Source organism: Electrophorus electricus, chromosome 10 (assembly GCF_041902795.1).
Source record: "Electrophorus electricus isolate QZ-2024a chromosome 10, ASM4190279v1, whole genome shotgun sequence".
In the NCBI taxonomy this organism is placed as follows: domain Eukaryota; kingdom Metazoa; phylum Chordata; class Actinopteri; order Gymnotiformes; family Gymnotidae; genus Electrophorus; species Electrophorus electricus.
In genome coordinates this window covers 25429409-25501497 of record NC_137506.1, presented here as the reverse complement: position 1 = coordinate 25501497, position 72089 = coordinate 25429409, and the positions used below count along the sequence as shown (strand labels likewise).

Below are 72089 nucleotides of genomic sequence, written 5' to 3'. Positions count from 1 at the left end.
TGCAGGAATTGTAATTGCCATTACTTAGTATTATTCTTTAATTCTATCTATTATTTATTTATTTAATCATTCAGATGTTATTTGTTTCATTTTCAATGCTGAAAAATGATTAGGATATATTATTAAATGGAAATGGTTTCTTCGAGTATGATACAGAATTACTGTGTATTATATAGAACCTGAAAAGAGTTGAAAATGGATCGTGTCTAAGAGCGTCTCAATTCAACCTTTGAACTCAGAACGAATGATTATGTTTGCTTCCTCACTCCTCTCTGGCTAATTAACACAACTCCAGATTGACTCTTTCCTGTTGCTCTTGTGAGTCAGTTAAAAAAGACAGAACGAAAGAAAAAGAAATAACTTTTGAGATTTTCGCCCTTGCTGAATGCCTCATATTGCATTGCTTTGCTGAAATCTAATTTGAGAGAAAAATGGCAACCCAGCTGTTCTTTTGACAGCGGATCACCAAAACATGGGTTCTTTCAGCTCAACACCCATCCAGCAGTCCACCCTCATCTGCACATCAATGGAGCCCTTCTCTTGTCTTGAAGGCTGTAATTAAAGTACTGCACAAAGCTAGGGGTAATTTACCGTCCCTTTCCTGGTTCTCGCTGCTGAAATCAGGTATCGGGGAATGATTGCAGTAGATGGGGCGTTCTGGCCGGCACAATGCAGCCCAGGTTTGTGTTTTCCCCAGCTTGCTGCATGCACTGGAAACGCTCCTATTAAATATACAAATTTATTATGCAAACAAAGGGGGTTAATTGTCCACATATTTGTATTCTGTTGGTAAATGAATTATGCTGGGCAATGGGCAAAAATAATGGTGTTTCATAGCAACTGCCACTAGCAGGAAGAAGGGCTGTGTCGTGATTGGTGGTGGTGATGTTGGTTGGGTGGTGGTTCGCAGCTGATTGGATGGTGAAGGTAGAATTGAGGGATAGAGAATGAAGGCTTTGCTAATGGGTTGGTGGCAGAGAGTTGGTCTACTGCATGGAGGTCTGAACGGTAACAACATAATGCTGGAATGCAAGATAGAGAATGAGTGAAATTTATCTGGCTTAGACATTACTGCCCAGTGTAGATAGATTGCTTGAGGGTTAGCCTGGGTGGTGTGAAGAAGGCATAAATCAGCAACAGCTCGAAATTGTAGTTTGTATTTGCAGATGTACTAGTTATAAGTCTGCACTGTAAGAGAGAAAATGAAGAGAAACCACTCACCCACTTCCATTTTTAATTGGTTCAGCTAGTTAATTAGGTGCCCATGTTAGCACCTGCACATTCTCTAAAGGAAAAGGAGTGAAATACTTATTGAGCAACAGTCCTTACTCACTAATTTCATCTTTAATTTACATTTGGCAAGACATTTATCTCATATAGACTAATGATGGAATTTAATTTCAACAGCAGGGGTTGCAAGAACAAGAGCTTCTCTAATTTAGTTAGATGTAGACAAGGTACATTAAGACTGAGCCTTGGAACTATCCACTGCTTAGAAGCAACAACTACCTCCCTAATGAAAGTATGAGTATAGATGTCAAACTGATGGTGTACTGATAAGCTTATTATATGCAAAATATATTTACTGTCAGTGTGAATCTTCATCTGCAATTATTCTCTGTTGCATATGTCTTCTGAAAAGACCTTGTCTAGTAGTATTAAATAAGAAATGTATTTAATTGCCATCACTCTAGCTATCTCCATTGAGATCTTCAGAATATAGGTGTATCGTACATGACTGTATTATGTCGAAAGACATTATATAATATCACTCTGTATCCTCACAAACATTTTCAACAGACATGGTATCCAAGAATCTTATTATTTTTTAAAATCCAGTTTGTCAGACTGTTGCTTTCTTTGTTTCATTGATGTCCTGATGTTTTCATCTTCTGCCCTGGTTCCCTAAGCCCTGGCTGGCAACATCAGACAACGTCCACCACCCAAGGAGAAATACTGAGGTGTTATTTCTTTTTTATTATTATATATATTGTTCATACTTAAACATACTTAGCATATGTATTCTTAGAATTTTTGGAACTATTTAAAATAATCCATATCAGGTCAAGCTCTCTGAGCTCTTGCAACGATTTCTTTTCAGACCTCTTCGCTCTGGGGATTTACAAAGCTGCTGTGTCCTTGAGACTGTCCAATGTATTTGCCCGTAACTAGAGATAAACCTTTTTTTGCTGTAATGGCCTCCAGCAAAGAAACAATGCTAAGTCAAACACAAGTGAATGGGGCTCAAATAAAGTGAAGGCTGACTTTTGACAGTTGCAGCCTCTTACTATCCTCACATTATTGTCTCTATTTCATGATCTTAGCTAATATGCAGAGATATTTTGGAGGCAACCATGATAAGAGGCATAATATCCTGAGTAATATGTTCATTATCACAAATACCTTTTCCAAAAATGATATACCAAATGATTTATCATCCACAATATTGAGACATATAGACCTTTGAAAAGCATCCTGAAGAACCAGAAATGGTTATTTGTTTGTTGTCTTTTGAGAATATCAGTGTGACAGGTTAAAATACAAGGTCCAGAAACATGTTGCCTAGAAACTAATGGAGAGAATAACCCAACACGTATGTTTGTCCTGGTGGTGGTAACCATTGGCAACAGCAAAAGATCTCCTCTCTTTTGGAGTAAATTACTCAAAGATGTTTTCTCTTTTTTCATAATATGAGATTTCCAAATCACAGCTTATCTGGGTGTTTGGTGCATTCAGGCAAGAATGTACACCTATGAATGTGTAATATATTTTGTCAGCATGCCTAGGTAAATTCATTCAGAGCTTTCCAGAATCTGCTAATATTTTTTTTCTTCTTCTATTATTCACAGAAAAGACAATTTGTCTCTAAATTGTGGGAATGTATTTTCTTTAGAATTAAAATATGAATTTGTTTTTTAAAACACTATAAAGCCAAATAAATGTAGTTTCAAGTTTTAAGGATAACACCTGCATCAATTAACAAATGATGGTTTTGAAAGAACAGTGTTGTTGAAACTATTGTAAATGATGTACTATGACTATGCATTTGTAATGTCAGTTTACCTATATGTTTAATGGATTCACTGACTAAATACTACATACTCCTGTGGTTTCACAAGGGGCAAGCTAAATACAGTGAAATCTGGAATAGAGATAAGTCTAGGCTCATTGCTTGAAAACTTGTAAATGTACAGTGTATATGGCTTCAGCTTGGTGAGCCATCATATGTGGGGCACCTGCCTTTAGACGAGTCACTTCAGCTGGAAGATACCAGGGTGGAGGGGGTAACATGGAGGTGGTATTAAGGATATTCCACTAGGCTTCAGTTGGCAAGCAATTCTCAGGATAGTCTGGCTGTTGACAATCAAGAGCCGTATGCTTAGTGTATTGCAGTATTAGCAATATTTGAAATAGCCAAACCTCACTTTCATAATTGTTTTCTGAAATGTTTGTCCTTTAAACCAGTAATTCAGCAGAAGCAGTACCTCAAATCCGTCATTTCCTTTCAAACAGTAGATCACATTTTATTTTTTAAATTACATAGCAATTCTAATTATGTTCTTATTGGAATAAATGAATAATCTTTTAACCACGTCCTCATTATAAACTAATAGCAAATAATGGATAGTTGCATAATGTATTACAAATGCACTTAAATCGCACAACTCATCAAGAATATGCTAAATCATGTTATTGCATTTCTGGTAAACCCCTTGCAGTCTGGCAGTTGTGGCATTTGAGTCTGACTCCCCATGAGAGTTAGGTGTCCCACCTACACATTTAAGCAATGCTTCCTTGGCAGTGCTAATTACTGACATTTGATCTTTTCTTTCTTTTCCATTTCAGAGCTTGTCTTTTTCACCTTCAGTTGAATTCTGCTGCATCATTGTACTGCATTGTGTTCCGGTAGTTCCACTGAGCAAGGTGTTAGCAACACCAGGTTGCTCAGGGACCATACACGCATCCTGCTAAATATGTATACCTTATATGCATTGCAGGGTTCACGTCTGTAATTCACACTGGAAAAGAGCATCTGTCAAAGGTTGGTAATGGAAAGAGTTCATTAAATTCCCCCGCAAAGCCTTTATGGCTAATGTTGATTAATAGGCAAAATCTCTGCGGAGTGTCTGCTAAGAGAATGTCTGCTAAGCTGTCTTGATTGTTTTAATAAAGTATTGAGACTTGTGATGCCAGAATTACATGGGCTAGGCAACACAAGGTAATACTTTACAAAATAATGCTAACGTCATCATATGTAAAAGGCAGATAGTGGACACAAGTAAGCATTGTGCCAAATAAGTTACGATAGCCAATTAGCATCGTCATTAGCATTTTTGAGTGAAGTTTAGATTTAGACTAAAACACTGGAGAGGTATGAATGGTTTGACGGTATGAAGTCTCACGATAGTAAGCAAGATTTTGTTCAAGATCTTTTAATTACTTTGTTATCTATGATGACTTCTGTCAAAAATATTCTGTATGCTGGGGGCCCCACAGGTGGATTAATTAATTCTGCCAGGTTCACAGGGCTCCATGTTAATGATAGGAAGAGTGAGAAAGCCTTTGCCAGCCAAAAACTGCTCAGCTCCTCTGAAGCCTCTGCTTGGAATTCCTGCCTGGATTAATCAGCCACCGCCCCACTTCCAACCCCCTATTAGACAGTGTTTGCCTCCCGCCATGGTCCACTAAACAGTTTGGCCGATTGGATAATGAAGTATGGGTAAGCAAAGAGCAGTATAATTAACATTATAATATAACACTCCCACCCACACACACTTCCTCAACCCCTTTCTCTGGTTTTCCAAACTGGACATGTTACAGAGAACAAAGAGCAAGGGCCAAGGGCATGAGGATGTCCCTCTTTTTTTTATATATATATATCCTGCTCTCCATTGTTGACATGTGTCACCCTTTTTGTCAGCCCCACTCCTGATGCACAGCCTGCATCAGGAAGAATACAAAACCCAAGATCCATAGTTATTCCACAGCTTTCATTGGTCACTAACATGTCTTCTTAAACCAAGTGTTTGGGAGGCAAACTATAAAGTTGGATTTGTATGATAGTTTGAACCCAAAGAAACTATTTGTTGCTACCTGAAGTAGCTACCTGCTATATATCACCTCAAATATTTAGGATATACTCAGTTATTTGTGTGAGATTGAGACTGTGTGAGCGTACGTGTGATTATGTGGGCTATCATAACTTCTAGAGGTCTGATATGTTTTTGTTGGGGGTAATGCAAGTTCATGGAACAGCTGGGTTATAAACTGGGTTACCAAATCTACTGCATAATTTAGTATCTTGAGTGCCGCAGGGTCATCCACACAGACTATTGCACTTTGCTAGGCTGGATTGCATCCTTTTCAGGAACAGCTCCCTGTGCACCATTTAAATCTCTGCATAAATAAAAACAGTTAGGTTAGATACTAGTCTGCAACTCAAGTTAAGTACATTAAAAAACGAAAAATATGTTTCTAAAACAGTAAGGGGTAATTTAATAATATAGTTTAATATAGAACAAAAATGACACTTGACTGATATACCTTTGCATCACACTGCCTTTACAGTAACCTGCGGAGTATTTTATTTTGAGCTTGTTAAAAGTTCCCATGATGAGTGGGCTAATGCCCCTTAGCCTGGTCACCAATTAACTGGCACATTCGTGCTAGGAAAGCACATAGAAATTATGAAAAATAGCCACATTGTGACTCATTCACATCCTGTGTAAATTCACCTTTTTAAATTCACCTTTTCACTATCTAAAAGACACCCAACACAAAATGTGAGAGGGACTAAAAATGCATGGAAATAACTGGAACAGGATGAAACAGAAGATTAGAAGAGGGGTGAAAACAGAGACCATAGTTTCAACTATAGTGTGCACAGTTTACTTTGCAGAAAGCTATTCTGTTGTCCATTGTTTGAGAAAAAGAAGCTGTGTGAGTCTCCTTGGCATGTTTTCATGCGCGCACCCCAGGGATATGCTGTTTGTGTTGGATCATAGGAATGTGTTGATATGGTCGGCGTGGTAACAAGCAGGCATGACTAAGCTGACATTGGGAGTGTGTGGTGTGGAAATGCCTCCTCTTCTTTACCTCACGCCATCCCCAAGTAGTAGGAGTCTGTGTGTGTGTATGTGTGTATGTCTGTGTGTTGGGGGGTAGGGATGGGGCTAGCAAGGGTATTGGGTCAGCACACATCACTGCCTATTTGTGTATGAGTTTGCTGCCTACACTCCATTACCAGTGGAGTTTAGGCAAATACAATCTATAAACTTATTTGTCTGTTTACCTACCAGCAAATGATAAGTCACCCTCAATATGCTTCCGTAGTTAGGGCATAATGTATACACAGTGGCCAGATGCTGTGTACACAATACAAGCATATCACATGGAGAGGCATGCTGTCCCATGCTTTCACAGCAGTGTCACTTTAATAAATAAAAGCACTTGCTCCAGTTAGCCTCGGTGAAGCCACATTGCGTGCAAAGCCAGCTTGCCACTGGAGCTGTGCAGGGCTTGAGCCTAATCTGAGTTGACATGTTACAGTAAAAGTACTTTATGAAATCAATATTAAATTCAGTTTTTTACATCCCGGGTCATCTAAGATAAAGGAGAAATAAGGCATAGAGTAAATAGTCCTGCGGCTATGTCAGTTACTGGAGAATGAAGCCATAGACACAGGGGACCACAGGGAGAATTAGTGCAGTGCTAGTCATGTTTTATACCAAGATCTTGACATTGATGAAAACATTATAAAACGGCACTCAAATTCTGACAGGAAGAAAAAATGCAGCCAGGGAGGAGGAAAGAGGAAAAAAAGACAGGTCTAGTATATGTAGTTAGATATACTAGGTTAAGCTTATACTGTTGTCTGGATAAGTATTCACTTCTTAATCAAGTGTTAACAAAAATATTAAATATATTGAATTGACATATCAGGTATATTTTTTCAAGAGGATTGGATTTAGTAGGCAAAAGATGAGACTTGGTATAATTTTTTTTTTATCCAGTGTTAATGTAGTATAAAATTATAAAAATGCAGCATGTGACAGCATCCATGTTTATGATAAGACTGTCACCAGAGAGCAAGAACAAAGAGAGCAAATAATTTCAGTGCCATCAGTTCATTACTCCATTCAAGGTACAAATAAAAAAATGTGACCATAACTTATTGGCCAGTGAAGAGTCACTATCAATCAGTCTACACTCTAAATTAACATATTTATTAATTTAACTTATTTAGGAGTCCTATGACCATGTGTATAGAACATGCAGGAAGAAAGGAGGAAGAAAACGTAAGTTAATAAGAGCTTAATGAAATGAACAAAATAAAAACCAAACGTAAATGTATACTAACTAGAATTAAGAAAGCCAGTGTAACAGTATCAATGACCAGCAATCGCTCATAACAACACAAAAGGATTATAAATGGAAGAACATAATAACATAATAACATACAAGTAGTGTAGTAAATGTGGCGACCCACCTGAGTGGGTCCTGGCACACAACCAAAACATAGGCATGAGTAACAGAAAATGAAACATAAACAAAAAGCCATGTGCAATGCTACCGCTGCCTGATGGACACTGCTGGTGGGGGGCAAACGGCAAGGGAGTGGGGGAAGAGACGCAAGGGACACCGCATCCACATGGGCACAGAAAATGTCGCACCACCCAGAGCCCTAGGCATGGAGGACACTATGCCTTCCAATGCCCTGGAAGACAACATACATCCTTGGAGGTTACTCTCTTCTTCAATGGGGCCGCCTCTCACTGACTGGGTAAGGAGGTGCACTGACTGCGCCCTGTTTCCTCAATGGGGCCTCAAGGTCGACTGCATTAGGAGTAGAGATGGTGCCCAATTTTCAAGACGGGCTCCTCTTGGGCCCCTCGTTGATCGGGCACAGAGACAGCACCCCCTTTCATCACCAGAGCCCCTTCATCTATCAGGCTCAGAGACATCGCCTCCTTATGTCAGCTGGGCCCCTTTACTCAAACAGTGTGTGGAGATCTCGCGTCTCTACATCGACTGGGTGCAAAGCTGCCACCCTCTTGTGTCAATAGGGCTCTTATGTCGACCAGGTGACCATCACCATGCTCACACTTGCAAACACAAAACACAACTGGTTATTATGCCTCCAAACTTCAGTCTGCATGATGCTCAGGGGCCTACTAGCTGCCCCCTAAGAAATTCCAGAGAGGAAACCACCTCCCTGGAACCGAGGTGGTACCGGACATCAAGCCCTTGATCCTCAGGGGAAGGCTACAGCATACTTGACTGGGGCTTTTCTCTCTCGGGTGGTACTTGCACCCCAGCATTCTCACTGCCTCCAGCAAGAAAGTTGGAACAGGTCACCTTACAGAAGATGGTAGTGGTTTGATATCTCTGGCGAGCTGTGAGGAACCATCCCTGCCTCCTGGAAGAACTCCAGAACTTCCATGCCTGTTCGGAGAGCTCCAGGGAACACTGCATGTACACATGCCAAGCTAGTGTGTCCGCTGTATGGAGGGAGAAAAGCCAACTCAGCATGCAGAAAAACAAAAAGAAAATAAAAAAAGAGAGACAGCTGCTTCCAAAAATGGTTGGTCATTCTGTCACTGGCGAAGAACGTGCAGGGATAAATAAGGCTGTTGGTGGGGAAAGAACTGTCGCACCTACACTTCATATATGTGAAAACAATACTATTACTGACATATTGATGTATTGATTTTTTTTTTGTTAAACCAAACATACAAACGAATTAATATTTAAAACAGCAAACCAGGTGAAATTTTTTTCCCCTTTGTCTGTGCTTCAATGTTTGATGAAAGCTGATGAAAGTGCTGCCATAAAACATATATTTAATTTAAAATGAATAGGCTGCCATGTACTTAATTGGCTACTTAATTTATACCTAATTAAGCTCTGATGCTACATCTACAGGGGAGACACATCAACAAACTGCCAGAGGTCTGCCTACACTTTAAAACAAGGCTTATGACTGGAAATCCAATGCATCAGTTACGACAGTTCTTTTCTTTATTCTCCCATAACATCAACCAACTTTAGCCTAATTTCAAGATTTATACAGTAACCTTCACCCCACCACCCATCCATGGCTTGTTTATTTATTTATTCCATCATCTGACATGTTGAGAAAAGCTCTATGAATGCTGCATGCATCCCATTTTGGGCATTAATATCTGAGGCTTGCGGGGGAGGCCACGTCACTACGGGAGCTCTGCAAACTGACTGGGGCCAGTGGAGTTTAATAGGTCAGCACTAGAAGGTGATGTGTTGTGACAAGGATGCAAGTCTGTAAAGGTCAGAGGAAAGGGAACCCAGCAGGACAAGCACACCTCACTGCTCCTGACCACCCTCACCCCCCTCAAAATGGCCAGTCCTTGGAGCTTCCTAAGAGAGAAGACAGAGCCAAGATGAAAGGAGTTTCTCCTTGTCCTAGTGCCTCATTATTTTCAAAGTAAAAGAGGCAATTTCTTTTTTGAAAGTAATGACCTTATAGGTTAATAAGACACATTAACTGGATAATTAACAGAATGAGGTCTAACATCTAAAATTAATGTGGGAGACTCATAGATTTCATGATCATCATCATTTTAATTTAAATCCTGTATTAGAGTCAGAAAAAGGAGAATAATGTAATGTGCACCATTTGAAAAACCTAAATTTCAATAGCCTTAGCTTTCTGAAAGGAACACCCCCCCCCCCCCCACCCTGCTCCCCAAAAAAGTGATTACAGTTAAGATTTGTGTGGAATTATCAGCAAAGCAATACAGAGATATTTGGGTCTGAAGGTAAATGGCATCAAGCTAAATGCCACTGTGCAAAACCCTCACTCCATAATACTTACACTACATCATGTTGAAGTTACAGATTCAGTTAAACCATTTTATATGGACTCTTGCAAAGTGTCTTGTAATGGGATTGTGATGGGATTGGTTTCACTGTGAGTCTGTAGCACTAAAGATTTTAGGAAAGATAAAGACCCCCTGCGCCCCCAGCATGAGGCAGAAGACAAAGATCTGCCCAGTGCTTTCAAACAATAACAACCTTGAAGCAATATTGTTTTGTTTTATTTTGATTTGTATCTTCATGGAACATCCATCCATCCATATGGTTACCTGCCAGACCAGCACATATGAGAGAGAGAGAGAGAGAGAGAGAGAGAGAGAGAGAGAGAGAGAGAGACTAAATCATGTTTTATGTGCCTTACTATGTGTTAAAGTGATTAAACAAATCCAAATAGAAAGAAATGAAGAAAACAAGCATTTAAAACAGTTTGTGAATTAACAAGTAAATAAATTTGTGAGACTAAAAATGGCTTCCAATGATCCATACATTTCTGCACCATACAAATGAAAACGATCTGTCTATAAGTGTGGACCTGACTCTCTTATTTACAAATACCTTTTCCTGGCACTCCAATTCAAAATGAAAATATATGGATGGCAGTTCTGTGATGCCAATTTAAAAACCATCTATTAGGTAAAACCATCTATGGTTTCTCATGTTTCCTACACATACTGAGCTAAGCACTTGGACTGTGCACAACACTTGACTTACATTCTTCTACATTGAGAATGATTTTCCAAACTAATAGTCATCTTAAACTGAACAGACAGACCTACTACTCACTAATACAAGGAGAATTTAAATGAATCAAAATATATACTCCTAATAACAGCATCAATTCATAACTGCATATATCTAAACATATTAACAAATCTATCAGTTATTTTGATTTCATTGTAGAATCACTAGAGGCTGTATTTGACCTAATTTCTTATTGCTAACTACTGCAAATCCAGAAAAGCAAACATTATCAGTAAATCATCTCTCAACCACAACGAAGTGCAAGGGGTCTCACCAATGCCCTAGCTGCTGAGTAACACTGAGCTAAGGGTGACGCCTGTTCATCTAAATGAGGTAAGCATGTTAGTGGGTATTACTAATAAAAAAGATGAGTCATTGATAATTGATCATGATACTTTTATGGTAATGATGCAAAATTGTGCCCCATGGGTTAGTGTGCATCAATAATAATTTACTGGCAAAAGGTTTCTTTGAGTGCATGTTGTTTCTTTCTGGAACAGCAGTATCACAGAATATATTTCATATGCCTTAAAAATTAGAGAAACAACAGGAAAGGTGAGTAATCTGAGAGAGGTATTTATAAAACCAACCATTTTGGTATTCTCCTTATATAGCCTGGTTGATTTTTCTCTGAAGGTTACGGAAGATCAAGGCTACTATAGGAAAAAGAAAGCAAAGATGATAAAATATCCATGTAAATGTCCAGTAAATGTCATATTTTGACAAAGTGACACATTTGTATTACTTAGCAGGTGTATCTTTCTGTGCTGCACCTCACTCCTGATATTTGTGCCCATAATTCAGAGAAGATTGGCACATAAACAATTGCTGTGTTAAACTAGATTGTTTGCAATATCTGTATGACAGAAACAGACTTGCTTTGAACTTCCTCCCTCATGCTGTCTGATAGAAGAGATTCATACTGAAAGACTGAAAAGGAGCATCTGATCATTTCTGTGCATACACGACTAGCCTAAAATTTCTCCATCAGTAAAGGTGAATTTTTAATTTTAATTAAATTTTTTTTTTTAAGAAACATTTTTTTGGAAGACATATATTCCTGCTCATGTACTGTATGACCCTCCAGTATACAGTTAGAGGTTTGTCATTTTATGATTTTCTGAAAAGAATAAAGTATGAAAGGTCTTTAGCAGGTTAAACTAAACTAAAACTAAAACTCGATAGGAGTACCTCTTTGTGTTAAGAGTAACTGCCCAAATCAGGTGAAACAAAATTTGGTAAGAAGAATTTATAATTAAATTCAAAACATCGACTATTACATTGACTATGCAAATTTCAAATAGCCAGTGATCTGCATGTTTCTAAAAGCAGCATAATGGTATGCAGAGAATTCCACTTACTTCATGATCATCATCATCAAATCACTGGAAAATGCCACTGATAGTAAGAAAATGTAGAGCTTAAATCACTGATGTAAACTGTCACTAACCAGAATTCACAGATACTTTTGAATGTACCTCAGTAGGGAAATGTTTTTTAGCACTGCTGTGACTCCACTAGGGTCTAGAGTTAGGGCATTTTGAAAATGCCTTTGGTCACACGACCACATATTGCAGACAGATCCAGATACATGTCAACAAAGAATCTTTGCCTTAATAGTCTAAAAAATAATTGACAGGTGAAGAATATAGTGAAAGATGTATTTTGCAAATTGTAGTGCATAATAAAAAGATGACTGTATTATTTACACACACTCAGAATCAACAAAGAATCTTTGCCTTAATAGTCTAAAAAAGAATAAAATGACAGGTGAAGAATATAGTGAAAGATGCATTTTGCAAATTTTAGTGCACAATAAATAGATGAATGTATTATTTACACACACTCGGAATCACTTTATTTTGCCAAGTATGTTACAACTACAAACAATTTGTCTTAGTTACCTCAGTAACTAAAGGTGTCATCAAGAAATAATGTGTATCTACCATTTGCTTAAATGATGGATTAATATGTGTCATAATAGAAACCAAGTAAATTAAATGATTTTATTATACTAGGTTAGATTTGGATTAGATCGCTAGTCTATTCCAATCTAAACTTTAGTGCATACCACTGTTAATGCTTTTGGCTTCTACATTAAGTCTGCAGCCACAAACACACCATAAAGGCATGGCTCTATACCCACTTCATTGCTGAGTAGTTTGGATGGAAAAGCCTATGCTTTTTATGGTGTCTCATTAACACCATACTTCTCTCCTCTCTCTCTCTTTCTTTCCATCTTCTTCTCCCTCTGTTTCCCTCTGTATTTGTGTGTATGTGTGTGTCTGTGTGTGTGTGTATGTGTGTGTGTGTGTGTGTGTGTGTGTGTGTGTGTGAGTGTGCGTCTGTGCGGAGTGATAGACAGCTTGTTACCCTCAACCTGAGGCGCCGCCTCGTTAACACAGTCCTTCGGAAAATGTGGACATAATGAAAGAACCTGGCAACACATCGCACTCGCTCTATTAGCCTCTCAGTTTCCTCTCTGGGAAACTGCTCTGGGCCTTCATTCAGTGGCGGGCCTGAACAAAGGGCCCGATTCTTCTCGGCAGCAGACAGGGCCCATGGACAGCTGGGTAGGAAATGTCACACGGTGCGCGGAATGCCCATTATCAGACACCCTCATTTGTTCCCTGGGCCCTCCAACCCCTGTCAATCTCCCTCGTTCCCCTCTTTCCTTCCACCGCACACACAAACCGATACCGAATTGACAAATTGAGCCTTGCGTCTGTGACAGAATATAATAAATTCACGAAAAGGGGGCGGGCAGGGTGGGGTGGGGGTAGCATCAGGTCCGCTCTATTCGGCCCAATCTAATTGGTTTCGGCATCAGAGATGTCATTCAATGCGCAGTTCCCCTTTTTAGACAAATTCTCTCCCTCTCCCTCATTATGCCAATGGCTCCCATTATAGGAGCCATCAGTCGCACTGCACTGTGGGATTTTGGTGGAGGTCATAATTAGTGATTTCATTTGACAGAGCATTTCTGTGCCCATTTAACTCCTAACACCATCGAGCCTTTCTTTGCAAGGGTAGCTGCCTCCAACCTTGGCAATGAGCGCACCTGGTCTCTGGACCAGACCGTCATAATTTCTCTATTGTTTTGGTGTGCCATGTGTTTGTAGATGGCCTCAGGGGTCGGACGATAGTGTCAAAACTAATCTGTAGTCTAGGCAAACAAAGCTCGCTATGTGACGGGTATATTCGTGTTTTAATTACTAATTGGCTATTACTCGAAGTTGGTTAATTAAGAAACTCATGCATATCAGCTGACAGAACAAAACAGAAGTGACACCTCCCAATACTCATATATAAAAGAAAATTAAAATAATATTTTAAACCAGGAAGTCAGTTCATGCATAAGAGTAAGGCCTGTTAGTCTTGCATAAAAATCGTACTAACAACCAGACACAAGAAGAGCTCAGGGATGTGGCACTCATTAAGCAGAGAGGACACCTTGCACCTTAGACTAACCTAACACCTCCTTGGTTATAGCACATAACTCTGTTCCTAGCTAGAACTGCTTGAACTATAAGTATGCACAAATGCCCATTTAACACACTTCAATCTTTATACTGCATCTAACACAGGATCAAATGTCTCTCCAGACCTGGATCACATTCAAAACTATTTTTAAGCCTCTATTCTATATTACCTTTACTTTAAAACAATGTATTATAACAAATTAAGTCTAGTTTTTCTATATTCTGTGTACTCTCTGTATAACTAAACAGTTTAGGGTGTCAGCTTTAAGACAAATTCCTTGTATGTGTAACATACCTGGCAAGTACTGATTCTGATAGCAGTTGGTTACATCTGAAACAGTTGGTTTGAAAGCTTTTTTTCTGGGTGCTGGGTGACCTGTGGGCAAGATTTTGAAGAGGCAGATTACAAGGCGAGCACTGACAATCCCTTGAGGAGACAGACTACAAGGTGAACCATGATCATCTTGTAATCTGCCTTCTCAAAGTCTTACCTTCAGATCAACCAGCACCTCTGAAATCTGTTTTGCAGCCAACAGTTTCAACTAGGTGCCTTATGGAAGCTATATTACTTCAACTTCTCTAATCCCCTCATAGTTATAACCATAATCTGTCGTATGTCTCCAGCTATATCTCCTTATATAATTTTGCCTAAAGGCTAAACAGTATTATAGTACATGATATAAAACCAAAGGAAATATGCATTTGTTGGAATCTGGGGTTACTGACATCTATTTTTGATGAAGACAGTCTGCAAACACATGTAAAATATTAGGTGAGAAGCAAAGTACACAGGCACAATTGTACAGTTTTCTTATGGGTTTATCCAAAAACTAGGAAATTTTAATTTAGTGGGTTTTTTTTTGCTTGCTTTCATAACCAAATCACCAAGACCCTAGGCTACATAGCCTCAAGTAAAATGCAGTAATCTGGCCTGAAGGAAAACCAAACAAACAAGTCTCAAATCTTAAAACTAGTCTTCAAACTAACCTCAATTGCTGCTAGAAATTAATTGCTCTATTAGATAAGTTTACACACATATAAAAAGGTTACACTCACATAATACCATACAAACTTTCCCTACATGTTATACTCTTCAGGGGGAAACAGGAACTGATTGGCAGGTCGTGTGGCTGTGCTGAGATTTGTCTATGTTGCTGGAGTTGCCACCTGCTGTTGCAATGCTGCTCGAACTCCTGCCTCATACAGCTAACCATTCACCGCAGTAACGGAAAACATCAATAAATAAATAACCGACACAAATAAATCCATAGAAACACTCATTTGACTGCTCAATGAAAGGCTTTGTGAAAGTAATACGCTGTGGATGCATTTCAAATGTAAATTACGGTATTCTGACACATTCGGCTTTCCATCTTTTCCGTCTTCAATTAGCTGCTGGTTCTACAGGCTCACAGCTGGACTTTTGTTCGCTGGTATGTTCATCCTCTTTCCCTCTCTCGCTCCATTTTCCCCGATTTTGGTTTCAGACTATATTAATGCCGCAGTATGTGAGATAGCGAGACGTCGGCCTTGTAGTTCTCGCTGCACCACTCGACGGCACCCAGCCATCCAAACACTATGACATCAATTGGCTCAATCACATTTCTCTTCCATATTGGCCTTGTTCGTATGCCTGGTATGAAAGTAACATTGTCTGTTACTCCAACTTAAATATATTCCTTCCTATGTAGTGTCATCCTCATCCTGACTCTGAGAGGCTAATTTATAAGTAAAATTCCAGCTATACACTTGGTTTTGTTACTTTCTAATTCACAGATTTTAAACCATTTTCTTGAAACAAGTGGTCAAAGTATAATTAGTGATAGTGTTCCTTAAATACCATGATTCTAAGAAAGGTTCTGAGAGGCATTCTTGCAGTGTATGTTTCCTGCCAAAAGTGAAGCAAATTCAACAATCCTATATTATGATATTCAAAGTAGATTTAAGACTAAGAGTAATTTACATACTATAACTTTTCTCTTTCTGTCACTAACAATTAAATCTCATTGTTAGGTTTATATGTAATTAATTACATTAAAAGTGACAAATTAAATCACGGTGCTTTAGGACTGGTTCTCCTAAATTAGCACTGAAATGTGATAAATATGCTAAGGTTAAATGCAGCTGTGGCTCTGAACCTGGAAAGAAGTACCACTAAGAACATAAGACAATGACTTGTACATGCTGCTCTGAAATAATAATTGACTGACCTACCATTTTATGCAGCCTTCGCAAATCATATCGGCTGTTTTTCTTTTAGGTTAGACATTTCGGAAACAAATAAATGGTTAATCAAAGTTTAAAAACACAAAAGTAAACCTAATGTTGACAACATGCTGCGCTGGTAAGACGACTTCCTTTCTAAAATCAGATGACATTTAAATTTACATTTATGGCATTTAGCAGACGCTCTTATCCAGAGCAACTTATAAAAGTGACATGCCTACACTAAGTGACATGCCTACACTAAAAATGTTTAATGGCAGGACGCACTGCGCAGAGGCCTGTATCTGATGGATACATGTTTGCCCAACAGGACACAGTAGAAAAGACTGAAGGCTGCTGACCCAACCCTAATCTGTGCATAATCTCTTGTGCCAGCCATGAACATTCGAACTCCGTCAACAGGATAATTTGAGTAAACTACCATCTTGTGACTTCTTTTGTTTGTCACACAAAAAGTCATCCATAGAAATCCATTTTGTTCACATTTAGTAATATAAATAGGCTAGTGTCACCACTAATATGTTAATGTATACTCTCCAAATACCAGGAAGATATCTACTAATTAATTGTTGTCTTGTAATTATTGTCAGATGTGAATTGTTTTGAATAGCTATAGCCGTATAGCCTTCAGAGCTGTACGTAAACTGTTGACAATGAATTTTCACTTTTGTACTCTCTTCTTTAGATAATAATTTATTTTCCTTCTTATTTTCTTTCAAAAGAAAAATAAAGGTTGGTTTACCAAACATGGGTCGTGCTCAAGGATGTGAAAATGAGAGGGTAGTGTAACTTTGCAGAGGCCTAACCTACCAACTGTAACTAACTGACATGCATGGCATTGTGGGGCTTTACTTGTATTTGTACTTTACTGTAGTGTATTTAATGTATTTAATATTTTTTGACAGATTAAATATATGCTGACAGGTTTCACCACCTGTTTTTTTCACATTTAGTAAAACATAATGATGAACAAACCATAACTTTTTCTGTCACATTTTTTCAGTTTATAGGAAGGCACTGAATACTGTAACATGTATTTCAAAATTATTTCTTCTTACTAGAACTGTCAAATTCATTTAAAAAACTTGTTTAAGCAAAGAGACCACAGACAGTTCATCCTGGTGGTTAGTAAAATGTGGTACACAGCGCCCCCTAGCCAGCAAAAGATTACAAACAGCGTGCTCATCGCTAAACCCCTGAGTTCACGTAAACATTTCTTCTGGATAGTTATTCCTCTTCAGCAATGGCTATAAACATGAATTTATACAAAGACATTTGGCTGTTTCAATCCGAGACATTGATCAATTAAGTAACAATTAAGACAATATCAGTTAAATAACATTCCTCTTTGTTAGTAACATTTACGTTCTTGGCTCTTAGTGGAGTTTTTACTTTAGTAAAATAATCTGCTTTGATAGGATTTTCACGTCCTTCATAGTTTACCAAGCTGTGCAATGATCACAGCGGTTGAACTCATGCTTATTTCATGACACCTGTAGGTGGCAGTGCTAAACAAAGAATGGCGTGAGGGCCTCTTGTGACGCGGTCTGTGTCGACCTCATTCTGGTATATGAGCACAAACCTAGCCTAATTAAACAAAAATTCCTCTGAAACCGTATCTCTTGACACATTAATGTATCATCAAAATATTTTTCTCATTAATCTGACTTGTTTGTGGTATGCTTACTAATGTGCTAATGTGTACCTTGTGCTATTAATATGACTGGAAAAGGGGTTTTTATTAAATATGATCACATTTGTGCTCTGTTTTTTTATTTGTATTATTATTATTATTATTATTATTATTATTATTATTATCAGTATCATCATCATTATTATTAACAACAGCAACAACAATAATAGCAGAAATCTGTAGTTTTAGGCTTGACTGATCCATAAATTATAGCTATTGCCAATTCAGCACAACCTACTAACCTTCACCCCAATAGGACTTCACAAAAGACAAGTTTTGTTTGAAGAAATATAAATGAAAATGTAATCTTTATTTAATAAGCAATAAAATAAGATGACTGAGAATGTCGCTTCCTTTGGGAATAAGTTTTCTCCTTTTTGCCTGGCCATTGTCTTACCTCACATTATGTCATCCAGTCACCAGCTCCAGTAGCAGTGGGGCAGAGAGTATGGGGTGTCAAAGAGAGAGCAAAGGAGAGAGAAGGAGGCAGAGAAAGATAGAAGGTAAAAGAGCAGGGTGTTAGGAGGGTGAGCACAGGGTGGCGTTGGTGGGAGAGGGACTGGCTGGGGAAAAGGGCAGTGTATATAGATTCCATAAAATTCATGCAGGGTGGATTTGGAAAGGCGGTGATTGATAAAGTAGGAATAGCATGTCTGGCTAAGATTTGTGACCCCTTTTGTCTTGCCAAGTTGGTAGACCTACCGATTGATGTCTCACAAGCTGTGTCTTTATGTCTAGGTTGAAGGGCCAAACTACAAACACATGTAGACCATGGTTTTACCCTTAATATAAGAACTCTCCCTGATTTCTGTCCTCAGATCTGAAGGTATATATATGTATATTTTAATGACAGAGATGTTTACAGATAATTATGATCGTTGTAGGCTCGAAGTTAAAGGCATAAGCCTTTTATTGTATGGCAGATGGACCATCACCATGGCAACATGGCAAAACATCCTCTCCGCTCACTGAGCAAAACTGCTGTCTGCAAGGTCACATAGACGTGGGATGATGATTACACATACACACACTCAAACACACGCATGCATACACACGCACATACAGTATATACAACACCCACAAACACACACACACGGCAAAGGTCTGTCTCTCAGACACTGCGGCTGCTCCATGTTTTGTGGGGTTTGGCTGTAGTGTTTTTTTACAGCATTGTTTGTTGCACTCGTTCTGATGACACGTTCACAGTTACCGCGGCGCGCACGTCTCATTTGCATGTTTTAAACAGTTGTCTGAGCACTCTGAAACAAACTGTGATTTGATGGACAGTTGTTTGTCCACATTAGAAAAACAACACAGCTTGTTTTTCGTTTTCTTCATCATCTCTTCGAGGTGCCTCGATGTGAAACGGATGTGCATATCACTTACAGCACCTAAAGACACGTACCCCTTTAGCACATCTTACTTAGTCCCAGTTAAGGTACATTTGGTACATCCGCTCAACTTACACTGTGTACGATCTGTGTGGAAGAAATGGCTAAGTACTTATGTGTGGCACTCTACTAATGCCATTGCAAATGTTACTTTTGGACGGCATGTTGACATCGTGTAAAGGAAATGGGAAAAACAGCTTACATCTTCTGAGCCCGGAGCAAGACGTAGTGTAGCCTGCAGTATTTACTGCAACATGAGTGTGTGTGTGTGTGTGTGTGTGTGTGTGTGTGTGTGTGTGTGTGTGTGTGTGTGTGTGTGTGTGTGTGTGTGTGAGTTGTGATGGAGCAGAAATCCTACTGTGCTAAATGACCTGTGATTGAAGTCTTCCATGTCAACCCCCTGATTCCCACTGAGGCCCCACGTCACTGGGCACACGCGCCCTCAAATGAAGTCGCCCCCTTATTGACGCCACAGTCTGGGCCTGTGGCAATACACACGGCAAACTGCCGAACCAACACCCTGCAAATATTACGCTGGTGCTGAATGATTTTTTAACCTCCATAAGTATTTCTCTAAGACTAATAGAAAAGTATATATTTTTGGACTACACTTCTTTTCCTCACATTTACACAAAGTGATTTCAGGCTTTCAACCACAGAAGAAACAGCACAAAACAGTACCTTATGCCCATTATTTTGGATTAACAGACAGAATATGTAATTAGCCTAGGTAATCTTGACTAACCTTTCATAAAACTGGCAAGATTCATAAAAACCCTCACAGAATTTGATTCACTGCCCTCACTTCTACGTTAAACAAGAACATGTTGCCAAATTCCAATTTATGAAGGTAGCTACCTTCCATTCAACAGCTTTTTTTTTTTTTTTTTTTAATTTTGTAGGCCTATATCCTCTCCTTTATTCTCCTGCCATCTGTTAAATCACGAGGGAATGGGGAAAAGTTGGGAATTAGCAAGTTTCCACATGTTGCGGGTGCAAGTGGCACAATTTTTAATTACACCTGGACTCGGCTAATCCGAAATACTTAATATAACAAATGGCAAATCAGCTCCTGGCTGCTCCCGCGATAATTGGGATTCAGTGTACTCGGAGTTTCTGTAGCGTCTGCTCCATTAATTAACTCCACAATGAGCCCTGCTACAATATGTTCCTTATTTGTTCAAATAGATTCCCCTGGTAGCGGCGGTGAAAGCTGGGGAAGCTCGAGACGGTAAGACTCAAACCTGAGCTTCATTAGTTCGGCTCAAGCCGCCTCATGTAGCGCGCGGCGCAGCAGCAGCCATTCCGCAGCGCCAAATCACTTGCCCATTGATGCATATGTCACGGGAGGTATATCGTAAAAATTGACAATAGCTTGGAGTGAAAATGTAATGCTTCCCTTTGCAACACGGTATATTGAACTGCGCGTGTTGTGCAAATGCAACAGACAACGTTAGCCTAGTATACACAACAATAGGGGGGGATCATGCGCGGAGTGCAAATCCTGTACATACTAACCCGAGCATTAGGACGGCTAGTTACTGTGTTTGCCTGAAGATTTTATGACTTAAAGGCTCACGCAGGTCTCATGGGTGGCGTTTTCAAAACCTGTACATACTGACCCGAGCAATAAATGACGGCTAGTTATTGTGCTTGACTAAAATTTTATGACTTAAAGGCTCACGCAGGCCTGGGGAATTAATTCTTAATGGTCAATCAAAGAAAGTTTGTTCTCAATGTACTTCAGAAAATAATGTTAACTGCAGGTGAGCAAAAATATTAAAAGATTTGTCCCTAGGGGATCAATGAGAATTTTACTGAAAGCTTAAGACCATGACTGAAACAAAAATGATTTGTGCACAGGGTGAAAAAAAGGATTTCATACAGAACAAGAAGAAAGAGTGGTTGAATCTTTTTGAGAATGGACTTGAAGCCATGGGAAAAAAAAAAAAAAAATAAATAAAAAAAAAATATATATAAATATATATATATATATATATATATATATATATATATATATATATATATATATATATATATATATATATACACACACACACACGCACACACACACACACACACACACACACACACACACAGCCCCTGGCCATCATGGAAGGGCTGCTTTATGTTTGATGATAAAATAAACGAGTATATTTGTCATTCTTTTTTTCCTACTAAACAATTTTCCTCTATTACTCGCTATTCCTTCCTTCTTCCATTCTTTCTTTCTCTAGTGCCCCCCCCCCCCCCCCACACACACACGGACAAATACGCACACACTGTGAGACACCTAGAATAATTACCCAGGTCTGCAGTACAGAGTGTCCTTCTATCTGCCAATCATGCCTACACTAATGGCCTTTCCTCCCCTCCTCTGGAGTATCTCCCTCTTTTTTTGATTAATTTTAGCTAACCCATTCTCTCTTATTCCCTCTCTAAGAGAACTGCACAGAGAAGCCTGTTGTACGCCCACATGAAAAATCTCTTCTCCCCTCCTTCATGTGTCACAATGAGAGATAATGATTTTGAGGCAGGATTTTGAAAATGAATGGCTTTACATTCCATAAACACATTAAAGTGAGTTGTGCACGCGTGTGTGTGTGTGTGTGTGTGTGTGCGTGCATGTGTGTAAAACAGGATGTGAGAGAAAGGCAGTAGATGTAGCAGCAACAAGGGAGAGCAGAGCTACATCTTGTTTGAATGTATAATGAAGGTTTGGGTCCACCCCCCCCCCCCCCCCCCCCACAAACATACACACATAGGCCAAAGAATTTTTTTCAGTCACAAAATAAAATACAAAACATCAACAAAAAACCCCACTAACCACTCTCTGTTATTGCCATATTGCAACATGATACAAAAATGAGGCTTTATGCTAAAGGGTAACTAAGAGAAAAGGAAATCAGAATATGTTTCTTTGTAAAATGCTATGGGTGGTGTACTGATCTTGAAAACTCCAAATGTTTTTATAAAACTGTTAGACGAAAATGGGAACAGACAAAACACAGCACTTTAAGCACACAAAACACAAAATACACTGCTTTATGCTTTATTTTATTTTATTTATGAAAGCTGGTATTCTTGATATTTTATGGTTGGTCTTCTAAAAATAAACCACAGTTTGATCTCAGAAAAAAAGAGGATACTGATTCATTTCAGTGAAGGCTTTGTTTTTTCCCAACATTAAGTAACCAATCACTAAAGAAAATTTAGTAGTCAAATGAACACAATGATTTATTACTGAGCTGGATTGGAGTTCATTTGTAATCTTTAAACTACTCTTGAGAAATAATTTGAATAGCTTTGGTGGCCCTTCATCTCCTTGACTTAAATCAGTTAAAATTGCAGTTCTCCAGATGTTAAAAACTAAATCACTCTAGTTTATTTTGGGAAAATATTTTTGCTTTTCTTTCACCATAACTTTTTAAAAATATAAACAATTACAAAGAATTATAGATTATTACTGAGAACCACATTGTGCTCAGCTGGAAATTGGTTTTGGTTTTCACTGCCAAAGGAGTGTGGCAGTAATAATAATAATAATAATAATAATAATAATAATAATAATATCATTATGAGAATACTTGTTAATGTATATTAAATCACAGGTATATAAATTCATTAAACAAGTGGTTAAGACAAATCTGGCATTATGTAATAACAGAAAGACCATGTCCACAAGACCTTGTCTTATTATTAATGTGTCATCGGATAGGTTTGTCAAACTTGTAGAAATGATAAACACGTAAGTGAACAAAACCATGCTCTGAGTTAGAAAAAGACAGAAACATCTTCTGACTTTAAAAAAGAAGTTATTGCATCATTATTAAAATTTCACCCACATTCATGCTACTGTTCAGCCTGACCTTTATGCCAACAATTTTTGATTCAGAACACTGGTTTAGAAGTGTGACAACACAACAATGCATTTCAGTGTATTTACACTTCAGAAGCATTCACACAGGTATATGCCTACAAAGAAAATCTACCTGACCTAATCAGTTAGGCATTGATACCAGTGGATAATGTCTGTGCCTGGCATTAGAACATACACACTATACCAATGTGACTCATCACATGTGGGGTCATGCGTGTTCAGAGCGTGGCCAGAACGTGACCAGAGTGACCAATTTTCTCTGCTCGTGAGCCTGCATAAGCCTGCACCACATGCCACCCATGTAGCTGCTGAATTGGAAAGTTCATAAGTACGCACTGTGTCTGCACCCATCTGGCTATGCTGGCTGGTCTGACACCTGCCAACAAAGGCCCATCATACCTTTTCTGGATAGCTAACCAGTCACTGCGCCTGACATACACTGGACAAAGAGACCCTAATTATGAGGTAGACATAAGAGCTAAAACATTAATAATCCTTTCATACAATGATATAAGTAAAAGGTGTTTTGGTAAGACCTCACTCATAGTCTTTTCACTGTGTTAATAAATTGAAATTGAATTAATAATTCACAACAAAATTTTGGTGAGAGGCAGAAGACACAGAGGAGCAATGTTAACTTTTCTATCAGAACAGCAGTGAGACAAACTAGAGATAGACAAAAAGAAAAATAATATAACAGCCTATCGCTCAGTTTAGTTTTATTCAGATTTGCAATGTTAATGTTTATGCATAAAATATTCTCCTATTAACTTTTAATCCTAAAATATTCTCCTAATTAATTAAGATGATGTTTACATATTTACATGTAAATATGATAATAATCTCAAAGAATGTGTGAAAGGTCAGAAAATCAGAAGACAAAAAAAAAAAATGTAAACATTAGGAAAGAAAATCTTTCCACTGCATTTGAAGCATCCACCCAAGTTTGTATGCTTGGCATCCTAGCTCTAGATGAGGTATACAGCTTTCCAAACCACGATCAGAAACGGAGGTGTGCTGGTTGTCATTTAAATCAGGATGAAGCCAGCTTCCTTACAAGGCATAACACAAAACATTCCCTGTGTTTCTGTGGGACTCAAACAGCAGTCTAGAAGGGGAGGCTGGTTTCTTGCCAGAGCTTTGGTGTAACCCAGCTGAGGTACAAGCTCACTTTTCTGCGATTAACACATGAGTGTATCTTCCTACTGCATACAAATATTTCTCCATAAGGGGCAGGATGTGCAGTTTTGTATAAATGAATAAATGCATGGGCATCTGGAATAGTCTGTGAAAGTGTTAGAGTGTGTTCCTACGTGAGAACATGACAGAAATTATATGTAATGTCTCTCTCTTCCCTTCTCATCTACACACACAGACACACACACACAGACACACACACAGACACACACACACACATACACACAAACACAGTGTCACTGCTGCACAAATCTGCTCCCATTGCGATGTGGGCTGTCGTGTGTGAGATGTATGTTACCCACACATCGTCACTGTAGCACCGCTTTATTGGTAAACAAGAAAACTCAGTTTGGTCAATAAATGATCTGTGGGCGTGCTGCTTCCCTTAAGAATGCCTCAGCAAGCCCTTTAGGAGTGCCCTGCTGCGTGGTTTTAAGGGAAAAGAAAAACAACGCACAAATGTTCCTTAATGAGCCGCTTCTTGTGGCGAAGCATTTTTAGACATTTTGCAGCCAAATGTCTTTTGTTATTTACCACAGCTATTTTCATGCGCGCCTGGCGTCGGAGTGGTAAAATAACAGTAATTGCTGGATCGTTTGCAGGTTGTTTAGCTTGTGTACCAAGCCAGATGAGATGAGCTAATGAGCACAGCTTCCAGCGGCAATTAGTGAGGCAGTCGTGTACATCACAGATGATTTGCAATTAACTAGCTACATATTATATACTGTATGTGCCAGGCACGCTGGTGGTTGACTTCGAAGGGGGATGGAGAGGTGTGTGGAGGGGTCAAAGGAAGATGTGGTAAAATGGTGCCAGAATAATGTAACTTCAACCTCATGAGAAACCTTCGGGTTTAGTGAACAGAAAAGTAATCGGCTATGGAGCTGATGGCTGCAAATAACTGTGATGTTCATCTCAATTCCCTGCACACACACACTGGATATCTCTGGAAATGACAGGCAGCATTTTAATTAGCACAGAAAGAGGCAATGTGTTCAGTGCCATTGAGAGAACGTATACAGTTGAATGTTTTGTCATCAAAGGAAGTGAACATTCAGCAACAAAAGGCAGTGGAAACATCATGACATCATATAACTGCCCAGTGGATTATGATGTAATAATCTCAAAAACAAAAAAAAAAAACAGAAAATGTAATGTAATGTAAGTATTTAGTCTCATATAAAGTGACAGCATGTGCACTGTATGATGAAAGGCACTGAGGATGATACCACTGTAGTGGGAGAGGGGGAGATTGCTTTGGAAGCTGTTTCTTGTGTGACATCACACAGCAGCTTCTGTGATATTTGGTAAGGCTGTCAGGTCCTCTGACAGACATGGCAGATGGCTATGTGTGTGTGTGTGTGTGTGTGTGTGTGTGAGAGAGAGAGAGAGAGAGAGAGAGAGAGAGAGAGAGAGAGAGAGAGAGTGGATAATACCATTGTTGTTACACTTAAGGATAGCAGCAGCTTTAACACTGCTTAGCTGCTGAAATTCAGTCGCCAAAGACACAAGAATATGAGGAAACACAGAAAAACCTGCAATATAAATCCATAATGAATTCTCTTTTGGTTAAAACAAACATGCAGAACATGCCTCTCAACATATTTTTTTTTAGTTTACTATGAAATCAAAGGTAGATAAATAGTTCATAGTCCTTATGGAAAATTCATTCTTTACTATGTTTTTACTGTTACTTGCTCAAACTCTTGTTAAGGCAGTAGGGAGCCCTACCCCTTAACTAGCAGTGATCATACATGAAGGACTCTCCACACTGGTTATCACTCTCTGAACAACCAAGCTTACATATAATAACGTATAATAATTTGATCGCAGCACAACAAGCACATGAAGTAAGGAAGGAAGCACATGAAGTTGCACTGAGCCTGTACAGTACATAAAAAGCATCATCTGAAATAATTCCAAATAATGGCATACCAGGAAAGGGGCGCAACAGCACAGTGAAGCCTACCTAGAGTATCATGCCTAGAACTAGGCATGGCATTATCCAGATGTTAACACCAAACAACACTTAGCTTTAGGGGCAAAGACAGCGCTTGCTCTGAAAATGAACCATAAAGAATCAAGAATCACATATATAAATAGCAAATAGCGCAGGTAACTTGATCAGGGACAGCAGGACAATGTGACATCCATTCACATGTATATATGCATATATATGCAAGTCCATAAAAGGGCAAAATGAAGAAGTAACTTAAAAGGACTTTTATGCCATTACTGCAAATGATCCAATCTATTAACGGGATCTCTGTAGGAGTTCTTCTCAACATGTTTTCTGTGGTTTGGATGGACAGTCCAAAAGCAAAAGCCTTGTGTCTTGGCAACAGTATGTGCCTTGTGGGGAGGGTGGGGTTTCCCACAGCTTGTCACAGCCTAAATTGAATGGGTGTCAGCAGAATAGAACACAGAATAGAACACAGTACTTTCTACAGGAGTTAAGAAGTGTTTTCAGTTGATTAATCTGTAAAATATAAGTGGAACATCAGTTCTACTTGTTTCTGTGGTCTAAAATAGTATTAGAATCAGCAGATATTCCGAAATGACGAGTGCTTCTGCTCGACACTACAGAAAAGCCTATGCATGTTCTAATTCCATTTGTCTATGAATGCATTCACTTTGTCTTAGTAAGTTATTTAAAAAACAGATTTAAAAAATAAAAGTTCTAAATTCATAGTGATGCATTATAAGAAACTACATTAAATTACTTTAAATTGCACCACATTCAAGAAATTATTTAGAAAGTGTGTTGACATTTTATCTGATATAAAATAAAATCTCAGTTAAACTCATGGGCTGTTCCTTTTTTATCTGACAGAAAACATGCTGTTGTTTATTTGCTGGCCCAGAGGCTGCTGAGAGCAGATGTAGTCACTTGTGTGTCTTGACAGGCATGTCCACACATTTCCCATTGCCATGACAAGATCTGCCAAAATGGCTACTGGATGATAGGCTTTGTGGCTAAATTCACCCTCTTCTAATTGCACAAGAGTAATTGGCCCATGTAACATGTATAGATAACTTTTGAGGTATCTTGCTCATTTCAGGGTGAAAAATATAACCTTTGTACATTTTCCTGCCTGTACCCCTTAAGTGCTGTTACTGTTAACTAGTAGCTGATGCAATACTGTATATATTACAAAGAAATTGTCAGTCATGGAGATTATCAGAAATGCTCTGGGCTGTATGGTGCCATGATGTCAGGGCTGTAGTTTAAATAACAGAGTTCTAGTGTAGTCTGGACAGATGTATAAATTGTAATTTTTGTAATCTGTTTTTACCTTAATAATTATTAGAAATGTTACTTGTATTTTGCCACTTTGTACCAGTAGGACATGAAAAACGTAGTAAAAGTTATAGTAAAACCTGCCCAGGTAAAATTCCCTCACCTCACTGGTGCATCTAACCATTAAAGTGAAGAGAGATGTTGTATCCTTCATGAGCAACTTGCACGCACATCTGCCAAAGAGCTTGGGATGCCAGTGGCACCCAGAGAGGCCTCCAAGAATGGGTGTTCAATTTGCAGGTTTGAAACTGTAGATTAATACAGTCTCCTGGGAGTCTATTATCAAGTCCGCTCATCCATGCTACAGTGACCGCTATCAAGTCTAATTCTAGCCACACCCCGGCGCCAATTATGCCTGTCCCTGGGGTCGGCCTACTGGGGTCGGCCCCACGATAACGAGAATGGTGACAACTGAGTCATTAGCGGCCTGTAACTCCAGAACCAGTGAGAGGAGCCATTAGGGGATGGTATCAGTCGCCTTTAAGTCCCCACTGAACGCATGCTCTGCCGCTTTGGGCCCTGCCTGCCTTGGCGAGCCAATTAAAGTTGTTATTGGGAGACACAAAATAATTAAAGGTGCTCTTTGTTGTTTTTTATTTGGGGTGCGCCGGGGCCGTCCCTGGCAGTGTTGCAATATGTTTTCTGATGTTTGCTATTCAATTTTCTGGTTAAGTATCAAAAATAAGAGCAGACCAGTATAGTGAAGAAATACTTTCTTATGTGATGGTGGTGCAATCGAGCTGCCTGTTTGTAATCTGCTACGGCCATGTTTCGGCCAGACAGGAGCAAGGGGTGAAGTATAAACATGACTTTTGTTGGTAAATATCCCAGCCAAAATAAGATGTGGCAATATTTGCTTGCTAGGGTTAACACACACAGTAAAATTATTCAACTGAGAATTGAAATCAGCTGCAGAATGTCTGACACAAATAAGTCACCAGGGCAAATATTGGAAATCGTAGGGCAAAAGTGACAATATTTTTCAAGATAGTTTTTATGCTATACTCATATTCTATGTAACATTCACAAATTTTTAGATTACATATAAATTTAAAAGATGTACTGTATTCTACAAATGGTTATGATTTGTTAAGATACAAAAATAGTAAAATAGTAAATAATTAAAGTTCCAGAACATTTTTGAAATTACAGTTCCCTCATTTATCATATTTAGTTTGTTAAACTTGTATAGCGTTATATAATGTATATTCCTAATTAAAAATGGGTCACGCTCATAATGATTTTTGAAGGAAATCAATTAATAAATTGGTAATAAATATTAATAATAATGCATGTTTCCCACATTAATAAAGTTCATATATGCACATTAGATATATATAACTTTTGTGAATGCAGCATCCTTGCTGAGGTTTGGAGGGTTCAATGTCCTTGTGTGTGTTGGGTGTGTTGTTTAGTTATATTAATTCCCAGAACCTTAAACTGAGTGGCAAACATGATCATGTGACTTAATTCACCCTTTGAATCAAATATGTGTATTGTGTAGGTTATACTGCTACCATTACTGGGAATACTATTTTTTCCAGTAATCTGTAAAATGATAATTTAATTTATCTTGTGCTTTTGAACTTTCCATGGTTACCTTTTATATGGGATCTTCAGATGTGTTACTGAACATACAGAGCATCACTTTGACCATGCAGAAACATGGTCAGAGCTCTGTGTATCACAACAGATCAATTTTTCCCCTCCTCCAAAGCAGTGCAGTCAAACATTGGACCAAAGAACAGGCTGAATCTGTTCAGACCCTACCCAAAACACTTTACTTCACACTTCAATCAGGGTACTGGCATTATAGCAGGCAGTATATATGCATCCCATTGTTATTTGAATTTCACCCAGAAAACTATGGCATTATAAACAGGACCTTTTTGTTGAGTATTCAGAGGTGTCATTGCAGAAAGTGTGTTTCACCATGGGGATTTTAATCTTTGCCAAAGCACAGCCATCATATCGTAAAACAAACACAAGCGGACAAAGCTGTTCCAAGGGACTCCTCTATTTTGTATGCCTCAATCAACCAAATATAACTGATATATGTTTTCCAGAAGGCACTTTTACTTTTGCAGATATCTCCACCAACAACAGATTGCAATCAAAAAGGTACTTATTATTGTGCATATAGTTTATTTCTGTCTAGCAATTGTACCTAGTGGGGAGATCAAGAACCAAATGACAAATCCTTTGTATGTTATAATTAAGTTACAAGAGATCTAAAAGTGCTTGATACCTGTTGTGCTTCCTTCAAAAGGTCAGCCTAAAAAGAGGATTTGAACTTCAAGCTTGAACACCTGAACTGCTGTTATATAAGTATGTCTTCCTGCTGGGCTAGCACTTCAATGGCTCTCTCATCTGCACCCTCAGATACTCATTTGGCTTTGATGAAATCTTTGGAGAAGACAATAGGATGTAAGTGAAAGGGCTGGTCAAGCAGACGAGTGAATGGGGAAATGCATTGAGGGGGTACGGTGGCTGGGGAGGCCCATGAAAGATTGATGAGTGGCCCTTGTGAAGCACTGGCTGAGCATCAGTGATGCTCACTTCTCTTTGATGCGCCCACCTTATGACAGCTGGCTGCGTTGCCTCTGTCTCCTAAGACACATCATACATTAGCATCCTATTAGTGGGTTTGTTTTTTTCCATGGTCTACCACTGTAAGATGGGGGTTGGATATGAGAGATGAATTATGTTATAAAAGCAAATAATAGCAAACCATGTACATATCAAGGATATGAGATGCTAATATGGCCTTGGGTAATTAGTCTTGGATGATAATTACTTGTTAATTATCCATATATAATGTGCAAATCACTTTGGTATAGTTAGACCTAATGTTAGAGTTGAACATGATTTATATCTTATTGAGACTCCTAGTTGCACTAAGAAAACCCCAGTACACTTATGTGAAACTAGCTTGCCTAGAACAAGCTTTAGTCAGTACCTAGTACCATAAAATTATACATTAATTTCATACTAGAATAAATTAGAATCTGATTTTTCAGACTAAATCATGGTCAAAAATCATGAGAGGTGAATACTTTTGCAAGAGTATGACATACTTCCACGTTACTCTTTCACCTCTTCTTTCTCAGTGTGGGGAGGTTCCTTGTTCGGTGAGTCCACTATTGTGAGTCCAGAAATTAAATCTTAGCTCTTACAGACATCTTTGCTGTTAATCAGCACAATACTAACACTGCCTAATGAATGGCCACACCTCATCTCATTTCAGTCCGGCCACCTGGGGCTCCCTGATGCCTGCCAGTATTTCATTTTTATGGGAACTGTAGTTTTTAGAGAGGCCACAAGAGGCAGAAATATGCTTCATTTATGCTATATAAATATGCTAATTAACTGATAATGACAGTGAAAAAAATTGTAATCTAATCAGTGTTCGGAGAAAAAACACTTTTTAACACTACATATTCAGTAGGGTGATGTTATATTAATAAGGCACACAGGATTAACTCTTTAATGAAACAAACTAGAAATGCAAACAACACTATATACTGCAGAATGCTATGTAAGTGGCTGTGCAAACAGTTTAAAGAGTTGAAAGACCAGTTGCCTCTGTCGCTATCATAATGAATGTACATATTCACTTTGTCAATCAGATCAGTGTTGAGTTCCAGAAGGAGCTGAGTTAATTGATGCGAGAGAGAGAGAGAGAGAGAGAGAGAGAGAGAGAGAGAGAGAGAGAGAGAGAGAGAGCTGCTTAACTGAAAATTGTCATTTCTGACAAGTCCCTAATCATTTCTTCGCCGTTTCGACCAGTTACCAAAACTCTCTCCTACTTATTACGTAAATTGCAATTAGAAGTCATGACATGCATCAGGGGGTCCTGACCTGTAATAACTCCTAACACAGAGAAACCGTATTATCCATCAAAGGGGTGCTTTGGCACATGCCAGTGCCTGGCTGCGTTTTCATCTTTTTTCCCTGTGCGTGACATGCGCGGATAATCTTTTGACTTCTCGTCTTCGGTAATTTGGATTGATTTAAAGAAGGTTATTTTTACGGGCTTGTGAGTGGAATAATTTTAGCTGCCTTTGTCAAACCAGAAATTGCATGTCATTAGGAGGACTTTACAGCGACACGCGAAAGTGACGTGCAGTCTTTGCAAAAAGGTTAGTCACTTGCGGCGGGAACAGTGCGCGTGTTGTTTATGCCGTTACAGCTAAATGCTGGATCGCTGCCGATACTTGTACCCGTATTTTACAAACAAAAAGAAGCGAGCGGCGCCGAGTCGATCTGAAAAGTAAGAGAAGTTGGTGAACAAACAAGTTACCGCAAGAAAAAACACACAAAATGCGGCAAACCTGTTTTCTTTTCATGAATGACATACAAAATCACGAACGGCGCCCAATGCTGAAAATAGTCAAACTGAGCAAGCTTTTTCGCTCTAATTACATAAAATTGCGTCGGTGTCCCACCTAGAAAATGTGAGGATAATTATACCTACACTTTGTTAATATATCCATAACATCATTCTATGATGCTCAGTCTTGATGCTTTCAATTCTGTTTCACTATAATCACATAGGGTCTGAGAAGAGGAAGGGGAGTTGAAAATAGAAGGGTAGTGCTTTCTAGGGGGCGCAGTTTATCGACTGGAGTGTGAAAGCCAAGTCTATAGGTTTAAACTATAGGTTAAATGTAACCGTTGTTTCTTACGGAGTTCTAAGAGAGTTATGAAATATCCCAGTTTCACAAAACAAATAATTAAAAACTAGTACATCTAAGTCAGATTCCCATATTAACAAACTATAGGCTACGTCTGAACTGTGGCCTTTTGGTCCTGCACTTTAGTAAAAATAATGCCGTTAGGAGACAATTCGCACTCAAAACGTATAATATGGAATACGTTTAACAATATAAAAATTAAAGTGAAATCGCAGTACGTGAATAAAACTGTCACAGGCTAACTATTCAGTAGCAGTACACGGTACTACTGCTAGAGGAAGCAATGATGACAGGGTTACAGCAGGCGTGGGAGGAGCAGAATCAGCTGGCCTCTCTCCTAGCAACCAGCAAGTCCTCGAGCCCTCCTGTTTACAAAATGCCGGCACACATGCTGACATGGGAGCACAGTTGGCCCACTCAAGCTCGGTCAAACTGAGTTATTTACATCTTAATGCGTAAGTTGCAATTTAAATAAAGGCTACTTACTCTAATGGGCCACTCGGTTCAGACCACCCCAAACTAGCCGAACTTAAAGGACGATGTCCACTTTTAGTTTTGTCTAAAATGCGTGGGCAATATACATGTCCTACGACAATTCGGGCACTGCAAGGGAGATGTTAAAGGATAGACCTACTAGAGTCAACAGGCCTACATTAATTCATATGTTGTGCATAGAAAAAAAAGCTGTAGGCTACACGCATCATTGTTGAAAAAGGCAAACAAACTAAATGTGTACAGCATAAATAAATACATATCTATAGGTTTGAAATGATTATTTATGGAAAACATTCTATTGGTGTATACACGCAGGCTATCTTCTACACACGAATCAGGGTTAGCTACCTCGCTTTATCCGCGGCTCCGTGATACCGGAACAACCAGGAGGCGGTGTCTATCAGACCCCAACATTAAACATATCTGACGTCTATGGCTCCATCATCATCCCTTCTCAATGGCCAAATAACTCTTGGCTTTAGCGTGCCTCTAAATGCATTCCGATTTATTTATTTTTCGTCATCTTCCCTCATGACATCTTCAGGGATTTGATCGATTTGAAGTTTTGCTCCCCGTGTGTAACCAGTGCGCGCACTGACCAAACCTTCTAATTGCTATACAGTCGCGATTGTCTTGACACTTCGGGATTCATATGAGTTTCCCTCCGGTGATTCGTCCGCCGAGCCCCGTCCCGGGGTCACAAGGCATATCCTTCCAGATTCAGATTGGGTTAAGCCGCGAGCCGGTCCTGTTGGACTCCGGCGACTTCAGCCTCGCGCAAGTCCGAGAAATGGCATGTTCCATCGTTGACCAGAAGGTAACAGTTGCCATATTTCTAATGGCTTGATTGCCAGCTCGCTCATTGCGTTGTAATTTTAAAAGTATGTAAAGTCAGCTGGGTTGATGAAATAAATGTAGATGCGAAGTGCGAAGTGAACTTTTTCAAGTGATGATAATCGTCATATCGGCAACTAATCAAAACCGTCATTGATGCTAGAGTGACATGTATGATATATACGTATTTTTCTACTGCCAAGATTGTTAAACAAGAAAGCATAACGTTTTGTTTACATACCAAGTGTACATTTAAAATTTGTGTGGTGTGCGAAAGTTGATCATGCGTAATCAAGAGTTTGCTTAACGTAATCAGCAACGCGCGCAAGGAATTTTTGAATGACAGCAACTGCAGAAATGTAGGCTACAGAGGAAGGTACTTCTGTAATCACTGTTGAGAGAAATAGCACTTTAGTGGAATAGCATTGTTTTTCCATTGACCGAAAGCTCAGGAAAACAAGGCTATGGTTGTTTTTATAGGCAAAAACAGTGATTAATCTAACACTTAAAAAATAAAACAAGCACAATGTTACTGAATGTGAACAAGAAATAGGGTAAATTTTATCTTCCAGAGTCACTGGTGACGACACATTCTGACGTTGTGCTGTTACTATAGTGCTGTGGGACAGGTTGGCCTGCCACTAGTAGCACAAGACACCTGCTGCAGTGAGGTCCTATGACACAACAAGCCAGTGTTCCTCTCATCCATGAGTTGCTAAAATACTGCTTTGTAATTTTAATCACAAGATCTTGTTAGTTAGTAAGATGACCTTACAATTTTGATTTCTTTGAAGGGGAATTTGATTTACAAAAACTAGTTCTGAGTAGAAACAAATCTGTAATAAAAAAGTGTCAAAGTGTAAAATGGTTAACATTGTCACAAAATGATGGACCTTCAGTGCGGTTTAATAATACATTGGATTTGCATGCCAATTAAGCACACATGTTGCCTTGCAGTCTTACAGTCTATATACGCTCACCAGCCATTTAGATAGGAACACCTACCTTGCATCTGCACTCACTAGCCACTTTATTATCTATGTCTATGTTGTAGGTACATTTTACAGGTGTACTATTACAGAGTATAGCCCATCTGTTTTCACTGATTGGCCACCCTGTATTACAGTCTGACCACAAGGCTACTGTTGACTTAACTGGATATTATTTCGGTAGGAGACTGTTCTGAATGCACCAGTGGTGCTGACATAGTAGTGCCATGGGATTTCACTGGTATCAGTGTATAAGGCATGGCCACATACATCTGGCCATATACTGACCTTTGATGAAGAGTTGGTGGATGGCTAACAGAGGCTGTATGCAATAGGATCTAATTGCACTCCAACAAGGTGTTTCCAATAACATTTTTTTTTTTTTAATATGGAGGTTGGTGTAGTTCATAGAGCACATGGTCATGTGTTTTCAGTTGAATAATCCTCTGCTAGAATACTTCATAGTTTCAAAAATAACAAACTATCACAGTGTTATAAAGAGGTCACACAGGTTAAGCTATATTATCTTAATATCTTAATATCCTACTGCATGGTGGCACAAACATTTGGACTAGAGTATGCTGTCTTGATAACACTTACATCCTTAATAGGCAGTTTAAAAGTGTATCTTTCATGCACAAAAAACACACTCAAAGAGGTACTCAAAGTACTGATATGTTGGAAATTTCTATTAGGAAGTTCTTGAGACTTTTCAGCTATCAACTGATGTAAACAGTCAATTTTGAAGAGAATTGTTTTCACATATACTGGATGGAAGATGTGCATTATTGCACTTTATGTCTGCTGCCATGTATGAGTCCTAGAAAGCAAGCCTTTTTTTGTGTTCCACCCTTTGCCTTATTTGTAAGATTAAATAGTTCCTGTAATTGTGCTGTGGTCCTATAGCTCACCTGGTAGAGCAATTACAGTAAGGTCTTAGCATCACCAAGGTCATGGGCTTGATTACCAGGGAGCATGCATGCTGTAATACTGATAAAACATGTATGTCTGCCAAATGTAAGTAGGCTTTTTAGAAATAAAGTGAAAAGTGCATTTATTGTGCTCTACACTAAATAATCCTCAGGTATAATAAATACCTAAGTTCTGAAAAGTGTAATGGACAACTGGTCTGCTCCTAAAGAACCAGCTGTAAACTCAGAACACTATACTCTGTATTGCCTTCACATGTGCCTAAACTATAGCATTATATAAATAACTACATTTAGACAAATGTCTTTTTGTAATATTTTTGCTTTGAACCCGATATGCTATTAAATTTGGTACTAAATTGTTGTATATTAAATTGCTTTCAATTTCTTTCGAACAGGAAATCAATGCTTTAAACCTCCCGGTTGGGAATGTAGTCACTTCCACAATACCCTCCTCCAATGTGCCTATTTGTTATTGCTTTGTTTAACTTCCTTGCTAACAGTTTCACTCTGTTTACGGTCTGCTTTTAGAAGTATAGGTGCTAGATTGTGGCACAGTTTTTTGATAAGCATAATCATCTAAGGCTGAACAATGAACACCTTTTTTTAAAGGCCTCGGGTTGTCAGCTTGTGTTTGGAAAAGTAGAAGGATGTGTTTAATATATTGTAAGGGAAGGGGAGGGAGTAGGAGCATCAGACATAACCATAACTCGTTTAACACCTTGTAGACACTTTCTCAGATATGTAGGGTCTCAGGAGTGTAAAAGCACAGAGCTCTTATCACTTCAAATAGTCAGATGTTGGCATGTGTGCATGACAATGATGGTGACAGTGCTGTGTAGGCAGACTCTGAAAGTGGTGTTTCATTGCCACTGTTTCTTTGTCATACTCCTGTGCATTTGCTCACATCATTGTGCTTATATGTTTCATGCACAAAGTTAGAAAGACTCTATATGGATGTTTCCTTTCAAATGGAAAAAATGGTAGCTTTTGTGCTTTCACTCTGGACCACAGCCAGGTAGACCTGATTAAGACCCTGTTACTACACTAGCTTGCTCTGTCCACATATTGGGTTACACCTGTCTTCAGCTCTGCTACAGTGATTAATGCATATTGCAGCATAGAACTGCAAAACCGCTAGATGATAACAGTGCATGAAAACAGATGCATATGAAGCTAGTGATTACACTGTTCAGCCCATCTACCAGTGCTGTGATCTGGAACACTAGTAGATCTATGCAGTTTCACTGAGCTGTAGCACTGAAGCCAGAGATAAAAGAAAATGACCTTGACAGCTCTCAGGCTTTTTAGTACAGCCACAGAACTGTGCATCAGCTAGCTCCAACCCTGATATGCTACTTGAGCATGGCACAATATAAGGCCTGAGTAGGCGGCTAGACGAAGTACGTCAGGCACTTTCAGCTGTCTCTCTCTGTCTCAAGCTACAGTGCACTCAGGTATCTTAGGAACCTCTCTTAGACCCTAACACACCATGAAGGGTTAGCACATGCACATGGTATGTGCAGGTCAAATGGCTGGACCTGGGTGCTGAGGCAATCTGCTACTCTTTGAGTGCTGCATGCAAGTTGCACATGTTTTAAGATGGTGCAGTTTCTCTGTGACCAAAAATGAAACATAAGATGTAGCGTGGTCCAGTTAGATTGATGAGTGCAGCTTGACAGTAGGATTATGGCCCACGAAATGATAGCCCAGATATAATACACTGAAATTGAGCAGATTGTGGTGATAAAGTGGCTGATTTCATGGAGCAGATGTAGTGCATGGCTTATCTTCCTCTCTAAAGTTGGCTATGGGTACATTGCGTTTTTAGCACTATATTCACAATAACTAACGCTTTCCTTTAAGATTTGGACCTGTTAATTAAATAAAATAAAATGTATGCCTACATAAAGCTTCTGTTGTGGATGGGGTGGGGTTTAAGGATTAAAGAGAAGTTAGTCAAAGGACTGCAGCCCCTGATGAGATTTGCATGGATGAACAATTTATATTTTCACTTATAAACCTGTACACTGTGAGTCCCTTGTAAAACTGCAATAGAGATTTTCCTGTCAAAAACATTTTTTCAAATTAATAACAATAGACATACAGGACCACATATGCACTTCATAATCCTGTCAACAAGAGATTAGTATCTTCTGGCACAGTTAAACTAGAATAATCCCTCTCCTTTGAGGGAGATGAGACAATGAAAGCATTATTGTAGCAAAAAATGACAGAAAGTACTGCAAACATTTTTACATAAACAAATAGGTTCCACTCTGTTCTGTTTCTGAGGAAGATTGTTGAATTTGAGGAATCCATGATTGATTTTTAAGTCCAGTGATCAGACAGGTGATGTTATTATATATTTCCAGTCTGAGAGGATATCATTTCATTCTCTTATATTTGTTTTTGTTATATTTTTGTTAAAATATGTCTCCTAAAACATCAACAACAGCTATGTTGGTTTAAAAAAATGCAAAGAAGTGTATGACTACTCTAGCATTCTCCTGGGAGCTGATCTGATCATATGTGCTCCAGAATCTGATCATATTGCTCCAGAAATGAAAGCTCCCTCAACATTCTTCCTTCTCACGTTGACAAAAGTCCTTAGTGCCAACAAGGGGCTGCCTAATAGCCTGTGACTCCATTAGTACTTGGGATTATCAGGTTTAATTAAAGTGACGGCGCCTTTGTTTCAAGTTTGCACCTTTTTACATTACCACTCGTGCAAGTGTTCTTATTAATCAGTGAGGCTGCTGTGCTCCCCGTGCCGAGCGCTAACCACTCCATACTGCTCAGTCCATACGTGCGGCTGCTTCATGAGCAAAGTGCTCGATGTTCTCTGTAGTTCAGCTGCACTCCTCCCACAGGTCTTTTCATGCTACTCTAATGCGTCTGACATGCGTTGAAATTATGTCATCTTTGTTCGAAGACCAAGCTTTAATGACAAAGGTTTTGCACTGACCAGAGCTTTTTCTTTCATTCACATAAAAAGAATGATATTCTACCATTAACCATTGTGCATGGCTTAAATGGGCTACATTTCGTATAACATATTGCCCTCATCTTTGAAAGATGTAGATATTAGAGCAAATTATATATTCACATCGGCAGTGATATTAGATGTGAATTAGTGATATTAGCTTATATGGTCATCCTTCCAACATTGGTTTTTCTGTGTGAGTTGGAGAGTGGTCCCTCTAGTTGCTTGGCAACTGATTATGATTGCCTGTGAAGTACTCATCTGAGTGCCATTATGGTGACGAGAGCCATGTGTGGTGGGGTCACACACTCAGAGATATAGACACACACACACACACACACACACACATACACACACACACACACACACATTTATATATACACACACATATATTATGCAGACACACACACGTTTACACATGCACATGCACACACACACACACACACACACACACACACACACACACACACACACACACACACACATTTATATACACACACACATATTTGTATATGCAGACACACACATATTTTTACACACACAAACACACACACACACACACACACACATTTATATATGCCACAGCCATTGTGGAGCAGCTGTTTTGGAGAGGATTCAAAAATCTGCCTTCATTAGCATGAGAGATATGATAGCGTGTGTGCATGTGTGTGTGCGCACACATCAGTTGCATGTGTATTTGTGCATGATTCATTTAACATGAAGGACCACAGCCCCATCATCCAGATCAAAAATTCTGAAAGGTACATGTTGGTACTACAAAATGTTTTCTGTGGGAAAAATGACTCAGAAGATGGCCAAACCTGGACTATGTATAATTTTTACAGCATGTATGATGTAGTTAACCAGAACATTCAAGAAAACTGTTACTCATCAAGAGAGCGGCTGAGTCTGTTCATCCACTCAGCAGCACAGAGAAAATGAACCTTCCTCTTGCATGTGAAAAGGAACATAGGTAGCCAACATGAAGGAATCTTTGAATTACTTTCAGTAATAAACATTGCATGTTACTGGGGCTGAAATGGCTAAAAATATGTGACAGTTCCTCTCAGTGGTTTGTAGAGGTGTTACCTCATTTCCACAGCTGTTTAGGCAGGGCCTGCACAACACAACTATGTCTCCATGAGAAATGTGGCCAGGCCTTGCAGGCCCAGGCGCACAGCTACGGTGTTTCCTAACTGAGCTTTGGTCTCACAAAAGTTTTCGCTCATCACACGGAGCTCAGCAAACAACGTAGCCTTTCTCGTCTGAAACATGTCACAGAAGTAATTGGATTTCCTGAAGTAACAATGGACATGCGTCAGTAGGACATGCAGGCACAGTGAAGAATCTTTGCCTGTGTTTAAGGGTGGTTGTGGGTTTGGTGGTCATCTCCTCCTTTGCCCAGTGCTTCTTGCTCAACCGTGCCGAAACACTTGAGAGTTGTGTGACTTCTCCTGTGCCTTGGCACCCATACATTCAAGTCAAAATGGGGTATTCATTTTGTCTAGCGATTGTTACACCACATACTGTGCAGCGGAGTCCAATAAAGCTTATCATCAGCAAAATATCAGAATTACAGTCAATTTGGAGGCATACCACCTGCTGGGCCTGTCATGTAATTTTAATGATCTGCCATAGCACCTCAAAGCCCAGTAGAACCTGTGCTGTGATCCGGTACATGTGCACTGTGCCAGAGGTTAGTTAGTGGGCATGCTGGCGCTGAGGAGAACTGCAAAACACTCACTAATAAAGTGTGAACATACAGCTATTAAGGTGACAATGAGAATCTTAGCAGGCTTAAAAGAGTGCTTTAATTAGATACAGTGTGTATCTTTTCATCCAGGTTGTCCCCCTCTGTATTAATGACATGGTAATGTATGCGAGCAACATCCTTATGTGGAGTTCAGGATTGGCACTTTGGATAGTGAATGACCCAATAGAAATGGTCATGCTCCATTTGTTTGCATACCGTGGATGTGTTGATATTTGGGGGTAAGGTTTATTTATTCAGTATGTATACTTGTCCTGTAAATCTGAGTAAATATGAGAAATGCTTTTAGCAAGACCTAACTAGATTAGCCATGCCTTGCCTGAAATCACAATCAGCATGTGACATATGATCAACTTGTGATCAGCAATTACACTGGTTTTTATTTAGAATAATGAACTTGTGGTGTCTGAACATCAAATGGCTTGGGCATTTGCCGAGCTCCAAGAGGTATCTGTTTGCCTTTTCTGTTAGGCCTTGAATGTGGCCCCATGCCGGCCATTGGCAAAACGTTCAGACTTTTCTGGCCTCATGGGCACAGAGGGGGGCAGAAAAACAAAAGCACAATGCTCCAACAGTATTGACCAGTGGTTGTTGCAGCACAGCTAGCACCTGCTAGCCTGCAGACTACACATTGGTAGAGGCCACTCTGATTGGCTGATTGCGTGTGTTCTGTAAGGGGACCCATCAGGTACGTGAGACTTGCTGAGAGATCTGTCTCAAAATGCCTAAAAGAGCCTATCAGCTTTAAAGGGAGACAAATTAATACAGTTGTACTTATCTGACATAGTAAACATGTAACAGGACATTTTCATCTGAAGTTTGTTGCAGCGGTCTTTCAACTGGAGAGCCAAAGTATTATCAGTGTTGGTAAACACTGGTAAACACAGACTCTCATGAGGCAGAAAAATCAGTACAAATGAATACATCCAGTCAAAATCAACTGTCTGGAAAATTGTTAAGTAAACAGGCACTGGTGAATTTATAAATAGTAAAAGCACATGACAGCCCACAGTGATGTATGACATAAGAATACTTTCAATCATAAATCAAAAACTGTTGAACAGTTAAAGAATAAAGACATCTGGCAAGCCTCAAGAACAGAAAACCCAGGAAGCAGTTTGGTAAAAAATACAAAGAAAGTCTGTATAGTTCTGGGATCAAATCTTATGGGCAAGGATTAACAGTGAGGGGATGAGGAAACTATGCAACTGCAAAGAAAAATGCAACTGCTTCTGCTGTAAAACATGTGTGCATGTGTGCAGCATGATATCATGTCCTTGTATGGCTGCAGGGAAAATAAGCAGTGAACTGGCCCAAAACTAAAGCATGACCTTCAGCAAAACAAACAGCTGACACATACCTCTAAACCTATGAAGGGCCTATGAATGTTCTGAACTGACCAAGTATATAACTTGATCTGAACTCCACTGAGCATGCATTTATCTTACTGATGACATGATTGAAAGCAAAAAGTCTCCAAAACAATTACACAATGCAAATTGCCCCAGGCCTGGTAGAGCTCCACCAGGGAAAACATCCAAAATCTGGTAATGGCTAAGGGGTGTATACTTCTGTCAGTCAGTTATTGTAAAGAACTTGCAACCAAGTACTAAATAAGTTTCAGAAACACTAGTAGTCAAAGTATGCAGATGGTGCAGTAAATCTGAAGATGAAATCTCACCTGGGTGAGATTAGAAAAGAAATTTAAAAAATGTATTTATGGCCTAAGTGTTTAATGTCTGCTATGACACTTGGGGCTTTTGCTACAGTACAACAGTACACCAAATAAAATCCCCTGTGTTGGTAAATGCTAAGTTAATACATTTAACATTGTATTAAAGGTTGTGAAGGGTTTTAATGATTATATTGGGGCATGGATAGCATTCCTTACTTTTCAATCTGATTTAACATCACATTTTCATATGGTTTAATATGAGCAGTGCCCTGATTCTATAAACAGCACCCATGGTGTCCTGTGAAACATCGGACTTCATTCTTACTTCAGATTTGTCATTAAATCACACACCATGTGTTTGTTTCCTGCGGCACTGTGATTTAAATTCCCCATACCGCTACTTTACCTAATTAAACTTCCAGTACTCAGTGCTCAGATTTCACACCTCTGTCATGCCAGAGTCGTGTGCATCAGTTCTGCGTGAAGGTGCACCATGTTTCCTTCAGGCATAACACTGAAGTGTTTCAGCACCTGAAGAAAACAGGCGTGTGCTGGCAAACGCTCAGTGCATCTTGCAGTGGTGCATTTAATGAAGACCAGAGACCAAGTGCCATGGCCAAATGACAGTAGAGGCTGTCGAGTTCTCCTGTCTGTCTCTGTACTTTTTTGTTATAACTTTTCCATTTTTATCTGCAAAATGAGACCCCAGGACAAACGTTACATTACAGTCAGACATGGAATGTGTAATACTGGTTAAAGTAGAAGAGAATTTATCCATATGGGTCAACAGCAACAGGTTTATAGGTTTAGAGATTACTCAGAACTATAACCTTCTTCACTTCCCCAGTTAATGTAGAGTCCACCATTTATATGACATTGACATCATCTGGCTGGTAATCTGATTGAGAGGAAATGAAAACAAGCTTCAACTAGGTTGAGTGTGTGGCCTACCTTCACATATCATGTCCTCCTATGTGCTGTGTAAGATTTAGAACACAATAAGGTGTCCAACCACACACTTCCTGCCCTGTTCTGTTCAGGCTTCACACCTATAGGGAAAAGATTAAACATTTACAGTTGTGCAAACTGGTTTTGTCATTGTGCTATTATAGTCTACCAGGTTCTCTCTGATCCATAGCTGCTCAGCCTTTCCTATAAGAGATGGAGGGCAATTATCCATAGATTGCCTGAAGATGCAGCCTTGGCTATTCATAGGTTTCCACCATTACATGTCAGCCAAGACACATATTTTACATATCTATGAAAAGGACAGTATCTACCTCTGAAATGGACCCATTTCCAGCTTTCAGTTTGGCAAAAGAAAGCATTATGTAGATACTGTGGATATGAGGTGATGCCAAGTAGGTGGACTTGGAGAATTGATGAGCTTGCATGTGTGTTGCACACTGGTTGTGAACAGTGTGAGATGATGGGAGCTGGGATGGAGGGACTAGGGTTTATTGCAGCTGAGTGGGGCGCGCAGCACACAGTGCAGTGTGGGCGATAGAGGGCCGCAGATAAAGCGGAGAGTATGATTCATTCCTCCCTTCTCAGGAGCTTTCATAGAGCTCTTTTTCTGTGTCTCACTCTCTCACTCCATACCCCTCTCTTGCTGTCCCTCTCTTTCTCTTTTCCTCTTTCTGTCCCTTTCAAAATTTCTGTTTTTCTCTTTGTCTCTCTTTCTGTTTCTCTCTCTCAAATTCAAGTTCAAATTCAAATAGCTTTATTGAAATGAATTGCAATCAACAAGTGTTGCTAAAGTGATTCACAGAATTATTATATTATATTAAAAGTGATAAAACTGCAGAGAAAGAAAAAGGGAAAAGTAATAAAAATATTTAATAAAGCTTCTTATATACACCTTCTTTCTCTCTCTCTTTTTTTCTCTCTCACTTTCTGGCCACCACCTTCACCTCTGCTGATGCACCTGTCTTTTTCAGCCTTATGCACAAGTACCTATTCCACCATGACAACCGGCTTCAACAACCAGTTGTTTAAAGGGAAGACAACGTCCAGATTGATGTTCCTCTCATCGGGCTAGAGAGGGAGAGAGGGTGGAAAATTACAGCCCTGAAAGAGCAGCATAGAAAGGGACCCCGTGAAAGCACCCTAAGAGGAGGAAACATGGAGTTATTGTTAGAAGATTCCTGAGCTCGGAGCCAGGAATCTCCCAAGGGTTTAATGACAAGGATCGGTGTGCCCCTCCGTCATGCCACAGATATATATGTGCTTCCATTTGTTTCAAATAAATGAATAGTGCTCAATCAGAAAATAGCCTTGGGTTCCTGCTGCCATGACAACCCATACTGTTACAGTGAGTCTGCTGTCATGGTGACCTTAGAAACCACACTTGCCTCTGTGTATCTTTATTGTGTAGTAGTCATTAGGGCTGTGTGTTCTGGCTTATTTGTATGTGTGTATGTGTGTCTGTGCATGCATGTTAGATGGAGCTATGATATTATCTAGGAAAAAGAATGTACATATACATACTTGCTCTTACCCATCAGCTTACCCATCAGGATTTAAATAATACAAAACATGTTAATTGTGGAAAGCCCCCATGATATATCAGCAGCAGAACTGATAAGGGGCATCTGGAGGTACTTTATGCCTTGACACAGTGTGGTGCATGCTTGATTTGAGGTTACTGGAGCCTGATGGGATGGCAACACTGCACTTACCCCTTTAGTGTGCAGTACACTAAAGCAGCATATGGGTACTGCTTTGTGTGTAGGTATGTGGAGGTGAATTATTCAAATTCTTCTAAGGAACGGAAATGGTCACTTCTTATTATTGCTAGCAATGTTTAAAGCGTCTTTGGGTTCTTGAAAAGTTCTATATAAATCTCATATATTATTATTATTAATAATCTGTATTTATAAGGGGTAACAAAATCAAATTAGATACGCTTAAATGATTAACTATAACCTTTTATTGCAAATTGTACACATAGCTGATGATATGCTTACGTTGGCTGGGACATATCAAATGTTTTGGTCGTGTCTACCTAGTAGTTGCAGTAACACCATGGTGTCACGGACTGCTCCGTCCCCATAAGTCACGTGGTACGGTTGGCCGCGTGCGGGGAATCCGCAGGTGTATCGTTTGTCTGCTTAGTAACCACACCCCCCTGGAATTGCCCACGTGTGCACAGGCTTTGTCAAGTGTTGCCGTGTCTATTTAAACCCATGTCCGTGAGAATTTCCTTTGTTGGTCATTGTCGCTACGTAAGTCGTTTAACGTCAACATCCGTCAGTGCAACTATTTGCGATAACCGTAACGTCTGTGTTTGTGTGATCACCTTTGTTAGTATGTGCTTTGTTAAATGTAAAACCGTGTAATCATGTTCACTGTCAACGTTTGTGAGTGCCTGTCGTGTAGTGTGTGTTTCATGTTAATAAATGTTGCACATGAACGAGGACGTCTGTGCATCCTGCCCCGGCACTCGGGCCAGCAGAATTACACATGGATTCTGTTGGCCCTGCCATCAAGAAATAGTTTCAACACTGTTTGAATATTTTAGTTGTTGATGACTGTACGCTGAAAATTTGTAAACTCAGACATTGCTAGCAGTGAATACATATTAAGTACGTATTAAAGTTTAAATTAAAAAAGTAAATCGAATATTGCAGACTGCTCTGCATGCTATTCATTGGAGGCTTGGCAAATAAAGTGACAAATATATGCTAATGATTGATCTTCACTTCCTTTCATTTTAAATTTGGATTCTGTGAAATTGTTCACTTTAAAGCTGTGTGTCCTCAGATAAGAGGATTCTTTTTAAGAATTCTGTCTGCAGCTCTAATTTTGTTAGTAAAAAGTGGCTGTGTATTAATTTTGAGAACCACACAAATATAAACCCCAAGGAGAACTTAATCATAGTTCAAGGATGAAAGACAGGCATAGGAACATTGTTTACATTATGAAATTAATCCTTATTCTGAATTGCAGATTTTGATATGACATGTGATCATTGTACAACTCCCATATCTGAACAGATCTCAGTAGAAAATGACTTTGAACAAACCATTGCAATAAAGTTATGCATTCTCTGCAGCACTAACAATAATGTCAAGTCTTCTTTTAGTTATTATTTATTTTATTTTAACTGGGGATTCCAAGTATTCAGTGCTGCATGGTGCATAAATGACTGTTTATTTTAAAAAATTATTTTGCAAATATAAGTTTCCTCAGTTTGCAGTCTCTAAATAGGGCCAATAATAGCCCCTGTATGAGTGGCCCTGCTGAATGGTGCTGGTATGAATCCACGCTCCGCGTGTAACTCAGCTCAGGGGCGATCAATAGAGAATGAGACTAGCAGGCGATTTCCCCAGCGGCCTACATGGGTCGGTCAATATGTTGCTCTCTTCTTTGACATTGAATTGATTGTGAGAATGTTATTTGTGAAACTGTTTAGGAAGTGTGGAGGGAAAAAACAAAAAAACAAAAACAAGACAAAAAATCTCAAATACATATAAATAAAAAAGGCTTGGAGCTGTACGTGTGTGGATGGGTTTGCTGAAGCATTGAACAGATCTGGAAGTCCCTTCAGGAATGCATGTTTGGATATTGAATTCCTGCTGTTTCTTTGTATATTCTGACAGAATGGAGTGATCATTACAAGCATCAGCTTTTTTTTTTGCAATATTTGTCTAATGTGTCTAATGGCACAAATGGGCACAACATTGGAGTGTTGGAAATATAAGTAAGGCTTCTGTCATTCATCTTAAGCTTTAATCAAGTTCTAATCCCAACTTTTACTAAAAGTTAGTTATACAATGTAGATGGAATACTCTCTACAACAGTAAATATGGTACTTTCAAACTGAGAGAACAGTGTAAAAAGCTATTACCACACTATCTACTGACAGAGAAGCTAAACATTGTTTATGATATTCTTAATGTTTCTTTTGTTTTGTTTTACTTCTTTTGTTTAAGTTCCCCGAGTGTGGGTTCTATGGAATGTATGACAAGATCCTACTGTTCCGCCATGACCCGACCTCCGATAACATCTTGCAGCTGGTGAGGTGTGCCTCAGAAATCATGGAAGGAGACCTCGTGGAGGTGGTGCTCTCAGGTAAGATCTAAACAAAGCTTCTTGAACTGAATTTCCTCATAAAACCTTTTCATTTTAGTTGTTCAATCATGTTTTAACTTATTTACTATTCTACAAATTCTATTCTACAAATCAAGGAAGGAGCAGAGGACTTTTTTAACCTGTGGATTTTACCAATGCTGGGAATATGAAAGCTCCAATGGACAATTAAGCTACATCTCAGAGAGCAGTTGATTAATTTATAAACAGATGGAGCAGACCTCATAAAAACCATAAAACACACCATGACTCTGTTCTGCAGGTCACATGTCATCATGGCATCGCACAGCAACACTGCACCAGTTTTGGCTGATTTCTATCCTCCCCCCTTTTTTTTGGTGTGTGGGAAACTTGACGTGCATCCAAGTTTGGCTCCTGCACCCGGTGCGAAAGCCGGAGCTGTTTCTCCCTGGAGGAGGAAGTGGTGGAGGTATCGCATTTGACACTGCTAAAGTGTTTCTACAAACGCTTGGCAGGCCTCCTTCCCTCCATACCTGCTCCTCCTCTCCACTGTGGCATGACAGGTAACTGAGTGGAGTCTGTTCTGAGGAGATAAAGAGGGACTGACACTTCTGCCATCTCCCCCCTTCCCCTGCCTGTTCTGGCTTCTTTGTGTGTGTGTGTGTGTGTGTGTGTGTGTGTAATTGTTGGGGAGGGGATCAGGTGATTAACATGCCCAGATGCACACAGTTGCAAAGATAAGCCTGTGGGAGCCTTGAGTGACACTCCTCAGTAGCACAAGTGGCAATGGATTGTGTGGTAAAATAAGACAATATAACCTCCTGGCTGCCACAATGTTAGATCAATGGTTATTAATTATGACTCCTGCTCGAGACTAAGTCATCCAGAATAATTTATAATGATTCTTTCATCACTTTTCTCTGAAAGTATAATTCCATGAACAAGCAACACAGAATTTGGATTCTGTTGAACTCAAAGGTTCCTGGTGTTCCCGTTATCTAGTGCTGAAATGAACAATCCTAAATACACTAGGCTTCCTTTCTGTTACTTTTAATTAATTTTATTGTGGTAGAAATATATTGTATCTTTTTTTTTCCATGTAGATGTAGAAATGCAAATTTTCCCTCAAAATCCAGAGGTGCACACAAACTAACATGCTGTATTTAATTTTGCTCCTTTATCTAATTGTCATGTCCAGTTACATATGCCTCCTGAGACTTACCTATATTTAATAAGATGAGAGCCGGCCCAGATAAGCACCCTACTGTACCATACCACTGTCATGTGTCCAATTGATTGCCATGTCACATAGCCATGGGGAAAACAATGCCCCCTCATAACTTTCCTGACATTCACAGATCTTTTAGGACCAAATTGTGAGAGTGGATATTCATCATATAACTCCTTAAGCTTCATGAGCTCCTATAATCAGATACTCATGTATTTATCATGAAGACATTCATGCCATGCATCAGCAAAAGCTTTATATTTCACAAACACAAGTCAGCACTTTATTCCTGCAATCTCTGAAAGCTTTGAATGATGTTCTCACTATGTAAAAAAGTAGTAAATTCTCAAAGTATTAGAAAGACTCTTTGCACTCTATTGCCAGAGACAACAATTATAACATCAGCGTACATATTGGGAAATTAAAAGTGTTATTTTGTTGCTGACGTTATTATCTGGGAGTGTGCAGCCAAACCCAGGCCCTATCCAAAATTTATCTATGGCTGGAAATGTCAAAAGTAGATCTGGTCTTAGATTGGTACAATTTAATATTAATAGCCAGAGATGTTAATAGCCAAAGATATTCACTTTACTTTTGGTGACTGATACAAATCACTGTTGGCCATAAAAGAAGCCATAGTAAGAGCATTAATAAATTGAGTTAAAGTAAATTAAGAGTATGTAAAACATCAGAGAGTGAAGAGAAGGCTTCTTTTCTGAATTTACTCTTATTTGTGACAGAGTCAGTCTAATCCTAGGGAGTGTGCCTGGGAATGGGCCTGGCAAAGAGTGTACCTGGGAATATTTTTTATAATTAATTCTTGTTGATTTGCAATAAGCATGTTCCCTTAAAGAAATGTAGGATTTCAGGGACGTGCAATACCTTGTTTACAGAAGTACTTTCTAATTTGATCAAAGAAAGAAACACTTACTGGGTCAAGGCAAGATCTACTAATTCCAGTGCAAATTCTAATCTGAATATCACTTAAATTATTACTTATTACTTAAAATCTATTTCAGATAATTTGAACAATTCTACTATGTTCTGGAACAATTAAAATCATTGTGATATCCCAGTTGTACCTCAAGTCTCCCTAAATGCATTTTAGTCAGTTCAACTGAAATCGTCCAACTGCAAGTAAAGACAATATTGTGAAGGATTTACATGAGCAGTTTTGTTTATATTTAAGTCTTATGCAGTAGGGTATCAGAGTTTTAACTTTAATTTTGTGACATGTTGATTTTGAATTGACTTATTTAAGAAGCCCTTTGTTTTTAGTCATATTTCCAATAAGGAGATTCATAAAGTTTGAAAGCCATTGATCTAAAAAAGTTGACTAGACACAAAAACCCTGATTCTTAGTGCATGTAGCTTTTATTTCTGAGCCTATAGCTCATATTTTAATCAGAACCTCCAGACTAAATACCATGCCTATAATTTGGAAAACAGCTTATGTTCTCCCCTGGGGTATGGACCTCTGATAAAAAATACCTTCCTATATACAAACTTTCTATCCTTGCCAAGATTTTACAATGTCAAGTAAACTTTCAATTGAAACAATTCTTCCTGATGATAATATTTTAAGGGAAACTTGGTCTGGCTTTACATCAGATTGTAGTACCATACCAGTGGCTTTGTTGGTAACAAATTATATTATCAGTGCCTTGGACATAAAGCAGCATGTGTTGCCCTTTTTGTTAATTTGTCCAAGTCATTTCTTTCTGTCAAACATGAGTTGCTAATGGATAGACTTACTGATTTTGGTGTAGGTGACAGTGCTTTAGAGTGGTTTATGAATTACCTTTATAAAAAATACTGGAAAGGACATGTTTACAGTAAATGTGACACAATGATACAATAGCCTACACAATAGCATACTCTCTGAGTCAAGATAGGAATGAGCTCTGGATTGCCATTCAACAGCTACAGGCTTTAATGTATGGTCTGAAGTTTTTTCTTAATGCTAAGAAAACCAAATTTATGATCTTTTCCAGAGCTTGTTTCCAGATTATTCTTGGTATTGGAATTCATACCTTAGAAGGAGATGAAAGAGTGTTGTCCTACACGTACTTGGATATTTGCTTGGATGACAGGCACTCATTTAGAATACATATTGCAAATCTAGTAAGAAAGTTAAGGTTAGAATTCAAATTCACGTTCAAAGTTCAAAGTTTTATTTGTCAGGTACATAGTCATACATGGTTTAACTCACAGTGAAATGCTTTGGTAACTGCTCTGTTCGAGCTGAGGAAAGATACAGGGAACTATAGGGAAATGGATGTGGTTTGAAAAGTTTGGGCTTTTATTCTTGTAAGGTTGGGTTTTTATTATTGTAATAGGACCTGCCTGAATTTAGCAGTTTGTAAAACACTTGTACAAGTTAAATTCTGTTTTAGACTATGGTGACTCCTTTGCAATTTGCTGCATGGAGCCTGTGTATGACATTTCCCTGTGTTTTATATCTAATTGATAGTCTCAAACACATCATGAAGGAGACAGCAGCACTAATATATTTTTATTTACAAAGCCAGGCAAACCTTTCTATCATGTATCAACAGTCGCTGTGATCACTTTTCTAGAAGTCTGCTCTAAAAAGTACCCAAGATTAGTTCAAAATTATGCAGTTGTCTTGGAATAACCTTCAGAACATATTGCATCTTAATGATTTTGTCTCTCTGAGTTTAAGGCTCTTTTAAAAACTATAACTGAAGAGTGCAATTGCTATTCATAAGATGGATTTTATGTTTTGTATTCAGTGACTATTGTTCTTTGTTTTGAATGTGATTTACCTAAATTATCTTAAGTCTGGTTTTTGGTTGATTTTAAAATTCTTGTAATTGGAAATTGTGGGCTATCTTAGCCAGGTGTCCCTGAAAAAATAGTTTTTAATCTCAAGGAACCTCCTGGATAAATAAAGGTTAAATTAAAAAATAAATAAATGGGGAAAAGCCACGGATATGTGATGCTGCTTTGTTTCAAATGAGCATGACTTGATTTGAAACCTTTGTATGCTTTTTTGGGTTTTACCTTGCAACTGAGAATATTGTATTCAAAGCATAAGTTGTTTCTCTGTTGCTTAAATATAGTTCAGTTAAAATATTTTTTAGATTACAATTTTCCAGAACTAAGTAAAGTTTCTATGAATCCAATGCCCATATTGCATTTCAAGCGTATTCATAAAGATGTCATTTTTGTGGTGTTAGGTGCATTTATGAATCAAGTTTCATTTGGAATAGTGAGTAACAAACTGATATTGTTGATGTCAACACTTCTGTATGTAATTATAATAATTTATATACATTTATGGGGCCTTATGTCAAGCACTATTATGAATAACTTTGTGAATACATTTTATAACGTATAGAAAGAATTTAAAGTTTTAATGAATCACTATAGCATAAACCACTTCAGATATTTTTTAGGTCTGTGTTTAAATGAAATACGTTGTTGCCTATTGCAATATAGTTTGCATCTTGTGAGCAGAAATTTGCTTTTTGACTCAAACATTTTTTTTTGTAAACTACTTTATTAAATTGTAATTAATTTTTAAAAATCATTGGGAAAAAAACAGCTTAATTCACATTTCTGTTCCCTTCAGCCTAAAGATGAACTGAAAGGGACTTTTTTTTTTCTCCAGTGAGCTCATCAATATGTCAGCTCCCTGTGCGGAATGACCCTGATTGCATCTCTCAGAGTGATTAGTACAGCCAGCATGCTATGAAAATACTAGTTCTCCACTCACAAATAGCCCGAAATGTGATTTTTCGTTCTATCAGTTTAAACTTAGAAAACTCTAAAACGACTTAAATTGAATCAGACATAATGCATTCAGTGCAGGTTCCCAAAGTGTCCTGCCGACCTACTGTACATCTAGATCGACATAATTGCAATCATTGGTGAAGAAAGAAAGAAAGAGCTGGGAGTGACCCCATGCCTTTTGAAGGAAGAAAGAGCATAATGGTAGTGCTCCCACTGGTTGAGTCACTGCTCCATTAGCCCTCACATTAGAGGGAGCATACAGCTTTTCTCTACCCATCATGCATCTTTCTTGTCATGCCAATATAATATGGCAACATTTTTTTCCTGTTTTATCTTTATTTTCTTACAAACCAAATAAACAAGACTAGTATGTATTATACTTCCACAAGCAATATGAGGAACTTTGAAAAAGGAGGGCAAGTGTGTGGGTGCACATGCACACACACACACGCGCGCGCGCGCACGCACGCACCTGCACAAACACACACACACACACACACACACACACACACACACACACACACACACACACAGAGTATTTACTGTAAGTCAGCTCAGGGTGCATTTTCCGTGCCACACTCATTTCTCTGAAGCATTTAATGACAGTTTACAGGTAGTTCAAACTTGCAAACATATCTTGCCCTTTAAACAAAAGGCAAAACAATAATTTGAATGAATTGAGGCAATTTAGCCAGAGAATGGCTAATCAGAATGTATTCTACTTGAGCGGGCTGTGGGGAAGCCATGTTGGAGAGGAGGCGATAGGCACATGCTGAAGCAAGCAGTCCTCCTGCTGGTTTCTCCACTCAGCCTCTATTGGTCCCACCAACATGCAGCCAAACAAGAGCCAATCAAAACATTCCATCCATCCCCACAAAAAGCCACTCTTTCATAACACAATTTACAAACATCAATAAAGCTGTTTTTTGGTGGATTTGAAATACTATTTAATACTTTTGAACAGTTGTTATTGGTTTTGTTTAGATTTTTTTGTTGTATTAGATTATAATAATTTTTTTAGCAATCAAGAAATTGAGAAAGCAATAATCTGATGAAGAACAACTTTCAGAAATTCAGCAGTATGTTTAAAAATGGAAGCTAAATGCCTAAACCACTTCAGAGAGACAAAATCAATGCCACAGAGCTTCAAATTGGCTCCTCTCTGAGACTCGGCTGCGTTCAGGCGGCCCAAGCAAAAGCCTTAATTAATTTTTGACTGACCATCGGCCCCTCACGGGGCGGCACTAATCGCCAACCCATTAAGCCCGGCAGACATGCGCTCTGCTTGTGCAGGGAGGCGAGGGCCAGAGAGAGGCGGGCAGCAGCAGCAGTGCCAGCCTGGCCTCTGAAAGCCTGGCTCTGGCCAGGACTCTCGTCCATCTGCACCTCTGAAGGCATGCCCTCTCCAGACACAGCCCCGTGAGAGCAGGCACCATCAGATAAAAATATCTCCCTCTGCACCATTTGTTTGCCTTTTTCCTGTCACAGTTGCACAATATATTTATTCATAACGGCAGCGAGTTTGAGAGCTCAATTCCCTTGTGAAGTTGAAAGTCCAAATGATGTGATAGGCAGCAGGGTGAGGAGGAGGAATTTTGGGCTTTAGCTGTTTCTTATAGCAAAACAAACAACTAAGTGAGACTTTGGTTGTGTGAATTTATAAGGATATAGGCTAAAGAATGTTCTTGCGCAGCTTATTATGAACCTATACTTTTACAAGACCAAGTTCTCATGCCTTTTAGGTACACATGATGAAACTCTCAGCAATTAGATAATGTAACTGTCCACATTTGTATGAAAGATTCTCATTAAGTATCGTTCTCATTACTGTGCACAAATACTCATCCTTTTTCATCCTTTTTTATTTTTAAAACCTGTAGCTTCAGTCACCGTGGAGGACTTCCAGATCCGACCTCACACTCTCTTCGTCCACTCGTATCGGGCGCCAGCATTTTGTGACCACTGTGGAGAGATGCTGTGGGGGCTAGTTCGGCAAGGTCTCAAGTGTGAAGGTAAGAGGGCTCACGAAACTACCTACAAAAACTTTATAGAAGACTTTGTAAGGAAAACTTCACCAAGAAACACTAGCATAGCATAAAAGTTAATGAATGCTTCAGGAGACCATTTCACATTAGCCTATATAATGCCTTATAAAACCATAAGAACAACACAAGTAAGTAAGGTTTATTTATAAAGCACTCTTTAAACAATTTGCATTGACCAAAGTGCTGTACATAGAATCAGCATACTTACTACATGAGAAAACACAACAAAAACAGATACAAAAACAGAAGTAAAACACTTACAATGAAGTAGAACACAAAATGAAAAAATGAATAAAAACACAAATAAGCAGATGAGTAACAAAAATTACAAATGAATACAACTGGATCACCTGCATGTTGTCTTCTATTTTCATTACATTTTGGATTAAGGATGTGGGCTGAACTATCACAAGCGATGTGCTTTTAAGATCCCAAACAACTGCAGTGGTATTCGGAAACGGCGGCTGTCCAACGTGTCCCTTACAGGCCTGACTAATACCCGCTCTGTGTCAGCTGAACCCTCACCCACCACCTCCGATGAAGCCTTACTGGTAAGTCTCAACTGTTAGCATTCCAGTCCTTTGCCCCAGATGTGACAAGAGTTGTTCAGCAGGCTTTATCTACCACATCTGTAGAGTGGTCAATTATCAATGAAAATAATTTCCAAATGTTTTCTTGAAAGGACTTAAAATATGGAAATCCATTGTCTTAATACTGAAAGGCAGTTATTTAAGATTAGATGGACAAATGCTGGGATATTGCTTTAAGAACCTATAGAAATGGATATTTCTCTAGCTAGTTAAAGTGTTCCTCAATTTAGCATTTAGTTGAATGTCCAAAAAGACCCAAACTTTGGTACATGTTGCCTGCATTTAATTTACACAGAATGTCCAAGTTAACAGTGTTCTCCCTGTCTTATTTTCTTTGTTTTGTCTAGTCTCCTGTCAGTCCCAGCATTGAGGTAAGTATTGCCTTTCCAGTGGAAAAACCTTACATCTTACCTCACCTTATCTTATTGTCTAAAAAAACTTTATATTGTACATATAATTTTTAATACGACCTATTGCCGATATTAAGGATAAATGTGTCATTTCAAAATTGCGGTTCTACCTTCAAATATGTATTATCATGTGTGCTGCTTCACCTATGTCTAGGTGGTAAAAGGCGTCAGGTACCATCATATGAGGTATATAATATGATTCTATTTGAGACTGCAAGAAACATGACACATCAGATGAGACTCCAAAAAAGCTTTCATAAAAGGTGCAGTAACAACATAAACATTCCCTGTGACGTTTTGAAGTATTTAAACAGTTTTTGCTGCAGTCATCATGTGGCAAGCTTCAAATCCCTCTTTCCCAAAGGTTGAGACATTTTATCCTGACACCAGAAATGCTGTGATACACACTCAAGTTTGTTTAAAGGAAACTGTTAATCGACTGTTGACTGCAAAAACCAACATCTGCTGACTGTGCCCAGTTTACCTCACAGATGACAGACTGGAGCAGGTGAGGCATGGCCAAGCCTCAGATGATACTGCCCAAAAAATTACTTTATATCAAACTACACTACATCAACTTACTGCACATAAATGCAACACGTATGCAGCTGCAGGTCTGTTGGCTGTAGTAGCATTTGTAAGAAAATGTGACCTCAGCTCAAAAAAACCTGTTTAGGGATAAATTAAAAAACATTAATTACAAAAAGAAGGCAACAGATGGTAAAACAACTGGTAAGATGGTTACAATTATTTTTGAATAGACTAGATTAAGGTAAGATAATCTTCAGTGACTTTGTTAAATTCAACTCAGTGTAGCAGTAAACTGAGGCCAGAAATGGTTCCTAATCCACAAATCCTCATACTCATAAATTGAGGATATTTTTAAACATAAACACAGGAAAACCAGTATAAAATTTTGGAATCTTTTCAGGGACTGCAAAGCACCAGAACATATTTAATAACAGTGTATTATACTTGTGATATGGCTACAGACCAGTTACACTATTATAAAGATATCTATTTTCCCTGTTTGCCACTGTGACAGAGTTAGGATGTAGTGACTATCTTTAGATTAGATAGTGCAGGCATCTCTTCTCCAGAACCTAAAAACTAAATTTAGATGCAACTTGCAGGTACCTCAGATTGGAGAGTCTTAGCATCTAAGACAAGTGCAACATTTAAATGTGAGAAAATTCAGCAACATTACTGCTCCACAGAGAAGTTTAGTTGAGCATACCTGGGTCATTCTTTTTCTAGAGCATTCCTTCCCTCTGCATTTATGGCACCTTGCAAAACATGGACCAGAATAAACTGGAGCTGTCAGACAAACCAGAACTGGCAGCAGCCAGAGCAATATGAAACAAATGATGCAAACCACCCCCTCCATAACACTGTGTATATATAGTGGAGGCTGGCTTCTGCATCACCCTTACAGCCAGAAAGCTATGAAATAGTTGTGCATGGCACACAAACTATAATGTGCACAGTTGTTTTTCATGTGTATATGTCACAGGTGTATGTAGGAAGAGGTTTATATGATAAGAAGATTTCTCAAGTTGGGGTTAATAAAGGTAATTTAAGAATTAGTCTAATGAACACATTGTTCATAAGATCATCTGCCCTCCTCCATTAAGCTGCTTAAGACCATTGGCCAAGTATATATCATGAAGATGAAGGAGTGTATTGACTGCTCGCTTTCCTCCGAGTGCAGTGAGCAGTTGATTTGGCACACCTGCATGATGTCAGGTCTATTCTCAACAGGTGGTAAGACATCTGCACGTCTGCCAATCAGCAGCACATTAAAAAGCAGCTTGATGTGAAAACGGGTTGTTCTGAAATGAATGCAAATGTAGCGCCAGCCTCCCACAAGCTCATTTTCCTAGCAAAACATTCTTGTTTGCTCCTTCAAGAATGTGCTCATATTCACAAGACCCTAGGTGCCCTAGGTGTGTTACAGCTGTCTAAAATCAATGAAGCATTCAAAAAAAAATCTGCATTTTATGCAGCAAATACAGATGCTCCAATAAATCACCAGTATTAAGTGAAAAATAGTTGGAGCGTAGGTCTCTCCTCTAGGTTAGGAGAGGACCAGACTCCAAAGTACTCTGTGGTGTTAAATAACACAGGCAATTTTGTGTCTATGGCAAAAGTTCACTGGATTTGAACAAATGCATCTGTGGGCAAAGCAAGTTATCAGCACTTACTGACCTCAGTCATGGAAACAGAATGTCATGTAGCTGAGAGCAGGCAGCAGGCGCTCGGGCTAGTGCACCGAGACCCACGGTCCTCCTCAGCCTCCATGTTGCTTCCGCTCAGCAGAAGAGCCAGGCAGACATGTTCACGGGAAGGGGCCGCTCCAACTCCCAGTCCTACATTGGGCGTCCCATCGAGCTTGACAAGATCCTGCTGTCTAAAGTCAAGGTGCCACACACATTTGTCATCCACTCCTACACGCGCCCCACTGTCTGCCAGCACTGCAAGAAGCTCCTGAAGGGTCTTTTCCGCCAGGGCCTGCAGTGCAAAGGTAAGAGCTCCTGCTTCCCATTTTAAACTTGCCAGGGCCAAAGGGGCCATTTGCTAACTTTAATTGCTCTTTTAAGGTATATTACTCACTGCCAGTGTAAAGCATTTGCTTTAAAAGACTGTGGTATGAAATATGGCGTATGTAACAAAGTGAGGCAGAATGCAAGTACTGAGATGCATGACGTATTATGAGCCAGTTCATGCTCAGGTAATAATCATCAAAGGTCGAAAGACTGAATGAGAATGCAAAATAAGAAATATAAACAAAAATGAGATACTAAACCAAAGAACAGGTATGTCAAGAAAATAAATGCAAAACTAAAACTGATATCAGGAACAGGGTGACCAAAATTAGAGAGAACACAACAGACAAAGAACATAAGATTAATAGGGAACTGGGAACTAGATATGATAAAAAGACTAACAGAAGAACCAGGCTAAGTACAGGATGACGGAATGGACTAGGCGAATGACAGATAGGCTATATGGAAGCGCTAAGTTAATACAGGATACTTGGGAGCTAACTATGGTAACGATAAAATAGGTAACTGAAACATGAGTAAAGACTGGGACAGGATGTAGGAAAGGAGAAGGCTAGGAACAGAGCTAAAAACATATAAGAATTTGAACTAAATAAGACAGAATAACATAACTCTTAAGAGATAGAAAACGAACAGTATGAGAAACAACGAAACAAAAAGAATCAACAAGAGACTAGACCAAAAATGACCAGTTGTGAAGGGCAATGACCATTACAAGATGGAGGTAACATAGGGCTTAAATACATAACCTAACAAAGGACATCAAGGAACAGGTGATAACAATAAAAGGAGGAGAAGAGAAACGGAGACCAGGAACTGAACAAAACACAAGGATACCTGGCAGGATACCAAGGGAAGCGCGATGCTAGAGGAGAGGAATCGTGACAACATTGCCCACATTCTATCCCAAATCCCTCATTGTTACCCTTTATGTAACAATGAGTAATTGCAATATTTATTGTAATTATTCACATAAATATTTGTTAATTATTGCCAGAATGTAAGGAGTTTGCACTTAAGCTTTTCACCCACCTAACTCCCATGTAAGTGCGATGTGACAATAAAATGGGTTTGCTTTGAGTTGATATATGCACTGGATGGGGCATTACATTAATGCTGTACAGTGTTGAGGTTTTTGTGTGCATATCACACAAGGCCAGAAGTGGAGCTGGGCTTCTGTGATGATAGGTAAAGGTATGCAGTGTGTCAGGCAGTAGCGGGCTGGCTGATGGCTGATAGAAACAGCTTTAATGTGCTTCTGCAATGTGCGAGGTCTCAGCTTGTCAGCCAGTAGCACACCACACGCTCAAGCAAGAGTGCCAGGTCTCTCTCTCTCTCTCTTTTTCTCTCTTTCTCTCTCTCTCTCTCTCTCTCTTTCTCTATATCTATCTATCTTTGCCACATTTTCTCATCTCCCTTTTCCCTCTAACACGGTTTCAGATTGCAAATTCAACTGCCACAAACGATGTGCACCCAAAGTGGCAAACAACTGTCTCGGAGAGGTGTCAAGAAATGGAGGCAAGTCTAACTTTGGAGTCTCTACCAGCTTCTTAATGTCACAATCAACAGCACTGCATTTTTCACCAAAACAATAATATTTATCCTGCTGAGCATTTAAAATGCTGCTTTGGTATATACAACCTTGGCTTTGCATAAAACAGTCTAGCAAACAATTAAATCTGTACTAATGTGGGTGCACTGGTCATAATCTTTTTTTTTGGTATATTTGGTGGTGGGGTTATTATAAATAATAGAGGAAAGGATCAGTGTTGGAAGAGAGATTGCATGGCAACATGTATGGATTTGCAGTGCTATACTAATTTATAGCTTTGCCTCATTTTAAAATTTGGATTGTTTTGCAGTCTGTTATTTTTATGGCACATCTCATATAATTTCTAATTATGTTAAAGTGATTACATGTTATTGTCTGTGCTTCTGCTTTTATTTTCTTCTCCTCTCCTCTCCAAGACCTGTTCAGCCCTGGTGCTGAGTCTGATGTTGTGATGGAGGTGGGCTGTGATGACCATGATGCTGAGAGGAGCAGTCCTCTCATTGATGACATGGAGGAGTCCTTGGTGGCTGACTCAGCCACCCTGCTGGAAGCAGGCCATGGTGAACTCACAGATTTTCATGATCCAGACCCAGATGAATCCAACAGAATCATCAGGTAGTCCCAGTCACAGCATAGTATTCACTAATACTAGCCCAAAAAGTATTATTATTAATTTTTTATTCTTATTAATCTTTAATGCAAAAGTAATACAAAATTGATGGAAGTAAAAATGACTTGTACATATATAAAATATATAAGTATATATAAGTATAAATGATAAGATATTCAAAAATTATGAGCTTCACATCTTCACAACTCTTAAATGCCCTAAAAATACAATAAGTCATCAAATAATTGTACAATTAAAACGATGTACAAGGCCACTGACGAATCTCAGGATTAGACAGGAAGAGCATGCCTGTGCTCACCTACAAGCATGCAGAGGTATTGTGGCATCTCGTGTGACTTCATGTATTTGGAAGTCCGTGCACCAGCAACAACATCCCACTTATGCGAGTGGTCCAGTCGGTGAGGCACACCAAGCGGAAGAGCAGCAATGTCATGAAGGAGGGCTGGCTTGTGCACTTCACCAGCAAGGATACACTGGTGAGAGATCTGACACCCTGTGTGCTCCACACTATCTATCCCATTCTACCATACACATACATATAAAGTAATATGCCAACATCCAGTAAATGCTGTTTCAGCCAGTTACTGGTGCTAAATTAAAGCACTTTAGGGTATTAATGGAAGTTTTTTTTTTTTTAAATTTATTTAGTAGGTGCTTCTTAGTTTTATAAGTTAAAAGCTGATATGGGAGCTTTTTAAGATAAAATGAAATATTTTTGTGCAAAAAGAATGCTATTAACCTCCTTTCACAGAGTTGAGAGATTATTTGAAAGAGTGAAAGATGGCATTTTCCCATGAAGATGATTCTAACACTGTGATAATGGACAACCATCCTATTATTTTAAACCAGCGAAAGAGGCATTACTGGAGATTGGACAGCAAGTACATCACCCTCTTCCAAAATGATACTGGAAGCAAGTACTATAAGGCAGGTCCAATCAATCGGTCAACAAACACATAAACATAAGATATTAAATTACTTGTTTTACTTTCCAACCACATTATCTAATCTATATGGATGGATTGCATGACTAATTAGATTTATTACATAAAAATTAGTCATATCCTTGCCTCTAAATCTAGTACTGTCTAGTAGTCATGTAGACTTTAGGACACGCCATAGTTCCTCTCTTCTGTTCTGACCCACGTTTTGGGTCCCTGGCTCTTTCTGTCCTGCAGGAAATTCCTTTATCTGAGATTCTGTCTCTGGAACCAGCTAAGACTTTCAGCTTGCTTCCTGAAGGGGCCAACACACACTGCTTTGAGATTGCAACTGCATCACTGGTGTACTACGTGGGGGAGAACCTGTCTCGCCTGGACGACTGCACCTCAGGCCGCTGCAACAGCATGCTGGTCAGCGGTGTTGGCCAAGATGTAGCGCACATGTGGGAAATGGCCATCCAGCATGCCCTTATGCCCGTGATCTCCAAGGGCCTGGCACACAGTGGCCGCCACATCCACCATAGTACGGCCTGGACACAAAAACACTTTGGTTTTAATAATATTAATAATTTAATAATATATTGCATGTATAGTTTTATATATGTATACTTTACTTTCCCCACTCACTTAAACTTGCAGGAATATATTGCAGGAACTGTTTAAGCTTATTAACATTTGACACAAAAAGCCTGATTACACAGCCTTCAAGATAATACGAAAAGCAAACTTGCCAAGATTGAGATGGTAAATAATAAGAAACTTACCTGGCCAGAAGTAATGGTGTCAATCAGACTGCTTGGAATCTTTAAGACCCCTCACAGCATCCAAATAAAGCACAGCACATCAGAATGGTGGCTGTGAGCCATATGAGCTGACCTAAGAATGCAGGATTTTTAATATAATACCTGCTCATCTGTTGCTAATCAAGGGACTGTGAACTTGAAGCAACTGTACAAAGTCCCATTTGTATTCCACAGCTCAGTAAGGAAAGGACTTGATATAGTGATTTATTTGTAGAGTCAGTTTGCATGTTGTTTTTTAGTGTGTCAAGTCATGTTGATGCCAATGGCCAAAAACAGATAAATTATGTGCGGTTCCACAGTTGAAACTAAGCACAATTATAATATCACTTTTTTCTTGCACCAACAGAAGATGTCTCCATCAGCATCTCTGTATCCAACTGCCAGATTCAGGAGAATGTGGTAAATATGGATTTATCATATTAATCACGACAATTTGTAAACAACATAATTTAAAAACAAAGAAATCAAACCTGGTCCTTGTGTACTGCACCAAAGGTTCCTTTCCCCTTTGATTGTAACCTTGTTTTAATGTATGTGGTAACAATCATATTTGACCTTTGAGGATTAACAATAAATAAATAAAAGAATTTAAGAACTGACCTAGACTATCTGTGCTGTACAAAAGCTGGTTTTAAAAAGCACAGAGTACAGTTTTAAAGCCAGAAAGCATATGTCTTCACTTGAAAAGAATTACGGTTTATGGAAAATTGAACAGTAATTGTTATATGTCCTTTCAAGAAAATGTCATTTGTGGAGAACAAAATGACAAATATTTTAGGACTGTTGCTTTAATGCATTGTCTTAAAACCAAAATGCTAAGGCTTTTTTTTTTTTTTTTTTTTTTGCCATTTTGAGCTGTGGTTCTGTTAAATTCAGTGCTTGCCCATACCCGTAGCCTTGTGTTTCTGTGTGATATAAATGCTCAGTAGCTCTGTTGGAGATTATTTGTGATTACCTGCTTGGCCATGGGATTGCCATAGTTACCCGAGCTTCTCTGACAGCCCTAGCAGGATGCAATAATATCTCTCTGTGTGACTGGTCTTAATTCAGCAGCTGTAACAGCACAAAATCCACAGACTAGATCAGACGAAGTAAAATATTGCAGGCAGTAATTCCAAACTTTGTCTATACATATTTATTTGTCAGTCATGTTTTGCTTTTTTCTTCTTTTGCAGGACATTAGCACAATATATCAGATTTTCCCTGATGAAGTTCTTGGATCTGGCCAATTTGGCATTGTCTATGGGGGTAATTAAATGATACGTAATGATACTGTGCTTCCAGTGGTTTTGAATCTTTTTAAAGTTATATTATGTATCTGTATATAGTATGCATCTGAAAATTGTATTTTGTGTCTGCAGGCAAGCACAGAAAAACAGGCAGAGATGTTGCCATCAAGATCATAGATAAACTCCGTTTTCCCACCAAACAAGAAAGCCAACTACGCAATGAAGTTGCCATCCTTCAGGTGAACAATCCAAAGGTTCCAGATTGTAGTTACAGAGCTGTAATTTTCTAAGTTTCAAATGAGCCTGTAGAAATACACAGACCAATAAGATGTGGTGAATATCAGTACTGTCTATAGTATTTAGTGAGATTTACATCTGTCATTTCCAGAACCTTCACCACCCTGGAGTCGTGAACCTAGAGTGCATGTTTGAGACGCCAGAGCGTGTGTTTGTTGTCATGGAGAAGCTCCATGGTGACATGCTTGAGATGATACTTTCTAGTGAGAAGGGGAGGCTGCCAGAACGTATCACGAAGTTCCTCGTCACACAGGTAGGTCTCACACTTGCACATACCAGTCATTCATGCTTGACCTAGGCATGGCAGACTACATACACTGTGGCAAGTGAACAGTCACAGGAAAATCAACACTTTTCTCATATTAAAGTATATATCTTTGACAATGGGCTTTTGCTTGTACTTTGCAATATTCTGTGGTTTTAACATCTAATCTTATGACCGCCAATGTAATGTGTGATGTTCTGTGCTGAAGCACATTTTGGCTTATATTTGGTCAGATCCTCATTGCACTTCGCCATCTTCACTTCAAAAACATTGTACATTGTGACCTGAAACCTGAGAATGTCCTGCTGGCATCTGCTGACTCCTTCCCACAGGTGAGTGGACTACTGCTGGAATACATTGGCTGCTAAAAACCAAGCCTGTATAAAGGAAGAAATGGTAAAATAAACATGAATTAATCTGCTTTTCCAAAAGCAAAAGAATAACAATAAGAGATGGTAATTACAGTTTCTCCTGTGCTCAGCACAGTGTGTTTTTGTGTGTAGTATGTTTGTATGTGTGTGCATGTGTATATGTGTGCATGCACGCGCGCGTGTGTGTGTGTGTGTGTGTGTGTGTGTGTGTATGTACATTTCTGTAGTGAAAGACTGCTAAATTATCTCCCCATTGTTTCAGCCATCTAAAGCTTGTTCTGGAATCGTTCAAGCAGAATGATGACTCACAGTGTTTGGGCATGAGCAAATGTCTCCAAGGAATACTAACTAAATCACATTTGCGTTATTTACCACAAATATTTTCCAGAAGGGGAAAGGGAGTAGAACAAGAATAGCTGTCATCTGAACAGGTTTTGGCCTGCCATGCCCTCAAATTCCATTTCTTCCCTCTGCAAAGTAAATGTTTTAAAAGTGAAGGGGAGATCAGCGGGGGAGCCCACTGTAACTGCTTTTAACTGCGTGATAATTTCATTCGAGTTTAGTCTGCTTCTGGCAACTGCTCATTATGGTGTCTGTTGTGGAAAAGGAGGTTTGGGGTGGAGGGGGGCAGGGGATAATGGATGCTATTTGTTGCGCCCCAGTCAAGTAAATGAATTGTCTGCTTCCAGCAATGGGGCTCTCGCTTAATGCTCACTGATCATTCACCCAATCTTCCACAGGTGAAACTTTGTGATTTTGGCTTCGCTCGGATCATCGGTGAGAAGTCATTCAGGCGCTCTGTGGTGGGCACGCCAGCCTATCTGGCCCCAGAGGTGCTCAGGAACAAGGGCTACAACCGCTCGCTTGACATGTGGTCAGTGGGAGTCATTATCTACGTCAGCCTCAGCGGTACCTTCCCGTTCAATGAGGATGAGGACATCCACGACCAGATCCAGAATGCTGCCTTCATGTATCCGCCCAACCCATGGAAGAAGGTGACCCAAGAAGGTAAGCACCAAGGCAGGCCCGAGTCTGATGTGTCAGTAAAAGTGGTCTAGAGGCAATGCACAAATAAGTGCTTATCGAAGTGTATTAGTGCATTTAAAAGATTTTATACAAAAGGGTGTATCATTATTCGTTAAAGAGAAAAACAGGGAGGTAATTGTAACCTCATATGCTAAACTCACATGAGGCTGTAATGGTAAACCAATCGAATGTGCAAAGAACAAACTAGGGATTCTGCTCAGTTCTTCATTAAGTGGACAACAGTAAACATGTTACTAGCCAGGCACTTGAATAAGAAAGTAAATGTAGGTCATGTAGGTCAGTGCAGAAATGTAGGTCACCTACATACCCCCTACATACTGGTCAGGTGATTAGAAAAATTTAGAGGTCAGCATAATTACTTAGATTAGAATGATCAGACCGAAGCCTGCCACTGAATATTTCACCATCGACTATCTAAATTCTGGGCTGGACTGAGAACTGAAGTCCATCCCCCACCTCTCAGTAAAAACATTTCAAATGACATTCCTGAGCAATAGCTGTCGCAGAAGGGAAATGCATTTGATTCGCAGCATGAGGACTGACTTCAAGACAGCGCATTTACAATGCGTTCCACTTCTGCACACAGCTAACAGTTAGATTAATATACAAAACCACTTGTCTGTTAGATCTGCTATTAGTATTACCAGTTCCCCTCAGTGTTAAATAGTTGTGCTTGTTATATAATCTAATATCTTTAATCACTTTATGATTGTATAGTACATGCTTGTGCTGCTGCCATAGTAATTAGCTCTTTAATTAATACAGCAACCATCTTGGATTAATCAATCCAAAAGGTTGTGGTACTGTAGTCTGGGATGGTTTACAAATTTTGTATTTTGGCATGCAATTAAAACATTCCTAGCAATGTGAACTATTTTATTATAGGAAAAAGTGATTTCACCTACCCGAGTACTAATAATGTAAACACCCAGTAATGATAAATAATTCAGTAATAATGTAAACACTCAAATCAACCTCACTATTTCTAATCAGATACTTATTGAATAGATTTTAAGCACACTGCTCAGTGTAGTAAGCAAAGATACAAGTAGATGAAGAAACTGCAAATCACAGCAGGTTAACGCAAACAGAAATTTAAACTGGTCAGGTGATTAAATAATGAAATGGTAATGAAGTCAACCCTAGGCAGCTATTTGAACCATTTAAGTATCGAGGCATCAACTATCCAATATGAATTTGGCTTTACTATGCTAGTGATCTGAATGAAGAGTTTCAGGACAAACTACTTTAATTGACTTTGTAAGCTTTGTCTTAAAATATATATAAATCTAAGATTTGTCAGGATACTTTTTAAAATTAATTAATTAAGTTAATTAATTGATTATATAAACTGGATTTTGGGTGATTACATGTTAGCTCCCTTCTTTAATTAAGATGCCTACTTTTTGCAGGCTGTTTTTAAACAGCAAAAATTAATTACATACCAGTTATTTATTTATATACTTTAGTATAGTTCATGTCAAATAATTTTCATTGTAATAGGGATTTTCTTAAGTTGTTTCTAATTGGATGTTTCTTAGGTTGTGGGAGATAATGTACTTTATGTTTGCAGTTTGAAGTAATAAAACTCAGCAGCCTTTAATCAAATCCTTGAAAATGTTTGCTTCAAACCTATAGAAAAAGCATGCATCATTTGCAAATTCCTACTGGTTTTGCTCAAATTTTAAGTGATTTTAAAAACATTTCTAATAATGGCATATTTCCTGTTTTGTAATATAAAAATAAACGTTTGAGAGCATAAGGACACTCAGCATGTCAGTGATGTTTTGAATGTCTTTAAAATTATTGAAAATATATCCAACTGTTATATACTTACTGAGCTGATGGCAACTCTAGCCAGTGTTCTGTCAAAAGAAAACTCATCAGATGAGAGAGAAGGAGAGTGAGAGAAGCAAAAGTGTGGGGGAGGAAGGGGAGGATACGGAGAGCAGTAGTAAGGGTGAAACATGAAGAAAGATGGCACTGAATGCATGGTCCATTTTGTCACAGGCCATTCATGTGAGTAACACCCACCAATCCCTCACCCCAGGGTTGGGGTCAGGGGTGGGGCTTAGGGGTTGCATCTTGAGCTTAAGAACTCTTGGCAACTCTCAGAGCTCTGTGACCCCTGAAATAATGTTAACATGATGTTGGTTTTGCTCATTATCCCCTCGGAACTCCAAATCCCTCAGCTGGCCCACCACGGCCCTAGCCGCTGACAGCCTGCTTTTGTTGTTCCAGCAATTGACCTCATTAATAACCTCCTGCAAGTCAAAATGAGGAAGCGTTACAGCGTGGACAAGTCCCTCAGTCATCCCTGGCTCCAGGTCAGTCACCATTTCCCTTTCTTTACACCCACTACATATTACCTCTGCAAAAAAGAGTTTTGCAAAACCAAAACTTCCCACAGCTTCCAACTTTTTGTCCATTTGTTATAATCAGAGCTAATCAAGGTGACAGTAACTGTTATGAGATAAAACTCGTTTTCTTGTTTGCTGACATGGATATAATGTTTGGTAATGTGGCCAATTGACAAATATTCATGATCAGTATACCTAGATTGCAACATATGTGTTAGTGAAATTAAAGGACAACTCTGAACTTCTTAAAACAAACGAATATTTCAAATGTTTAATATGCAATAAACATGTTTCCACACTTCTGAAGTGAAACGGATTTTTCTGCTCTCACAAACCAATCTATTAGTTAAAGGTAATTTTATAGTTGGGTCTGTGGTGGGTTGTGAGTCAATGGTGGGTTGGGAGTGGTCTGCTACTCTAACATCTATACCACAGTAGTCCTCTGGTTAGACTAGAGAATTCCTAAGCAGAACTTGATAATTATAGGTTATAGACTGAACACTTACAAAGTGTACCTACATGATAGAATCTGGTGTGTGCATATTCATCTTATTGTGCTGCCTACATGGAGATAATTAGTTTTGTCAATGTTTCACAAAGCTTCATTTAGGCCCTTCAGGCTTGGGCAAAATTATAAGCAAGATGGTTTTCACAGACAAATCCAAAAATGCTTGTCATATAAAAAATATACTGTAATGTACTGAGGCAAACTGGTGGAGACCCCCTGATGAGATTATTTGCTAAAATATTAGCATTGTGATGTAGTTAATGAATGGGTTTAAGAGAACAGGCACATTTTAAAAGGTTTTCAATTACATACTTTCCCGGATAGACAGTGCTTACAGTGTTTAGCATATCAATATATTTAATCGACTGAAAACTCAGCAAAAGGAATTTTGGGAGCAAGCTATGAAAAATGTATTTTACCTAATAAGCTTTGCTTGTTTGTTTTTTTTTCTGACAGGACTACCAGATGTGGTTGGACCTGCGTAATCTGGAGTGCAAGATGAAGGAACGATACATCACACACGAAAGTGATGACATGCGTTGGGAGCATTTTGCAGAGCAAAATGGGCTGCAGTACCCCGCCTACTTAGTCAATCCACATGCTGATGTCAGTGAAGAGGTGGGGCCCGAAGAGGCCATAATGAGCACACTAAGTGATAGAGTCAGTGTGCTATGAGTTGCTGCCTGTCCCTTTAAGAGCACAATACTTCAGTCATAACACATAATACACCCAGAACATCACGAGTCCAAAAATTACTTTTCACTGCCATTTTAAAACACCTTTATTGTAAGTTATTTATTTCATTAGAGTAATTTCACCCAGTGCCTAAAGGACATAACTCCACTCCATTATGTTAAAATCACAACCATTCCTGTGCACATTTCCTAAAACATTTTGTTCAAACTTACTACACTGAACAAGGCACATTAAGAACAAATACTACCTAATACTTAATACTACCCAAGAACAAAAATACTTTTTTTTTCAGGAAAAAATAAGAGTAAATGTGTTAACTGTGTATTTTTACTATGACTTGGCACTATACAGTAAGTAAAACTGTAGCAGGAGCAGTATTATTATTTGTGTAATTTCAGTTAAAAACATAATTTATGAGATCTGTGTTGGATAAGAGATATTTCTAAAGCCATCAGAAGTGAATCTGCAGTACAAATTAGTTGGAACTGCCAGAGTGCTGTGGTGACTGTTGGCTTAGTGGAACTATTAGACAAAATGTAAAATCAGAAACTGCTTGCAGCTTTTGTAGTTTTGTGTGGGTTCATATGAGCATTGAGTATATTTTGTTTGTTTGTTTGTTTGTTTGTGTGTGCTTGTGTGTGTGTGTCTGTGTGTGTGTGTGTGTGTGTGTGTGTGTGTGTGTGTGTGTGTGTGTGTGTGTGTGTGTGTGTGTGTGTGTGTGCGCGTGCATTTGAAGGGTTGGGATTTGTGCTCTGTGCAAGTCAACCAGTCTGAAAAGTAACACTGCCTGTGGAGATCTTTTTCTCTTGCCTTCTTCAAAATCAATTTAAATAAAAATAAATAGATAAATAAAAGAAAAATCAAGGATGCTCAATATGTACTTCTTACTTGATGTGATTTCCTATATATATATATATATATATATATATATATATATATATATATTGCCCGAGACATACAGAAACCTTAAACTTAGTGTTCATTAACGTCAATCACAAGTAAGGCTGACCTATTCAAGCTGACGAATTTCATTTATTATTTCTATATTTCATATTTTCGCTATAGCCTACATTTTTCAGCAGTTCTGTTGAGTGATTAATTTGCAAAATAGTAAAAACGTACCATTGTTCAAACATAGTTACTTCAGCTAAATGCCCTCCCAGCAGCAGCTCAATAAACCTGATTTAAAATAAGGGTAGAATCACTGGGCTATGCGGACAAATAACGGACTTGGGAAAGTGAGAAACAGCGAAAAAGGTTACTGGTGACCGCAAAACTCAGGCAACACTCGTATGTTCTGCTTTAGTACACTGGATTGGTTTTCAATCTAGTCAGATCCTTAGCGTCTTTTGATTTACGGTTTTAAAGCTTGTCCATGATCCCCACGAGCACGCGATGCAAGCCACCAGGCTTTATTCACTGTCAGCAGATGGCGCTATACACTTAGAAAGCCTAATATGAACTCAATAGTATGGTCAACAGCACTGAGTGGATGTTTTTTTCAAGCGCTTTAGAGGTGTTAGCGTATTTGTGCGTAATGGAGCAAATAAAGTGCGATCTTGAAAGTGATCTTCATTAAGCAAAACAACATATGAGAAGTAATTTTCAATAGGACAGGAAAAATATGACGTAGCCCACATGACAGGCTAAAACAGGAAAAAATATATAAACCTCGTGAAGTTCTTCTTTAAAAACGCATGGCATCGAAACAATTTAGGGATGTTTTAGCATTTTCCTAAACCTACTTTAACCTTGTTCTTAACATTTTCGTAATCCGTTAATTCAAGAGATTCAGAAGTTATAAGCGCGGTGTAGAATAGCCTACCCTACAGTCACACGGGTATAGTTGCTAAATGAAGTATTAAGTCAGTTTTTGCACGTGGAGGCTATGTGAAAAGGCAATGCGAGCCACTAAACGAACACCCTTTACTTTATTTGATCTGCTTTGTCCATCACAACACACACAAGTACACACACACACACACACACACACACACACACACCTGTCAAAACAATACAAACTTCAGCGTGCGGCGCGCGGGGATAGATCGTGGCACTCAGCGTCGAGAAAAGAGAAAATGGACCTTGAGCAAAGTCTTTTCTTACTGAGTTCTTCATTGTACACCATCTGAGTTACAATCATTCAGACCTGAAGCACCAAGCAAATCAGCCTATATGAATCACTTGAGCCATGCCATCAGCCTTGACAAACTGGAGCAGATGACGACGAGCAAATATTCAGACTGAAAGAAACAGGGGAATCTTATACAGATGGACTGTCTGTCGAGTTACCCACGCTATGAGTATGAACCTTTTTTTTGTGTCTTCATTGAAATTCTCTCATTGAAACTCCGGTCCGTCGTTGAAGAGGCATACGACACAACGATACAATTAAACATGACACACTATGTTATATACTCTGTACACTAACATTAATCTGAGATATATAGAGATAGGTCTACATACATACACACACACACACACACACACATTTATATATATATATATATAAAATGTGTGTGTGTGTGTACAGTTATCATTATTACTGTTATTATTATTATTATTGTTGTTGTTGTTGATGTAGTTATTATAGGAAGTAGAATTTACTTTTTTAGCATCCATGCTGCGATTATAAGAACAAGTTATTAATTGTAATTGTAAATGCTATTTTTATTTGATTATTGATTTGACATGATTATAAAATAGCACTAATGGACAACTACTGTGTTCCATATAAACAAAACAAAAACAAACTAACAATACACACACACACAAAACAAAAGACTCAAACTCACATTATGTAGACTAATGAAAAAACGTAGCAGACTGCACATGAACTGCTTGTAACCTGTTACTTCCATTCTTTTACCAGAATCATACAATTCTCAGACATTTATGTCAAATGAAATATATATCTAAAATGTAGGTAGCATTCCAAAGAGTTCTTATATGTTCCTATAAAATATTGTTCCTATAAAATAATGTTATTGTTGAGTTTCCTACTACAAGAAGGGGCCTTTTTGACAAAGCAGTAAAGCAAATTTCAGCAAAACATGGAAATTAAGCCACTGTTAATAACTTTTATGTTAGCACGTGTCGTCCCCCCCCCGGATAGGCTGTAACTGCTGGAATCGAACATGTTTTTCAGGCAAATCAGCGCAGAAATATAGTCCTATGCAAATGAGGATTGACAGCTTTGTCTGTCAGCAACCATATGTTCTGCTACTACATATTATGAAAACGAAGGTTATATCCTGAAAGGATTGTTACCTAGTAACTCGTTTATGCCTACTGACTGCGCTGGCGCACGCACTCTCACCAAAAGCAAAACAAATAGGCTCTATGAGTTTAGCACATTTGAATTATTTGATTCCGTCAGACAATATCAAAACAGGCAAATATTTTCCCCGATTCCACGTGGAACCGCAAACATCTACCAGACGGCGTTATATTAATAAATTATTTTTCTGGTAACGATTCTAATATTTTTGTCACCCTTCAAATGTAGTTGAAAATTATTTTTACATTATTAAATAACATTATATATATATATATATATATATATATATATATATATATATATATATATATATATA

The 72089-nt window shown here is 38.8% G+C and overlaps 1 protein-coding gene and 1 long non-coding RNA gene across 2 annotated transcripts; both read left to right on the top strand.

Annotated features, from left to right (window-relative positions):
• Window positions 1–592: 592 nt before the first annotated feature.
• Window positions 593–2266, top strand: LOC145659352 (uncharacterized). The gene is made up of 3 exons (XR_014125490.1): window positions 593–680; window positions 1911–1961; window positions 2102–2266. It is a non-coding gene; the product is annotated as an uncharacterized LOC145659352 (long non-coding RNA).
• Window positions 2267–33268: 31002 nt separating this feature from the next.
• Window positions 33269–69352, top strand: prkd1 (protein kinase D1). The gene is made up of 19 exons (XM_027000357.3): window positions 33269–33775; window positions 47080–47218; window positions 54065–54196; window positions 54620–54780; window positions 55167–55190; window positions 57546–57753; window positions 59234–59311; window positions 59762–59960; window positions 60329–60452; window positions 60826–60903; window positions 61155–61440; window positions 62067–62119; window positions 62896–62968; window positions 63082–63188; window positions 63338–63499; window positions 63745–63843; window positions 64623–64890; window positions 67171–67256; window positions 68254–69352. The coding sequence occupies exons 1-19, from the start codon at window positions 33611–33613 to the stop codon at window positions 68470–68472; spliced, it is 2661 nt and encodes an 886-aa protein (XP_026856158.2). The 5' UTR covers window positions 33269–33610; the 3' UTR covers window positions 68473–69352.
• Window positions 69353–72089: the final 2737 nt, after the last annotated feature.

What these genes read in the sequence shown, in the direction of transcription:
- prkd1 (XM_027000357.3), top strand. Translation starts at nt 33,611, where the DNA reads ATGAGTTTCCCTCCGGTGATTCGTCCGCCGAGCCCCGTCCCGGGGTCA. An exon ending in TCACCAGCAAGGATACACTG is followed by an intron (nt 60,453 to 60,825) that starts GTGAGAGATCTG and finishes ATTTTAAACCAG; the next exon opens with CGAAAGAGGCATTACTGGAG. An exon ending in TGGCCGCCACATCCACCATA is followed by an intron (nt 61,441 to 62,066) that starts GTACGGCCTGGA and finishes TTGCACCAACAG; the next exon opens with AAGATGTCTCCATCAGCATC.